Source organism: Schistocerca nitens, chromosome 4, assembly GCF_023898315.1.
Source record: "Schistocerca nitens isolate TAMUIC-IGC-003100 chromosome 4, iqSchNite1.1, whole genome shotgun sequence".
Classification (NCBI taxonomy): Eukaryota; Metazoa; Arthropoda; class Insecta; order Orthoptera; family Acrididae; genus Schistocerca; species Schistocerca nitens.
Window position 1 is genome coordinate 644425895 of NC_064617.1, and position 72089 is coordinate 644497983.

The 72089-nt window shown below is 44.4% G+C and overlaps 1 long non-coding RNA gene across 1 annotated transcript; it reads left to right on the forward strand.

The window, feature by feature from the left end:
• Nucleotides 1-3505: 3505 nt before the first annotated feature.
• Nucleotides 3506-60393, forward strand: LOC126253166 (uncharacterized). Its single transcript, XR_007545913.1, has 3 exons — nt 3506-3611; nt 14663-14842; nt 59740-60393. It is a non-coding gene; the product is annotated as an uncharacterized LOC126253166 (long non-coding RNA).
• The last annotated feature ends 11696 nt before the right edge of the window (nt 60394-72089 follow it).

Genomic DNA, 72089 nt, shown 5'->3' on the forward strand with positions numbered 1-72089 from the left:
ACAGATGGCGCTGTAATAGTCACAAAAATATGGCTCATAATTTTAGACGAACAGTTGGTAAGAGGTGGGTTTTTAAAATTAAAATACAGAATGTAGGTACGTTTGAACATTTTATTTCGGTTGTTCCAATGTGATACATGTACTTTTGTGAACTTATCATATCTGAGAAGGCATGCTGTTACAGCGTGATTACCTATAAATACTACTTTAATGCAATAAACGCTCAAAATGATGTCCGTCAACGTCAATTCATTTGGCAATACGTGTAACGGCATTCCTCTCAACAGCGAGTAGCCGGACGGTGTGGCCGTGCAGTTCTAGACGCTATAGTGTGGAACCGCGTGACCGCTACGTTCGCAGGTTCGAATCCTGCCTCGGGCATGGATGTGTGTGATGTCCTTAGGTTAGTTAGCTTTAAGTAGTCCTAAGTTCTAGGGGACTGATGACCTCAGATGTTAAGTTCCATAGTGCTCAGAGCCATTTGAACCATTTTTGAACAGCGAGTAGTTCGCGTTCCGAAATGTTCGCACATGCATTGACAATGCGCTGACGCATGTTGTCATGCGTTGTCGGTGGATCACGATGGCAAATATCCTTCAACTTTCCCCACAGAAATAAATTCGGGGACGTCAGATCCGGTGAACGTGCGGCTTCGACGACCAATCCACCTGTCGTCAAATATGCTATTCAATACCGCTTAAACCGCACGCGAGCGATGTGCCGGACATCCATCATGTTGAAAGTACATCGCTATTCTGTCATGCAGTGAAACATCTTGTAGTAACATCGGTAGAACATTACGTAGGAAATCAGCGTACATTGCACCATTTAGATTGCCATCGATAAAATGGGGGCCAATTTTCCTTCCTCCCATAATGCTGCACCATACATTAACCCGTTAAGGTCGCTGATGTTCCATTTGTATTTGCCATCGTGGATATTCCGTTGCCCAATAGTGCGTATTATGCCGGTTTACGTTACCGCTGTTGGTGAATGACGCTTCGTCGCTAAATAGAACGCGTGCAAAAAATCTGTCATCGCCCCGTAATTTCTCTTGTGCCCACTGGCAGAACTGAACACGACGTTCAAAGTCGTCGGCATGCAATTCCTAGTGCATAGAAATATGGTACGGGTGCAATCGATGTTGATGTAGCATTCTCAACACCGACGTTTTTGATAATCCCGATTTTCACGCAATTTGTCTGCTACTGATGTGCGGATTAGCCGCGACAGCAGCTAAAGCACCTACTTGGGCATCATCATTTTTTGCAGGTCGTGGTTGACGTTTCACATATGACTGAACACTTCCAGTTTCCTTAATTAACGTAACTATTCGGCGAACGGTCCGGACACTTGGATGATGTCGTCCAAGATACCGAGCAGCATACATAGCAAGCGCTCGTTGGGCATTTTGATTACAATAGCCATACATCAACACGATATCGACCTTTTCCGCAATTGGTTAACGGTCCATTTTAACAGGGTAATGTATCACGAAGCAAATACCGTCCGCCGCTATCGATAGGGGATCTCAAGTTGATTCCGTATTTCTAGATTTCCGGAAAGCTTTTGACACCGTTCCTCACAAAATGGCTCTGAGCACTATGGGACTCAACTGCCGTGGTCATTAGTCCCCTAGAACTTAGAACTAGTTAAACCTAACTAACCTAAGGACAACACAAACATCCATGCCCGAGGCAGGATTCGAACCTGCGACCGTAGCGGTCTTGCGGTTCCAGACTGCAGCGCCTTTAACCGCACGGCCACTTCGGCCGGCTCCGTTCCTCACAAGCGACTTCTAATCAAACTGCGAGCCTATGGGGTATCGTCTCAGTTGTGCGACTGGATTCTTGATTTCCTGTCAGGAAGGTCGCAGTTCTTAGTAATAGACGGCAAATCATCGAGTAAAACTGATATGATATCAGGTGTTCCCCAGGGAAGCGTCATGGGACCTCTGCTGTTCCTGATCTATATAAATGACCTGGGTGACAATCTGAGCAGTTCTCTTAGGTTGTTCGCAGATGATTCTGTAATTTACCTTCTAGTAAGGTCATCCGAAGACCAGTATCAGTGGCAAAGCGATTTAGAAAAGATTGCTGTATGGTGTGGCAGGTGGCAGTTGACGCTAAATAACGAAAAGTGTGAGGTGATCCACATAAGTTCCAAACGAAATCCGTTGGAATTCGATTACTCGATAAATAGTACAATTCTCAAGGCTGTCAATTCAACTAAGTACCTGGGTGTTAAAATTACGAACAACTTCAGTTGGAAAGACCACATAGATAATATTGTGGGGAAGGCGAGCCAAAGGCTGCGTTTCATTGGCAGGACACTTAGAAGATGCAACAAGTGCACTAAAGAGACAGCTTACACTACACTCGTTCGTCCTCTGTTAGATATTGCTGCGCGGTGTGGGATCCTTACCAGGTGGGATTGACGGAGGGCATCGAAAGGGTGCAAAAAAGGGCAGCTCGTTTTGTATTATCACGTAATAGGGGAGAGAGTGTGGCAGATATAATACGCGAGTTGGGATGGAAGTCATTAAAGCAAAGACGTTTTTCGTCGCGGCGAGATCTATTTACGAAATTTCAGTCACAGACTTTCTCTTCCGAATGCGAAAATATTTTGTTGAGCCCAACCTACATAGGTAGGAATGGTCATCAAAATAAAATAAGAGAAATCAGAGCTCGAACAGAAAGGTTTAGGCGTTCGTCTTTCTCGCGCGCTGTTCGGGAGTGGAATGGTAGAGAGATAGTGTGATTGTGGTTCGATGAACCCTCTGCCAAGCACTTAAATGTGAATTGCAGAGAAGTCATGTAGATGTAGATGTTGCGTGATACGACGTATTTATACGTTTGTGACTATTACAGCGCCATCTATCACAAAGCGAAAAAAGTGGTCCAAGTAAACCATCCATATCTCTTTACGTACTACACGAATATGTAATAAAAATGGGGGTTCCTTTTTGAAAAAAAAAAAAAAAAAACGCCGTTGATATCCGTTTGACCTATGGCAGCGCTATCTAGCGGGCCAACCATAGCGCCATCTGGTTTACCCTTTCAAGCTAGAGGAGTTTCGTTCTTTGTCGTTTTTTTCATTTGATGCTTATTTCGTGATATATTTGGCCCGGTCACTATCATTGGATCACCCTTAATACATATGGGCTGCAACTGAAAGGTGACATGGCGCATTGCGACTCTGTACTGAAGGGAGATGGCGTGCATTTGACGTAGGTGTCCCTCTAATCAGCTTTCAAACGCATGTTTAGAATATCTGACGTGCTAGACATCGCTCTGCACGTTCAGAAAGACTCCACAACGTGCTATTCGGCGCTATGACGTGAGAAACTCGGCTCGCTTAACGTTCGAACGCGCGGCCCGCGAGCCGCCGGCTGTGGCAGGCGCGCCTCGCGCCCGCTTGGCTGTTGATTCGCGGCTGCTCTGGCGGCGGGCGTTGTCTGCGTGGCACCGGCGGCCGGGCGACCTTGCCGCACTCGCCGGCGCGCCGCCGCCCGCCTCGGACGTGGCTTGGCCCGCTCCAAAATCCGGCGCTAACCTTGTGCTGGACGCGCCGTGCACTGCGGCCGCACCCACGCCGCGCCGCCCCGACAGGTATGTGCGCGTCTGCCTCGCTTCCCTCGACTACTCGTGAGTCTCGCGCTCGCTTTTCTCTTCTCTCACCATCGATCGCAGCTCACGTTGTCTCGAAGGTGGCCCTACACATGTACTTGCGCCCTATCCATTTACTGTCGCCGTTGTTACAATACTGTCCTGTACTCGCACTCTGAGAAGACTCTCGGCGAAGTAGTAGCTGAACTGATTGAAATTGTAATGTCATCGACCGGTATTGACTTCTTTCTGCTCGCTGCCTACATTATCGAGCGTACAATACTGCATTCGGCGACTTTGCATTAGCGAATGCAGAAAAACCATGTGCAGTTGACGACCGCTTCGGAAAAAAAACTTGTCTATTGACATATTAGGCTTGCAAAGCGCTGCGTTGTCTACAAGTTGGCTACAACTGTGAGCAAACGAATCAAGATATGTTGACTTCCACCCATTCAGCTACCATCAGCCACGAGTCTTCTTGGAGTCCAAGTGTAGCACGAGGGTAGTCCATCTTTTAACTGTTGTTGTTGTGGTCTTCAGTCCAGAGACTGGTTTGATGCAGTTGTCCATGCTACACTATCCTGTGCAAGCTTCTTCATCGCCCAGTACCTACTGCAACCTACATCCTTCTGAATCTGTTTAGTGTATTCATCTCTTGGTCTCCCTTTACGATTTTTACCCTCCACGCTGCCCTCCAGCACTAAATTGGTGATCCCTTGATGCCTCAGAACATGTCCTACGTACCGAGCCCTCCTTCTAGTCAAGTTGTGCCACAAATTTCTCTTCTCCCCAATTCCATTCAAAACCTCCTCATTAGTTACGTGATCTACCCAACTAATCTTCAGCATCCTTCTGTAGCACCACATTTCGAAAGCTTCTATTCTCTTCTTGTCTAGACTATTTCTCGTCCACGTTTCACTTCCACACATGGCTACACTCCATACAAATACTTTCAGAAACGACTTCCTGACACTTAAATCTATACTCGATGTTAACAAATTTCTCTTCTTCGGAAACGCTTTCCTTGCCATTGCCAGTCTACATTTTATATCCTCTCTACTTCGACCATTAACAGTTACTTTGCTTCGCAAATAGCAAAACTCCTTTACTACTTAAAGCGTCTCATTTCCTAATCTAATTCCCGCAGCATCACTCGACTTCATTCGACTACATTCCATTATCCTCGTTTTGCTTTTGTTGATGTTCATCTTGTATCCTCCTTTCAAGACACTGTCCATTCCGTTCAATTGCTCTTCCAGGCCCCTCGCTGTCCCTGACAGAATTACAATGTCATCGGTGAAGCCGGCCGAAGTGGCCGTGCGGTTAAAGGCGCTGCAGTCTGGAACCGCAAGACCGCTAAGGTCGCAGGTTCGAATCCTGCCTCGGGCATGGATGTTTGTAATGTCCTTAGGTTAGTTAGGTTTAACTAGTTCTAAGTTCTAGGGGAGTAATGACCTCAGCAGTTGAGTCCCATAGTGCTGAGAGCCATTTGAACCATTTTTTCATCGGTGAACCTCAAAGTTTTAATTTCTTCTCCATGGATTTTAATTCCTACTCCAAATTTTTCTTTTGTTTCCTTTACTGCTTCCTCAATATACAGATTGAATAACATCGGGGAGAGGCTACAATCCTGTCTCACTCCCTTTCCAACCACTGCTTCCCTTTCATGTCCCTTGACTCTTACAACTGCCATCTGGTTTCTGTACAAATTGTAAATAGCCTTTCGCTCCCTGTATTTGACCCCTGCCACCTTCAGAATTTGAAAGAGAGTATTCCAGTCAACACTGTCAAAAGCTTTCTCTAAGTCTACAAATGCTAGAAACGTATGTTTGCCTTCCTTAATCTATTTTCTAAGATAAGTCGTAGGGTTAGTATTGCTCACGTGTTCCAACATATCTACGGAATCCAAACTGATCTTCACCGAGGTCGGCTTCTACCAGTTTTACCATTCGTCTGTAAAGAATTTGTGTTAGCATTTTGCAGCCGTGGCATGTTTTAACTATCACCTCGAAAAAATAATTTTCCGTAATTAATACTTTGTTTTCAGGTACATGTCCGCAGCCCTAATACTCAATGAAATCCTCGCATTGCACTAGCGTAGTACGCCGCCAGAGGAGCCAAAATATAATGGTACAGCCCACGGATAAGGTGGCGTATCGTGCCGCAATTCTTTTCTAGCAGCAGCGGAAATACTACAGCTATGTCAGGCCAATCCAGATGACATACTTAGCCTTCTGGTATTGTACGATATGACTGCCATATTTCCGCTACTGCCGAAAAGACTTACGTTACGATACACCGCCTCATCCCTGGACTTTACCTTAAAATTTTGGCCCCTCCGGTGACGTGCTCAGGTACTGCAGAGTGGGATTTCAGTGTGTACCAGGATTGCAATCAAACAAACAAACAATTACCAGAACTAACTTCCCTTCTGCAGCGTAGTCTGTGCTGGCTTGAAACTTCCTGGCAGAGTAGTACCTATACGAGAAACGCGTTAAGTCCCAAGTTCGAGTCTTTGCCCAGAATCTGTCAGGAAGTTTCACACCAGCGCACACGGGGCTGGTAGCAGTCCCCCAAGCTATGGCTAAGCCACGTCTCCGCAGTATCCTTTCCTCCAGCAGTGCTAGTCCCGCAAGTTATGCAGGACAGCTTCTGTGAAGTTTGGACAGTAGGCGATGAGACACTGGTGGAAGTAAAGATGCGAAAGCGGCTCGTTTATCTTGCTCGGGTAATTCAGTTGATAGAGCACTTGCCCGCCGAAGACAAAGGTCCCAGCTTCGAATCCCGGACCAGAGCGATGTTTTTATCTGCCACGAAGTCTCAAACAAAGAATTAATTATGCAACTTCATTTTTTCGAGGTGATAATCTCTCGTCACGTAGTTGCCTATTTTCTTATTGATTTTTTAATTTTGATTTCACATCCTAGTCTACATACAACCCTCGACTTGCACGCCCATCTCTATTCTAAGAGGGTATTACACTTCCAAAAGACTAGCGGTGGCCCATCGTGTCGTATGGCGAGCTGAAATTAGAAATAACACCCAAAATTCTCGCGGCCATTGTCAGTTACACTAAACTTCTCATGTTCTTTTCCTGGGACATTGTTTCTTCTGTGGCCTTACAGGGACGTTTCGAGCCCTGCAGTCTTCACCTCGGGCCGCATCTACTGCACTGCTGTACACTGTCAGTTAGCTGAAAACTACCTTCGGTGCGAATCCTGTTTTATTCTCTTCACCAAAATGTTAACCCAGCATCTACTAACTAGTCTGTGAGGTGCTTTTTAACGAAAAAAATCGGTACTATGGCTCAATAAAGGGATGCAAGTTGCAGCGCAGTTTAATCATGTATGGCTGAAACGACAGCAGAAGGGAAAAAAAGGAGTAATGATGCAGTCAGAAGAGGAGCTCGATGTCCGCATCATGATCGGTCCGTCCCTGTCGGCTCGCTCTCACGTCTACAGCTGATGCTGCTGTTGCTGTTCTTAGTATGTAGTCTTACTGGAGTGACGTCAGCTAGATCCTACAGGACACAACGATGTTGCTAGCAACACTGCTGTTTCCCCACATCGTAAATTCCCATCTGGAATAACTGTTCAATCGCAGGTGGTACTCTTCCGTTGTAACTTTCGATTTACTTCCACGTCATTGTAGGAACGGAAGACAGCCTGACCCCTTCTGGTTATTTTTAAACCTCGAAGAGTTGCAGTAGATCCTCATTAGAATAAGAACGTGTAGCAGAAAAAAAATCTTTCCTGAATACAATAAAACTAATTATATCGAGTGTCAAATAACCCACAGCTGAGATAGCGGACAACTTCTCGTGTAAAATTTCTTAAAACGCAGATAGCATATCTAAATCCATTCTGATATCACAAACTAGATATTATTAGTGCGGCACAGGAAAGTATTGCCTCCGGTATTGGGGACTTGAAATAGGTGAAAAATCTCAATTCGTCGACCTTTTTCCAAACTTTGATAGACATTGTGTCAGGGAGTTCGTTCCAAATTATAGTGCGGCATTATTAGTAAATACACAGATATGATTGCTCTGATTCCAATTTATTTTTCTTTCTGTATAGCATAATATTCAAATATCTTCAAAGCAGTAAAAATAGTCTATGGTATGGCCTGTTTTTTTGGATATAAACTTATTCCATTCGCCCTCGGCCTTTGCTGCTGACAATAGGAAACGCCACTTTACTCTTCGCCTTCAAGCTTACATTCAACACTGCTCTGATCTGTTTCGGGTTTGTTTTTGTAGCAGTGTTGGTTGCACTTCGGCAGTGATACACTGCAGTGGCAGTGTCTTGAAGGAAGGATAGGAGATGAACATCAACAAAAGCAAAACGAGGATAATGGAATGTAGTCGAATTAAGTCTGGCGATGCTGAGGGAATTAGATTAGGAAATGAGACACTTAAAGTAGTAAAGGAGTTTTGCTATTTGGGGAGAAAAATAACTGATGATGGTCGAAGTAGAGCGGATATAAAATGTAGACTGGCAATGGCAAGGAAAGCGTTTCTGAAGAAGAGAAATTTGTTAACATCGAGTATAGGTTTACGTGTCAGGAAGTCGTTTCTGAAAGTATTTGTATGGGGAGTAACCATGTGTGGAAGTGAAACATGGAAGATAAATAGTTTGGACAAGAAGAGAATAGAAGCTTTTGAAATGTGGTGCTACAGAAGAATGCTGAAGATTAGATGGGTAGATCACATAACTGATGAGGAGGTATTGAATAGAATTGGGGAGAAGAGGAGTTTGTGGCACAACTTGACAAGAAGAAAGGACCGGTTGGTAGGACATGTTCTGAGGCATCAGGGGATCACAAATTTAGCATTGGAGGGCAGCGTGGAAGGTAAAAATCGTAGAAGGAGATCAAGAGATTGAATACACTAAGCAGATTCAGAAGGATGTAGGCTGCAGTAAGCATTGGGAGATGAAGAAGCTTGCACAGGATGGAGTAGCATGGAGAGCTGCATCAAACCAGTCTCAGGACTGAAGACCACAAAAACAACAACAACAACAACAACAACAACACTGCAGTGTAGAGAGGTTTACTGACGAAGAGCTGGGTGACATGCGCTGCAGCGATGGCAACCACATCACAGTTTCGTCTGAGAGTTGCTGCCTTTCTCTGTTGTTTTACTTTTGCGTTACATGTTTCATTGATTGCACGCTACAGGTGTTTTTCAGTATCGTGAAAGTACCTTCACAGAAGCGACGTGAACTGCGGCAGCAAATCGAACATATCATAACTACATTACACTGAAGTGATAGCGATATGCACATATACAGATGATGGTAGCCTCACACAAGGTATAAAAGGGCAGTTCATTGGCGAAGCTGTCATTTGTACTCAGGTGATAAATGTGAGGGTTTCAGACGTAATTGTGGCCGCACGACGGGAACAAACAGGCTGTGAACGAGGAATAGAAGTTCGAGCTAAACGCATGAGACATTACATTTCGGAAGGGTTCGGGAATACAGTATTACGAGATTCACAGTGTCAAGAGTGTGCTGAGATTACCAAATTTCAGGCATTACCTCTCACTACGGACAACACTTAACGACCGGGAGCAGCGTCGTTTGTGCAGGGCTGTCATTGCTAACAGACAAGCCTCCCGGCGTGAAATAGTCGCAGAAATCAGTATGAGACGTACGACGAAAGTACCAGTTAGAAAAGAGAAGCGAAATTTGCGGTTAACTATAGCAGCAGACGAACGACGTGAGCACAACTTCGCCTGCAGCGCCTCTGCTGGTGCCATGATCATATCGGTTGGACTCTAGATGATTGGGAAACCGTGGCCTGATCAGATGAATTCCGATTTCAGCTGGTAAGAGCTGATGGCAGGGTTCGAGTGTGAGGCAGACCCCAGGAAGCCATGGACCAAGCTGTCCACAAGGCACTGTGCACGTTGGTGATGACTCCATAATGGTGTGGGCTGCGTTTACAGGGAATGTACTGGGTCCTCTGGCCCAACTGAGCCGCTCGTTGACTGGAAATGGTTATGTTCGGCTACATGGAGATCATTTACTACCATTCATGCATTCCATGTTCCGTCCGCAGCTCGTGGTCGTGCGGTAGCGTTCTCGCTTCCCGCGCCTGGGTTCCCGGGTTCGATTCCCGGCGGGGTCAGGGATTTTCTCTGCCTCCTGATGACTGGGTGTTGTGTGCTGTCCTTAGGGTAGTTAGGTTTAAGTAGTTCTAAGTTCTAGGGGACTGATGACAATAGATGTTAAGTCCCATAGTGCTCAGAGCCAGAGCCATTCCATGTTCCCAAACAACGATGGAATTTTTATGGATGACTGCGCCGTGTCACCGGGCCACTATTGTTTGAAGAACGTTCTGGATAATTCGAGCGAATGATTTGGTCACCCGGATCGCTCGACGTGAATCCCATCGATCGTTTATTGGACACAATCGATAGGTCAGTTCGTGCTCACACTCCTGCACCGGCAACACTTTCGCAGTTATGGATGGCTGTAGAGGCAGTATGGTTCAGTATTTCTCCAGCGGACTTCCAACGGCTTGTTGAGTCGATACCATGTCGAGCTGTTGTACTACGCCGGGCGAAAGGAGGTCCGACGCGATATTAGGAAGTATTCCATGACTTTTGTCACCTCAGTCTATTAATTGTGACGAGCCACTGCAGGCCCCAGCTTCCCTAGCACCAAAATACTCAAAAAATAGCCACGAACAACCTCCAGCTTCACACTTATGCTGTGCTCATTACGTCCGAAGAAGTTCGTAATTGGAAATCCACTTCACCCAGTATTTATTTGTTTCCAAATGTTTATTTTCCTGGGTGTGATTTAAGCAAACAATGGAAACTTATGTTAGGATAGCTGAACGGCATTTGATTGGAGTTAATCTTTAATAAGAGTTCAGGTCTTCCTGCTGCCCCACTTCGTTGCGTGCTCATTCTGGTGCTGAGAGCGTGTATTGCTCTTATGAGTAACCGATGGAAACCGATACTACTTTTTTTCCCCAGAAAGCAAGCGAGTACTGCGAGTCTCTGACGGCAGCTTGGTTCAGACAGACTACAGCAGTGACGTCAGACGACAGATGCGGCTGCCGTCGTGCCTGCGAGCGCGGCCTTGCACTGCTTGTACGCTGGAGATGAAGGGCAGCGCACCAGCCATTGTATCTCCGTTTGCTGTTCTTGTTGAGTTCACGCGCTGGCATCTGCTCCTCTTTCACAGCGTTTCTGGCTACTAGATGTTGGACCCTCCAGAATGACTTGTTATTGGCTCATTGCTGATAGGTAAAGGACTGTACCAGCGGTATGTGATGAATATGAAACAAAGTAGACTTATGCTTTCCTTCCAGTGCCAAGTTAACAGTTCCTGGATGGTGTCGAAGATATTGCTCTAACCTATCCATTCTTATGCTAACGGTTTTACTTCGACTTCTTTCCTTTCAATTTATTTTTGATACACTTTCATTTGAATCTTGCCGTTCCCCACTTAATTTTTGACATTCACCGGTAACACCACATTTAAAATGCTTCCAGACATACTAGTTACAATAACTTACTAATCTTATATATATATATATATATATATATATATATATATATATATATATATATATATATATATATATATATTGTAAAGAGATATTTACTGTGAACTTTTTTCGTGAAACTCTCTTTAGAAGTTCCAAAACTTTTTGGACCACTAAGTATTTTGCATATCACTGGACTGACTGACAGTATGTTGGTATAGAATTTAATAATCAGATGCATACATACATTGATCTCATAGATGATTGCCTGAATCTGATTTTAGTTTCAGATCTGATATCATGGGAGACGGACCTTTGGAGGAGTTTTTAAACTATGTGAAGAAATCACTAGCAGCTGGTATTCACGAAATAGCCTGTAATTCACCTAGCTGGAATGAAAAATACTGGGCAGCCAGTTCTTTGGTAAGGATGTATCTTGATATCGAATCTAGCTGTTTTCGGAACGGTTAAGATACAGGGCTAAAGAGAAGTGCGTGCTCTGTAGGAGATGTCGATGAGTTCTCCTCATCATTGTCAGGCGACTCAGTTAATCATTTTTCTTTTCTGTTTCACCTGGACTTCCAGTTTCTTTCCCCTACAACAGCGGTCTGTGTACCTAAAAACGTACCGCCGGCCGGTGTGGCCGTGCGGTTCTAGGCGCTTCAGTCTGGAACCACGTGACCGCTACGGTCGCAGGTTCGAATCCTGCCTCGGGCATGGATGTGTGTGATGTCCTTAGGTTAGTTTGGTTTAAGTAGTACTAAGTTCTAGGGGACTGATGACCACAGAAGTTAAGTCCCATAGTGCTCAGAGCCATTTGAACCATTTGAACTAAAAACGTACCAAGACTTACCACCATCCGTTTCTATGTTACGTCATACTTTCCCCCACGAGGGCATAGATGAGGTGATTGCAGAGCTCAGATGAGGGCAAATCCGTACAATACCGGATAGAAAGAAAGACAGTTTAGAGTCCCTACCACGACGAATATAAAATTCTCGGTACATAAACCGCGTCGAATCAAAGATAAATTTCAAGCTTTCGAAGGTCACTATCATTGTTCTCATAGTTACGAAATCAATTTTGAACTGTAGGGATTTCTACACTGACGAGCCAAAGAAACTGGAACACTTGCCTAATACCGTGTAGGGCCCCCGCGAGCACGCAAAAGTGCCGCAACATGACATGGCATGGACTCGACTAATGTCGAGGAATTGACACCATGAATCGTGAAGGACTGTCCATAAATCCGTAAGAACAGGACGTTGCAAGGCATCTCAGATACGCTCAATAATGTTCTTGTCTGAGGAGTTTGGCGGTCAGCGGAAGTATTTAAACTCATAAGTGTGTTCCTGGAGCCACTTTATAGCAATTGGGGATGTGCAGGGTGTCGCATTGTCCTGCTGCAACTGCCGAAGTCCGTCGGAACGCACAATGGACATAAATGGATACAGGTGATCGGCTGCTTACGTATATGTCACCTGTCAGTGTCGCATCAAAACGTATCAAATGTTGTATGTGAAATCCTATGGGACTTAACTGCTAAGGTCATCAGTCCCTAAGCTTACACACTACTTAACCTAAATTATCCTAAGGACGAACATACACAGCTATGCCCGAGGGAGGTCTCGAACCTCCGCCGGGACCAGCCGCACAGTCCACGAATGCAGCGCCATTAGAGCGCTCGGCTAATCCCGCGCGGCAAGACGTATCAGGGGTCCCATATTACTCCAGCTGCACACCCCCACAGTATTACAGAACCGCCACCTGCTTCAACAGTCCCCTGCTGAGATGCAGAGTCCATGGATTCATGTGGTTGTCCCCCCACCCGTACACGTCCATCCGCTCGATACAATTTGAAACGAGACTCGTCCGACCAGGCAACATGCTTCCAGTCATCAACGGTCCAATCTCGGTGTTGACAGGTCCAGGCGTGCAGTCATCAAGGGTACATGAGTGGACCTTCGGCTCCGAAAGCCCATATCAATGATGTTTCGTTGAATGGTTCGCACACTGATCCTACTTGATGGCCCAGCATTGATATCTGCCGCAGTTTGCGGAAGTGTTGCACTTCTGTCACGTTCAACGATTCTCTTCAGTCGTCGTTTGTCCCGTCCCGTTCTTACAGGATCTTTTTCCGGCCGCACGGAGATTTGATTTTTTGCCGGATTCCTGATATTCACGTTACACTCGCGAAATGGTCGAATGGGAAAATACCCACTTCATCGCAACCTCGAAGATGTTGTGTCCCATCGTTTGTGCTACGACTGTAACACCATGTTCAGACTCACTTAAATCTTGATAAACTGCCATTGTAGCAGCAGTAACCGATCTGACAACTGCGCCTGACCCTTGTCTTATACAGGCGTTGCGGACGGCAGCGCCGTATTCTGCTTGTTTACATATCTCCGTATTGAATACCCATGCCTATAGTAGTTTCTTTGGCGTGGCAGTGTGTATGGACATACCCCTCTTTAAGCATTGCTGGGTGCTCTCCACAACAGTAAATCACGTAATTTACCATAAGTAGTTCTTCTGGAAGCATTTGAAATGTGGTGTTATCGAGGAATGTTAATTGGAAAGTGGAGAGATAAGGCCCAAATGGACAAGATGGCTTAGCGCTGGACCTGTTGAGAGGAAAAGTTATAGCAAAAAAATGGCACTGAGCACTATGGGACTTAACTTCTGAGGTCATCAGTCCCCTAGAATTAGAACTAGTTAAACCTAACTAACCTAAGGATATCACACACACCCATGCCCGAGGCCGGATTCTAACCTGCGACCGTTGCGGTCGCGCGGTTCCAGACTGCAGCGCCTAGAACCGCTCGGCCACTCTGGCCGGCAAAGTTATAGCAGCGGACGATGATTATTATATGGGGGATGCTGAGTGTAGCAATCACGTAGAAATGGGAAGATTGGCATAAGACAGAAAGTGATGGGAAGAGGGTTTCAAACACTTCGATAGACTAATGACCTCTATTTTTGAAGTTTCAGTGACGGTCACTTAGGAATTCTTTTAAAAGAGGAACTGATATAAATTTCTTTGCTAATGACCGCTTTCATTTTAATTTTACCTAGTTTCATCAGGCTCGAATTACAGCATTCTGACTGCCGATTTATATTCATTTTACTTTGATTTCTTTTTTTGTTTCATTTTTCTTTTTTCTGAGAGACGGATAGAGAGAGACACTAAATAAGAAAACTGGACTTAAATTCGGAAGAATGAGCATTCAATTATAGGACCAGTAATCCAGACGTCACCGTTTTTTGTGATTTTCTTAAGCCACATTGTTCCCATATTATTCCGTAGATTAACGTTTTGTCTCGAAGAAACTATAAAACTTAACCAACTGCAAATTAAAAATAGATGTAGAACGAGCCCCAACTAATACATATCTAATCACATGTGTTAGTTCTGCACGCGGAAATTTATTTCTATTTTAGGTCCTCGTCCAGGTTTTGAACGTTGTTGACATTCCGGTAACCTATGCTTCTTCCTTGCGCAAGAATCTGAATGGAGTGTGAAGCACGTGCGCGGCGTGTTACAGGGGATGGCGAGCTGTGTGGGCGCGCGCCGCCCGCGGCCCGAATAGCGAGCCGTCGTAGCGTGGCGTAGCGCTGGGCAGAGGCTCGGCGCGCCACCTTGAGGAAGGTCCGGGACGCCGCCGACGCCGTTTGTTTGCTCTGCCGCTGCCGCGAGGTCACATCGCGCAGCACAGCTCTCACTGGTAAGCACTCCCCCACTCCCCCCCCCCCACCCCCTCCAGCCGTGCTTGGCGCCTAGTGGCGCGATAACAGTTTTCTTCAAGAGCTCAGTACTACTACTCCAGCGCCGATGGCAGGAGCCAGCAGAGAGCTCGTACAAAACTCGGCGTAGTTGGGTCCGTATTCAGTAACACTTTCTAAAGCATCACTCAAAAAACGGAAACAAGGAAACAAATATTCCGCGAGCTGTGTGTGTGTGTGTGTGTGTGTGTGTGTGTGTGTGTGTGTGTTTGTCTATCCCATACGTCCCACACAAAAGCATGTAATTAATGTAAGCCGGCCGGTGTGACCGAGCGGTTCTAGGCGCTTCAGTCTGGAACCGCGCGACCGCTACGGTCGCAGGTTCGAATCCTGCCTCGGGCATGGATGTGTGTGATGTCCTTAGGTTAGTTAGGTTTAAGTAGTTCTAAGTTCTAGGGGACTGATGGCCTCAGATGTTAAGTCCCATAGTGCTCAGAGCCATTTGAACCAATTCATGTAAGAACGACAAAATTCAAAATTAGCTTGTCTTCCATCTGCCGGGCACGAGAAACTGTATTAGGTAGCAGGGCTGGAGACTGATCAGGATTGAAAAAATCTTAATAGTCCTGAACGTTCCAGTTATTTCAGGACGAAACCTCTGGATAAAATTTCACAGCCCAGAGCACGTCCAAAAAATTCAGTGGTCGAGTCTCACAGTGACACGTGCTATATGCGTGATGTCAGAAAAGCAACTTGTTCTTGAAAATGCTAATAAATTTTGGTAATCTATTTATAATGTAATGTCCTAGATCCAGAGTAACAAATCTCCACTAACACAGTTCACCATCGACGCTTGTTAGAACATGATGATAATACTAAGAAGGAAATAATTCTACGTGTCGGAGCGTGGAATGTCAGGAATCTGAATGTTATAAGGAAGCTACAAACTCTGAAAAGGAAAAAGCAAAAGCTCAATCCTACAACAGGACTCCGTGAAGACATGCAGAAAGAAGGAGCGGATATTTTGTCAGATCAATGAAGGATTCCGCGAGATGTGTGTGTGGTGTGTGTGTGTGTGTGTGTGTGTGTGTGTGTGTGTGTGTGTTTGTCTATCCCATACGTCCCACACAAAAGCATGTAATTAATGTAAGCCGGCCATTGTGGCCGAGCGGTTCTAGGCGCTTCAGTCTGGAACCGCGCGACCGCTACGGTCGCAGGTTCGAATCCTGCCTCGGGCATGGATGTGTGTGATGTCCGTAGGTTAGTTAGTTTTAAGTAGTTCTAAGTTCTAGGGGACTGATGGCCTCAGATGTTGAGTCCCATAGTGCTCAGAGCCATTTGAACCAATTCATGTAAGAACGACAAAATTCAAAATTAGCTTGTCTTCCATCTGCCGGGCACGAGAAACTGTATTAGGTAGCAGGGCTGGAGACTGATCAGGATTGAAAAAATCTTAATAGTCCTGAACGTTCCAGTTATTTCAGGACGAAACCTCTGGATAAAATTTCACAGCCCAGAGCACGTCCAAAAAATTCAGTGGTCGAGTCTCACAGTGACACGTGCTATATGCGTGATGTCATAAAAGCAACTTGTTCTTGAAAATGCTAATAAATTTTGGTAATCTATTTATAATGTAATGTCCTAGATGCAGAGTAACAAATCTCCACTAACACAGTTCGCCGTCGACGCTTGTTAGAACATGATGATAATATCAAGAAGGAAATAATTCTACGTGTCGGAGCGTGGAATGTCAGGAATCTGAATGTTATAAGGAAGCTACAAACTCTGAAAAGGAAAAAGCAAAAGCTCAATCCTACAACAGGACTCCGTGAAGACATACAGAAAGAAGGAGAGGATATTTTGTCAGATCAATGAAGGATCTTATTAACAGCAGGAGAAAATTGAATCACGAGAGTAGGATTCGATATGAATGATAAGGTAGGATAAAGAGTAAGTTACTGTGAACATTTCAATAACGGGTGTAGAAAATGAGGACATATACAAAATATATGAGGATACTGAATAGGTAAATCGAATAATCGCGGGGAACTGGAATGCGGGACTAAGTTGTGGAAGAATATGCACTCGGTAGTAGAAATAAGAGAGGAGACGGAGTAACTGAGTTCTACAACGTATTTCAGTTAGTAATAACGAATATACTGTTCAAAAACCACAAGAAAAAATGCTCAGAGACATGGGAAGATTCCAGCTGGATTACATCATGATCAGGCAGGGATTCCAAAATCAGATACTGGATTGCCAGGCGTACCAACGAGCAGATGTAGAGACTCAGTTCACAATTTAGTGACAATGAAGAATAGACTTAAGTTTATGAGAATCGTTAGGAAGAATCGATGTGTAAAGAAGTGTAATACTAACGTATTGATCAATGATGAGATGTGTTTAAACTTTCTGGGCTATAGATACTGCGATAGTGAATAACATAACTAGAACGAGAATCATAGAAGTTGGACAGACAAATACATGTGCGAGAAAGTAACTACGAAAAAACCCTGGACTACCGAAGAAATACTTCACCTGGTTAACCAAAGGGAGAAATAAAAAAACTTTCAGAAAATGAAAGGAATACAGTATATGTTACTTATGAACCATGGACCTTGCCGTTGGTGGGGAGGCTTGCGTGCATTTGCGATACAGATGGCCGTACCGTAGGTGCAACCACAACGGAGAGGTATGTGTTGAGAGGCCAGACAAACGTGTGGTTCCTGAGGAGGGGCAGCAGCCTTTTCAGTAGTTGAAGGGGCAACAGTCTGAATGATTGACTGATCTGGCCTTGTAACACTAACCAAAACAGCCTTGTTGTGCTGGTACTATGAACGGCTGAAAGCAAGGGGAAACTAGAGCCGTAATTTTTTCCCGAGGGAATGCAGCTTTACTGTATGATTAAATGATGGTCGGAGTAGAGAGGATATAAAATGTAGACTGGCAATGGCAAGGAAAGCGTTTCTGAAGAAGAGAAATTTAACATCGAGTATAGATTTAAGTGTCAGGAAGTCGTTTCGGAAAGTATTTGTATGGAGTGTAGCCATGCATGGAAGTGAAACATGGACGATAAATAGTTTGGACAAGAAGAGAATAGAAGCTTTAGAAATGTGGTGCTACAGAAGAATGCTGAAGATTAGATGGGTAGATCACATACCTAATGAGGAGGTATTGAATAGAATTGGGGAGAATAGGAGTCTGTGGAACAACTTGACAAGAAGACGGGACCGGTTGGTAGGACATGTTCTGAGGCATCAGGGGATCACAAATTTAGCATTGGAGGGCAGTGTGGAGGGTAAAAATCGTAGAGGGAGACCAAGAGATGAATACACTAAGCAGATTCAGAAGGACGTAGGTTGCAGGAAGTACTGGGAGATGAAGAAGCTTGCACAGGATAGAGTAGCATGGAGAGCTGCATCAAACCAGTCTCAGGACTGAAGGCCACAACAACAACAACAGGAATGAAATCAATAGGAAGTGCAAGCAAGTTAAAGCGAAATGACTGCAGGAAAAGTGTAAAGAAACTGAAAAAGAAAGGGTTGCTTTGAAGGACAGATTCGGCATATAAAGGCGTAAAAATAGCTTTCGGTGAAATGAAAAGCAAGGGCGTCAACATTAGGAATTCACATGTGTTATAAACAAGGAGAGACCAGACAGCTGGAAAGAGAACATCGAGGGCCTCTACGAAGGTATGAAAATGTCTGCTGAAGCAATGTAAGAAGGATGTCCAATACTGAGTCAGAGTTTGACAGAGTTCTTGAAAACTTGGAACAAGCAAGGCAGAAAGAATTAATAACATTCTTTCACAATTCCTAGAATCATTGGGGAGAAGTAGCAGTTAAACGACTGTATAAATTAGTGGGTAGAATCTTTGGGACTGCAGACAGATCTTCGGACTGTCGAAAGAATACACCGGAAATATCAACGGCAGGTAACTGAGAGATCTGTCGCACAATCAGCTTAGTAGCTCATATATCCAAATTGCTGACTATAATATTACACGGCAAAATGGAGAAAAAAACAGAGAATCTGTTAGATGACGATCAGTTTATTATATGAAAGGTAAAGGCACAAGAAAGGCAGTTCTGACATTGTGCTTAGTAACAGAGGCAAGAAATCAGAAATTCAAGACTTTATAGGATATATCGACACAGAAAAAGCGTCCGACAACGTACAATGATGCAAGATACTTGAAATTTTCAGAACAGGAAGTGTAAGGGAAAGAGAAAAACGGGTAATATACAGCATGTACAAGAACTCACAGGGAACAGTGAGAATGGAAGACAAGAGAGAATTACCGTTAGCAAAAAGATTCTTGTACAAGGATGCATTCTTTTTCCAATACATTTCAACCCCTGTATCTAAGAAGTAATGAATGAATTAAAGGAAAGTTTCAGGAGTGGGATTAAAATTCAGAGTGAAATGATATCAGTGATAAGATTTGCTGACAACGCTGCTACCCACTTTGAGTAAAGAAGAATTATAGGACATGTTGAATGGAATAGCAAAAAAAGTTACATAATAATTGTGGACCAACTACACTGCACAACAAAATTAAAGGATCCCTCTTTCGAAAGCCGTTTATTGTCTCCCACTGCGACGTGTAAGTTTGAGATTTGGGTCAAAGGTGAGTACAACCTTTCTCTGTAATCGTACGAAATACTAGAGCCCGGCGACGCTACCTTCGGGCTCGTCGACGGTTCAAACAGCAACGTATCAACACAAACGAACAAAAGGCCACACTTCACAAGTTCATGTGCAGGTTGATGATGTTACATCGGCACCAAATTTCACCACAATTCTGCACAAACGCCACCTTGGACCTGCCACACGATGGGAAGTTTTTCGCACCCCCTTTTATCTTCATTTCACCCCTTCCTTTGAGGCCTTTGCGATGGAGGTCAGAATCGCGACACCCAACGCTGAAATCACAGTTTCCTTTTGGGTGGTCGAAAAACATTTCAGTTACACCGCCGCTCAGTATCTACACGAAAAGACTTCCATGATATTAGAGGAACTCGTGGCGGCCGCCTCTGCTGTCTGCTGACTGATGACAAATAATAGCTCTATGATTTACGAGAAACAGGAGGCTGCTAGTAGAAAGTAATTAAATGTTTGTATAAACTGATTGGATAGTTCATATTTCAACAAAATGTTGAAAATTTCTTAAATGACAAATATCATTTGGATCACCTTGGCTGTTATTATTTATGCAGAATCGGCAAATCCACCATTTAGTGCGCTACAGGATCTTTCTCACTCGACTTTGGAAGCCTGTGTCCATTTTATAATATAAATGATCCAAAATAAAGGAATAAAGTATAGCATAGATAAACTCTGCATATGCATGTTCATAACTAAAGACAGAAACCCGATGTCCATGGCTCGAATCCCTACTACTACTACTACTACTACTACTGAAATTTAGCATTTATTGTCCTTGCTAAACTTCGTGATAGGAAGAATATCGTAGCTTGAACGCCATGTAAAACTAAACTACGTCCAATAGTGCTCGAAACGTCAGTCAATCCATGGAAGATAAGCACAAATTTACTTCGCTTGAACAGAGCACTGAATGCTTCGTACTGCTCAAATCATTCATTTTATTGCATTTTGAAACTCACTGTTGCTCGTTGCGATACCTGATGGCTTAGAAACTTCTCTAACAAGTTCAACAAGTCGCCGTGTTCACAAGAAAAGAGAAGTGGGTGGAGGGTTGTGTATCATAGCAGTGAATGTCATTTTTCACTTTTTACAAGGACGAGTTGTAACACAAGATGTAAAAACAAGGAGAAAACAAAAATCGGTATTGTAGTACACATGCCTGAATAAAGTGGGAACCAAAACCGCTTCGTAGAAGAGGAAGCAGCGAATATAGCTCGCGACATCACTTAAGCATCGCTGGAGGTCTCAGAAAGCAGACCCATGTACAGCGCCGACCTATGCAGATTTCACGACACCACTTTCTTCAGCTGATGGCATCTGGGACGTTACCAACAAATGACGAACTTCCACGAAGGCGACTGGAATGTCTCATTTTTTTAGTATTCGAACAGGTACGAAACTCACCGGACAAAATATTCATCACGTCCTCAAAAGAATACTTGGCCACTTTGGAAGGAAAGAGGGAAGGAAGATTAGTGGTCAACTTCCCATCGACAACGAGGTCATTAGAGACGGAGCCCATGCTGAGATTACGGAAGGATGGGGAGCGAAGTTCACGGCTTGACACTTGCCAAGGAACAGAGGCGTAGTGGACAGGAATAATCACTAGTAATGATGGACGACATGAAGCACAGTACACACGAAACAGAAGTTGGACGAAATATTTATAACGAAAAATAGGACGGATTTCACCACATGGGTAAGCGGGATAACAGACTTAAATAACGTCCGTGTTTGATACAGGTCAGACTCCCAACCTAAAAGGTCGGATTCTCAGTAAGGAATATGGCCTCCTCTGGCACTGCTGCTGACCTCAACCAACATACTTCCTACACCAATGAATTCATTCTGCACGATGGTGTGGTTGAAGTGGGGTGCATTTAACAGGCTTCCGAGCATACGAACCAACTTCAATTAATTGCAGTGAAATGGTTTTGGCGGAGACACGTGTGTCTGAAGAACTTGCGAGGTCTGCACCGACCTGCTTAGGAGTGAGGCGTCTGTTCCTTTCCATCACAACAGCTACGTATTGATCCCGTTGTGGCGCGGTGGTCCGTCTACGACCACAGTTGTGCTGTCTCATAGCATTTCCACCTTCAGTGACCTTTTTTAATCGCGAGATGTCATTTTGACCGGCTTCCAGCCGTCCAACTGCTCGTCCGCAATCGTAATCGCTCAAATTATGTCTTGCAGATATGTTACCGTACCACACAGAGAGTCACGCTAATCGGTTCCATAATAACCTTCGTCAAAACACCGTACTGCATGAACTGTCGAATACATACAGAGCTTTCGTGCGCAGGTTTCGCTGCAGTCAACAAGTCCCAACTTCTACACTTCCTTCTACCATCATTAGTCAAGTGTTCCGTATAAGTTGTCGGTTGTTCCGTCGCAATTGGCGGTTGTTTCTTGATAAGTGTCAGTTGCCCCTTAGCAGTTGTCAAGCACTGTAATTCGTGCCCTTTCAAAGGAACCATCGCAGCCACAGCCTTAAGCGATTTGGAGAAATCATAAAAAACCCAAATCTGGATGGTCGGACTGGGATTTGAACTGCCGTTCTCCCGAATGCGAGTCCAGTGTGATAACCACTGACCAACTCGCTCGGTCGTCGCTTTTGGAGCACTATAGATGGTTCGACTTATTACCAGGCGCCACTCCACAGCTTCATGGAAATGAAGTGGTGTGTATGATCCAGCAGGTGTATGGAATCAGCGCGGTCACATGGTTTGACGTGGAAACGAAGCAGAATGGCAAGAAGGAGCTCTCGAGTTTGGAGGTGTCCATAATCTTACCTTGTATCAAGTTACCTACTTTGCTGGTGTATCAGCGGGGGCTGTCTACCGTGTCTACAAAGTATAATGTACCACTTAGAGCCATGTTACACGACTGAAGAACAGTGATCGCAAAATAGATCTTAATTGACAGGGACCGGAGACGAGTGTCAGCAAATAACGCAAGACGCTGAGTGCACTAATGGTCCAAGGGGCATGAAACCCTGCGTGTGGAGAGTGTAATTCAGGCCACATGTGATTCTGTGACATTTTGGCGTGTTTTTCGTACCACGATGTGGGCCCACTCCTCCAGGTTACCGTGAAAAAGAACCAGGCAGTTTACGGCAACATTATCGGTGCTTATGCATCTTAATGATGAGGCGGTGAACACCCCCATCCTCCGCGGTGACAACAGCTGTGTGTTCACAGGGCTGCACACATACATACGGTCTTTAGTTTGATCAACATTCGAGCACCGAACTGCACCGCGAGTGGCAATCTTGACAGCGTAGAAAATGTCTCTTTGTAACAGCCTGTGCAATGTTGCAAGCAACAGCCCTGGAGTTTTTAGCTCTACGGTATGCGATGGCTTCAGCTGGATATGGCACACGTGATGAAAACTGAACTTTCTTCCTCACCGAACTGAGGCGATCATCAGTCCCAGAGGCGGTTGGGCACGGTATTTGCGCGATGTCTCCTGGCGCTGACTAATTTTTTCCGTTCGTAGCAGTTATTTGCAATGAATAGCAAGGGAAGATAAGTGCGAAAACTATCACACAGCAAGCTTAGCAGCTCACGCATTGAAGCTGCTAACAAGAATAATGTACAGAAAAATGGAAAAGGATCAGTTACATGACAAGCAGTTAGGCTTTGGGAAAGGTAAAAGCATCGGAGAAGCAATTCTGGTTGCACTTGGTAATGGAACCAAGGTTGAAGAAAATTTAAGAGAGGATCATAGCATTCGTCGACCTAGAGAAAGCGTTCGACAATGTAAAATGGTCAAGATGCACGAAATTCTGAGAAAAATGGGGGTAAACTTTAGGGAAAAATGGGTAATATACAATCTGTACAAGACCCACGAGGGAACAATAAAAATGGAAGACAAAGAAAGAAGTGCTAGGATTATAAAGGGAGTAAGACAGGGACGCAATCTTTCGGCCCTGCTGTTCATTCTGTACATAGTAGAAGCAGTGATAGAAATAAAGGTTCAAGAGGGATTAAAATTCAGAGTGAAAAGATATTAACGGTAAGATTTCCTGGTGACATTGCCATCCTCACTGAATGTGAAGAAGAAATACAGGATCTGCTGGACGTAATGAACAGCCGTACGAGTACAGAATATGACATGAGAGGAAACGGGGAAAAGACAAACGTAATGAGTTGTAGCAAAATTAAATCTGGGGATCAAGAAGGAGACAAAGTTAATGAATTGTGCTACCTTGTAAGCAAAATTAACGGTGACGGGCGAATCAAGGAGGACATCAAAAGCAGCCTATGCAAGCAAAGGGAGTACTGCTGGTCAAGAGAAGTCTACTAGTATAAAACACAGGCCTTAATTTTAGGAAGAAATATCTGAGAATGTACATGTGAATCACAGCATAGTATGGCAGCGAATCGTGGACAACGGAAAAACCAGAACAGAAGAGAACCGAAGCATCTGAAATGCAGTGCTCCACAAGACTATTATGGACTGATAAGATAAGAAATGAGGAAGTTCTCTGCAGAACAGTCGAAGATAGGAACATATGGAAAATACTGACAAGAAGAAGGGACAGGAGGACAGGATGACAGGACATGGGTTAAGACATCAGGGAATACGTCCATGGTACTACAGGGAACAGCAGAGCGTAAAAACTGTCGGGAAAGACAGAGATTTGAAAACATCCAACAAATAAACAAGTAATTCAGGGCGTAAGGTGTAAGTGCTACTCTGAGGTGAAGAGATTAACGCAGCAGAGGAAGTCGTGACGGGCTGCATAAAAAAGTCACAATTAGGAGGGGGGGGGCGCCTACGACACGATGGTTAAGGCGTGTACCACACGAACACTGCAGGGTGACTTCCGCAGCTCTTATGGCGCTACTAATAGTCGCTGTGATAGAATCACTTAGAGCAATTAGCAGCAACCGTGGCTAAAATGAAATATCTGGCGCAGCTCAATGTTTCAGGGTCAAGCCTGTCTACTCGAAGCGTAGTAGAGGAGGTATCAGTTGGAGGACGACTAGAAGACTAAGGGACAAAAATGTGTTACATAGTGAACAAGATTAATAAACATCACACAGTTCCCAGAATTTGATAGAGTCGTCACTGCGAGGAACAGATGTAGGAGTATCTGAATATACTCTCTAAGACACCAACACAGAAACCAGATAGCAGGTACAAGAGTCAAGGGGCATGGAAGGGGAGCAGAGCAGTGGTTGGGAAGGGAGTGAGACAGGGTTGTAGCCTATCCCCGATGTTATTCAATCTGTATATTGAGCAAGCAGTAAAGGAAACAAAAGAAAAATTCGGACTAGGTATTAAAATCCATGGAGAAGAAATTAAAACTTTGAGGTTCGCCGATGGCATTGTAATTCCATCAGAGACAGCAAAGGACTTGGAGGAGCAGTTGAACGGAATGGACAGTGTCTTGAAACGAGGATACAAGATGAACATCAACAAAAGCAAAACGAGGATAATGGAATGTAGTCGAATTAAGTCGGGTGATACTGAGGGAATTAGATTAGGAAATGAGACACTTAAAGTAGTAAAGGAGTTTTGCTATTTAGGGAGTAAAATAACTGATGATGGTCGAAGTAGAGAGGATATAAAATGTAGACTGGCAATGGCAAGGAAAGAGTTTCTGAAGAAGAGAAATTTGTTAACATCGAGTATAGATTTAAGCGTCAGGAAGTCGTTTCTGAAAATATTTGTATGGAGTGTAGCCATGTATGGAAATGAAACATGGACGATAAAGAGTTTCGACAAGAAGAGAATAGAAGCTTTCGAAATGTGGTGCTACAGAAGAATGCTGAAGATTAGATGGGTAGATCACATAACTAATGAGGAGGTATTGAATAGAACTGGGGAGAAGAGGAGTTAGTGGCACAACTTGACAAGAAGAAGGGACCGGTTGGTAGCACATGTTCTGAGGCATCAAGGGATCACAAATTTAGCATTGTAGGGCAGCGTGGAGGGTGAAAATCGTAGAGCGGGACCAAGAGATGAATACACCAAGCAGATTCAGAAGAATGTAAGCTGTAGTAGGTACTGGGAGATGAAGAAGGTTGCACAGGATAGAGTAGCATGGAGAGCTGCATCAAACCAGTCTCAGGACTGAAGACCACAACAACAACAACAACAACAAAGGAACAACGAACGACACACTACACAAGAATTATCTAAATGAGACGGAAATCGTTAGAATTGATTTACATGTACAGACAGATAATAATTTTGGATATGCACCAAATGCGGCCTCGAATCCATTGACTGGAATAGAAGTGCCTTCAGTGATGAGGCCCACTTCGAACTGTGCGCCGATGAGCAGCGAAGGCGTGTCGGGAGGTGCCCCATGCAGTGGTGAGATGCCAGCCTAACTGTCGCCTGCCATTCGGCGCGACAACCAGGAATAATGGTCTGGGGTGCCATTTATTTTCATAGCACGACCCATTTGGCTGGCCGGCCGGCGTGGCCGAGCGGTTCTAGGCGCTTCAGTCTGGAACCGCGCGACCACAACGGTCGCAGGTTCGAATCCTGCCTCGGGCATGGATGTGTGTGATGTCCTTAGGTTAGTTAGGTTTAAGTAGTTCTAAGTTTTAGGGGACTGATGACCTTCGATGTTAAGTCCCATAGTGCTCAGAGCCAATTGAACCATTTTGAACCATTTCGCAGTCATACGAGGCACCCTTACAGCAGTGTGGTACGTCGACGATATTCTACGCCCTGTTACGTTGCCCTTCATCCTGGACTTACATTTCAGTAAGATAATGCCCGCCCGCATAGAGCGAGAGTTTCTGCTGTTTGTCTTCGTGCTTGTGAAACTCTACCTTGGTCAGCAAGGTCGCCGGATCTCTTCCCAATTGAAAACATTTGGAGCACTAAGGGCAAGACCCTCCAACCATCTCGGGATTTTGACATTCTAATGCGCCAATTGGACAGAATTTAGCACGATATCCCTCAAGAGGGCATCCAACAGCTCTGTCAATCAATGCCAAGCGGAATAATTGCTTGCGCGAGTGCCAGATGTGGACCAATGCGTTACTGACTTGCGAAGCTCTTTGTCTTGAATAAAACAATTGTTTTCTGAAATTGCAATTTTTTTGTCTGTACATGCACATTACGTCTACAGATTTCCGCGCCATTCAGCTACACTCGTTTTTTGTCTTAGAGTGTAACTAGCTGGTCCGTCTATTAAGCTGTAGAGTTAAGATACTATTGCGGATCATCTAGAGATGAGGGTACAGTTGCTATTCTGAAATCAAGTAGATGTAGAAAGACTAAAATTAATTAATTCCACTTGATAAGGAGTTGGATACGTGTCACTGAATAAAAGACAAACTCTTTTCAGTGCTTAACTTGCTGAGGCTAGTCCCCAACGCTATGTCTGGATAAGCGACACCACTGCACCACTGTCCACCGGTCCTCAACTCCGTCGACGTGGACTCACATCCGATACTCTTGACCTCCCAGTCTTTAGCATACAAGACCGCCTCTCTAATAATTTGTATCATTTAAATGACTGAACAGAAAGCCAAGAGAGGAATAAATATTGCACGCTCTCAAAACCAATGGTCCTCAGCTCGTGGTCTCGCGGTAGCGTTCTCGCTTTCAGAGCACGGGGTCCCGGGTTCGTTTCCTGGCGGGGTCAGGGATTTTCACTTGCCTCGAGATGAATGGGTGTTGTTGTGTCGTCTTCATCATCATCATTCATCCCCATTACGGTCGGAGGAAGGCAATGGCAAACCACCTCCGCTATGACCTTGCCTAGTACAGCAGTGCGGGTCTCCCGATCGTCCCCTACTCTCTGTCAAGGAATATGGGACATCATCATCAAAACCAGTAATATCTGCTGAATATTCATACTGATATGTCTGGGCCATTGGACGGGTTAGTAAGTTCCAAAAGTGAATGTAATGACAGCAAATGCCACACGAACCAAGTTAAATGCACTACAGCTACATGCTTAGAGATATACGAGTGCGTACTGAAATATAACACCTCCTATTTTTTTTAATGAGAAAACTCTTGAATTTTTTTTTAAATAAAACAAATATTATGAACATGTCACATCTTTATTCTTCATGTCTACATATTTATTTCTCAATATAGTCACCCTGGTGATGAACGCACTTCTTCCATCGAGAGGTCAGTTTTTTGACAGCGTCACAGTAGAATTTTGACTTTGTCGATGGCGCCACAACCTCACCTCTGCTTGCAACGCTTCACCACTATAAAAATAAAGTCCTCGAAAGTGTTCTTTAAGCTTTGGAAGCAGCTGAAAATCGGACTGGGCCAAGTCAGGACTATATGGAGGATGGTCGGTGACAGTGAAACCAAGGCTTCGAACTGTTGCAGATGTCAAAACCCTCGTGTGAGGTTTGGCATTTTCATACTGAAGCAAAGGGTGCCTCAAATGTTGACGAACTCTACGAATTCGAAACTCGATCACAGCATGCTATTTCTCACGCACCGACATGTTACAGAACCCACCGCCATGTTACACGCAAAAATTTGGGCCCCTCTAGCAGCAGAAGGCTGCAGATATGTGGACATGAAGAACATGAATGTTGAATGTTCATAAAGTATGCTTTACTTAAAAAGCCTTTAGAGTTTTCCAATAAAAAATTCGGAGGCCTTACACTTCAGCACTCATTCGTAAATAATTCGGAGGCTAACGAGAGGCGCAGTCTACAATTCATATTTTGTAAGACTTGCATTAATAATTCGTTCTGGTCATTGTGATTTAGTATTACCGTGTTTTCTTTTTTCTTATTTGGAAAATTCAAGATAAGCCCTGAGGGAGTACTGAATAATCACACATCCGTGTAATTCCGTCCTTATCGGAACGAACAATATGTACCCTGCCTGACCAGAAAGGGTAAAGCATCCAAAAGACCTGGTTGGATGTCAGTGTAACTTCATACATGTACACACCATCGGCTCTGATTAAGAGAGCAGTTGTCTGAGAAAGCAGAACGACCGCCAGAGTATATTGATGCTGCTCTTGTTTAGTATTGTTACCAGGCCTGGTAGAACTGGCGTGAATAACGTCAGATGTTGAGTAATGAGTCTGAAGGAAACATAAATGCCGCGTAATCGTATGAGAGAACATTATCATTACGTGACAGTTTGATCGGCTTCATTGTGCGTCTCCTTATGGCCGGCTGGTTGAATCGTGCAAAATCCAGATTTGTGAGGCATTCGGATGTGACAGTGGCACGATGTTGGACTGCTAGGGAATGTAAGAGCAAGTATTCTCTACATCACGGCTGCAATCGATCACATCTGGTCACCACAAGGGATAATTGCCGTATTGTGCATGAGATGCATCGTAACCCCTTCACATCTATGACGTCCATCCGCGAACATGTAATGGCTTCCTGCAATATTCTGTGTCATCCCACACCACCGGTTGGTGACTAACAGCAGCCGGACTCGAAATTGCTGTCCCGTATGAAGGCTGTCACTAACACCGAAACACAATCGGCTCCGTTTGAAGTGGTGTCGTGATCGGGAAGCATGGACTGCTGATAAATGGTGTCACATAGCATTTAGGGGTGAATCATAAACCTGAAATAATCAGGGTGATCATCGTCGGCGAGTATGGAGGCAGCCTGGGGAGAGATCCCATTCTTCGAATGAATTGAAGAGGCACCGCGGTGTTACTCTTGCCGTCATAGTGCCGGGACCATTAGGCTCTGAGCACTATGGGACTCAACTTCTGAGGTCATCAGTCCCCTAGAACTTAGAACTACTTAAACCTAACTAACCTAAGGACATCACACACATCCATGCCCGAGGCAGGATTCGAACCTGCGACCGTAGCGGTCGCGCGATTTCAGACAAGCGCCTAGAACCGCTCGGCCATTACGGCCGGCCATTAGGTATGACTTCAGATCACGGGTGATAGGACTGAGAGAACCCCAACAGCATAACGTTACGTCACGGAGATCCTATGTTCTTATACGCTATCTTTCGTGTGACAATACCATGGTGCCATTTTTCAACACATCGCCCGTGTCTCTATGAACTCTCTGCATGATGCGTCCAGGCAGAGAAGAGTGCAACGTCACACTGATACATAGGCTCATACTGCTAAGTTCTTTGTAAAGATCACATACCCTACCAATCCATGAAGTTTTACTTCGTTTCCACCACCTCTTCTGGGTGCTTCGTTTTTTTTTTTTTTTTCTTTTGTCAAGCAGTGTAATTTTGACTCTTAGGGTGTCACTCTCAATGTGAATAGATGTAAGCAGACAAATGGAAACACTCAGTCGATCTCATCGGGGCATTCTATCACGAGTAATGAAGACCAAACAGAAGGGAAATAGAAATAATGCAGAAATAATGTGAATAACGAACAAAGACAACAGTCCTGCACGGCACCTCAAGTACAGCACTTAACTGTATCTTTCACTTATGATTATCTGAAACCATATGATCTTTATTCAGACTTGTATTCGCACCTTAGACAATGCCATCTTCAATTTCTAACATCTAATGTCCTAGCTGCTTCTTGGTATAAGGGGTCTTGGAACAGGAAAATTTAGGAAGGAAGGAAGGAAGATTCGGGTTTAACGTCACGACGACATCAAGATCATTACAGACGGAGCACAAGCTCAGCATGTTTCAATGATGGGGAAAGAAACTGGCTATGTCATTTCTAAGGAACCGTCCCGTCATTCGCCTGGAGCGATTTACGGCAATCATGGAAAACCTAAATGTAAACTGCCGCCCGCCCAAATGCGAGTTCACTGTGCCAACCACTGCGTCATCTGGATCGGTAGCAGGAAATTTTGTACACGTCGTACATTTTCTCCATGTTATCTGGGAGTTTCAAGAGATATTGCTTGTCCTCTTAAAGGAAACAGTTCCCTAATGGCTCCAGATCATGAGACTTGATGTTTCATGTTGGTATATTAAATTTGTTTCATTCAGAATTTGAAAACACAGACTTCATCTATTCCGAGGAAAACAAATTTTAGAATATTATCTCACACACAGTTCTAAACAAGTGCGAAAACTTGCTTAGTACCCTCATAAAAGTAAAGCGAAAAACCCATAGATTTGTTCGAAAATCTTCTAAATGGGGGATGTATCTGTGTATATATAAACTGTCTAGTTACATTAATGTGATCACCTGTCAGTATCCCGAATAACTATCTTTTCCAGCGCCGTACCGCTGCTAGAAATGCTGGAAGAGAGTCCGTGAGATTCTGGAAGGCACCGACAGCGCTGTGGAGCCTTGGCGACTCCAGTGCTGTGGCCAGCTGCGGCTGTGTTTCCCGGTTGAGGATCCATGGTAGGAACAGCTCGATCGAGGTGGTGCCACAGATTCTTTATTGGGTTTAAATCGGGGAGTTTCGTGGCCGGTGGATGACGGTAAACTCATCTGGTGCTCTTCAAAAAAATGGTTCAAATGGCTCTGAGCACTATGGGACTCAACTGCTGAGGTCATTAGTCCCCTAGAACTTAGAACTAGTTAAACCTAACTAACCTAAGGACATCACAAACATCCATGCCCGAGGCAGGATTCGAACCTGCGACCGTAGCGGTGTTGCGGTTCCAGACTGCAGCGCCTTTAACCGCACGGCCACTTCGGCCGGCTGGTGCTCTTCAGACCAGCACGTTGCATTCTCCAGCCGGCAGATTCTATCGTGCCGAGGAAAAGCAAGCTGCATGCAGGGGAGGTCATGCTTGGCAAGGATAGAAGCACACTTGTGTTGATTCATTGTGCCTTCCAGAAAGACAAGATCACCCAACGAAAGCCACGAAAACATTCTCCAGAACACAACCCTCCCTCTTCCGCCCTGGATCCTTCCGACAATTGTTTCAGGATGTTTGCTTTCAGACGTTCTACGCCGTACACGCCAGCGACCATCTGTCCGATGGAGCAAAAACGTGATTCATCAGTATAGGCCACCTGTCGCCATTCAATTGACGCAGAGTTGCGGCTCTGGCGAGCAAATTCCAGCCTTCGTCGAAGGTGAACAACAGACAACAGTGGTACATGGACCAGGCGCCTTGTGCCTTCGTTGAACGGTCGCTGAGGAGAGACTGTTGGTACTTCCTCGGCTCATCTGGGCGGTAAGTTGCTCAACAGTTGCACGTCTGTTCGCCCGTACACATCTGGAGTTATAAGAGTCAAACGAAGGACATGAAAGGACGGCAGTAGTTGAGAAGACTCAGGATTGTAGCCTATTCCGCATTTATTCTGTCTTTACAGTGAGCAATGAGTAAAAGAAACCAAAGACACATTTGGAAAGGGAATTAAAGTTCAGGAAGAAGAAATAAAAAACTGGAAGTTTTCAGAGGATATTTTAATTCTGTTAGTGACGGAAAAGGACTTGAAAGATCAGTTGTAGGAAATTGTCTTGTAAAGAGGTTACAGGATGAATATCAACTTAATTAAAACGAGGGTAATGTAATGTAGTTGAATTAAGTCTGGCAATGCTGAGGGAATTGTATTAGGAAACGAGACATTAAAAGTGGTAAATGTGTTTTGTTATTTGGACAGCAAAAAACCTGATGGTAGCAGAAGTAAAGAGCAATCTGCTAACATCGAGTATAAATATAAGCGTTAGGAAGTATTTTATGAAGATATTTGCGCGGAGTGTAACCTGCGATAGCGAAACGTGGATGATGAACAGTTCAGTCAAGAAGATAATAGAAGCTTTTGAAATGTAGTGCTACTGAAGCATCTGAAGATTAGATGGATAGACTCCGTAACAAATGAGGAGGTGGTCCTGACAAGGGAAATTCCCCATCGAAGTCCCATCAGATTTAATGCTAAAATTGCGCTGCGGGTACCCCATCAAAAACTGAACACATATCAAGCATGAAAGTAAGAAGGCGGTGTACTGAACTGTGAAGAAAGATGAAAAATAGAAACAGTCAACGATCCAAGTTCAAGATTTGCAACATCGAGCAAGTTTCAAGGACCGCGGTGTTGTGGTTATGTGGTCACGATTTTGGACTGCAAAGCGGAAGATCCGATATCAAATCTCCCTTGTCCCACCTTTTTTTGCCAAATTTATGAACTGTGCGTCCGGTCATTGACGCGTCCGTTCTTCTTCTGTAGTCTTGGCAGTTGTCATATTATACATTGGTTACGAAATATGAGTCACGTGATAAGCATCTATTACCGTTGGATGTAAATATGATGAATAGAGAGGGCAAGCGAGATGCCGCACAGACCTCTCACAGAAATGAATGCAAATAAACTGGTGAGAACTATGATACAAGAAGGGAATTTGTTGGTTGGTTGGTTGATTTGAGAGAGGGGACCAAACAGCATTGCAACAGAGGAATTCAAGAATCAGAACGTCCAAAACGGAACACAAGATTCAGAACGTGTGGTATTTGTGTAGAAGAAATAGGATGTTCCTTAGTTACACGTCGCTGCTGCACTCGGACGTTACACCACGACACAGTCTCTAATTTGAATACAGCGAACAGACTCGTCAATGACAAGATGGACAGTTCATAATTTGTGAAAAAAAGTGAAACTAGAGGAAGATTTGAACTAGGATCTCCTTCAAAGTCCAACAGTTTGACCACATAACCACGAAGACATGGTTATGTGTATTCGCTCGATGTTGCATTTATTGAATTTGAATCGTTCAGTGTTTCTATTTTGCTTCTTTTTTCACAGTTCAGTACACCTTGTTCCTGTTTTCAAGCTTGATCTGTGTTCAGGTTTTGACAGTCTGTCCACTGAGCCATCTTACCACTAATCTCATGGTGGAGCGATGGGAAGTTCCCTTGTCAGTAGAACTGGGCAGAAAAGAAATTTATAGCACATCTTGACTAAAGGAAGAGATCGTTGGATAGGGTACATCCTGTGGCGCCAACGAAGAGTCAGTTTGGTAATGGAAGGAACTGCGGAGGTAAAATTTGCAGAGGGAAACCAAGAGCTGACTAGAGTAGGCAGGATCAAATGGACGTAGGTTGCAGTAGTTGCGCAGAAGAGGATTCCACACGACAAACTAAAGTGGAGAGCTGCATCAAAGCGGTCTCCCAACAGAGACAACAACAACAACAACAGAAACTTGCGTCAATTCTGGGTACTCAACATCGACGTTATTACCACTTCTTCAGTCTGGGATGGAGCTCGGATGAAGAATGATATTTGTTAGAAGGATAAAGTAATTAGTCGGACTGGAGTGTAATAGTCAACCAACTACACAATTTCGTTTTCGTGGCCGTCCCAACGTTGCGTATTGGATAATGCTGATACATGATGAAACAACGCTCTGGTGGGCGGTTTGCGGGTTTAAATCACCTCAGGGTATGACCATGCGGTGCATTTGACCTGCGGTCGTCGCACGGTGGCGCTGGCAGCAGTCACATACGCCGAGGTGTGTGGGTGCATGTCAGAGTACCGTGCAGCGAGTAAGTGTGCAGATGTTTTCAGACGTGCTAATGGTGGCTGTGTGTTGAAAATGGCTCAAGGAACACATATTGATGACGTTATGAGGCGTAGAATACTAGGACGACTGGAGGTTGGTCAGACACAGTAGGTCGTAGCACGGGCCCTCCGTGTGCCATAAAGTGTGATCTCAAGATTATGGCAACGATTCCAGCAGACAGGAAACGTGTCCAGGCGCTACAGTATGGGACGTCCACAGTGTAAAACACCACAAGAAGACCGATATCTCACAATTAGTTCCTAAAGACAGCCAAGAGTACTGCAGTTATCCTTGCTCGGGACCATAACGCAGCCACTGGAACAGTTGTCTCCAGACACACAGTTTACAGACGACTGAAGAGACATGGTTTATTCGCCCGGAGACCTACAAGGTGCATCCCCTGGTCACAGGAGAGCCCGTAAAGCCTGGTGTCAAGAACATAATACATGGTCATTGGGACAGTAGTCCCAGGTTATGTTCACCGACGAGTCCAGGTATAGTCTGAACAGTGATTCTCGCCGGCTTTTCACCTGGCGTTAACCAGGAACCAGATACCAACCCGTTAATGTCCTTGAAAGGGGCATGTATGGAGGTCGTGGTTTAATGGTGTGGGATGGGATTATGATTGGTGCACGTACACCCCTGCATGTCTTTAACAGAGGAACTGTAACAGGTCAGGTGTATAGGAACGTCATTTTGCACCAGTATGTCCGCCTTTTCAGGGGTGCAGTGGGTACTACTGATGGAAGATAACGCACGGCCCCACCGAACTGCCATCGTGGAGGAGTACCTAGAAACAGCAGAATCAGGCGAATGGAGTGTTCTGCCTGTTCACCAGATCTAAACCCCATCGAACACGTCTGGGATGCTCTCCGTCGACGTATCGCTGCACGTCTTCAAACCCCCAGGACACTTCAGGAGCTCCGACAGGCACTGGTGCAAGAATGGGAGGCTACACCCCGGCAGCTGCTCGACCACCTGTTCCAGATATGCCAACCCGTTGTGCGGCCTGTGTACGTGTGCATGGTGATCATATCCCATATTGATGTCGGCGTACATGCGCAGGAAACAGTGGCGTTTTGTAGCACAAGCGTTTCGGGACTGTTTTCTCAACTGATCACCAATAACGTGGACTTACAGATCTGTGTCTTGTGTGTTCCCTATGTGCCTATGCTATTAGCGCCAGTTTTCTGTAGTGCCACGTTGTGTGGCACCACATTCTGCAGTTATCCTTAGTTTAAGAGCGTGAGTGTAGTTACCGCATTTAGTAAAAGAATCCGATAGTCCTCATAAATTTCTCAGCTTTTTGCCAAATGAGTACCGCACTGTTCTCTTTATTTAGCCGAAAGTAATCTGACGAAAAAAAGTCAAGCGTCGGGAAAAGGAATGAAACATCACGGACTGACAGTACGTGTCTTATGTCAGTGATTACAAAATCGAGTCAAATTTACAAAGAACTTGGCACTATCAGCCTTACTTATCAGTATGACGTTGCACCTCCTCTGGGCTGGATGTATGCACTGATTCGGTTGGAAAGCGTGTCATAGCCGCGCGTGGTTAACCGAGTGGTCTTGGGTGCTGCGGTCATGGGCTGAGTGGCTAGTCCCGGTGGAGGTTCGACTCCTCCCTCGGGCATGGTTGTCTGTGTTTGTCCTTAGGACTCAAATGGCTCTGAGTACTATGGGACTTAACTGCTGTGGTCATCAGTCCCCTAGAACTTAGAACTACTTAAACCTAACTAACATAAGGACATCACACACATCCATGCCCAAGGCAGGATTCGAACCTGCGACAGTAGCGGTCACGCGGCTCCAGACTGTAGCGCCTAGAACCGCACGGCCACTCCGGCCGGCTGTCCTTAGGACAATTTAGGTTAAGTAGTGTGTAAGCTTAGGGACTTATGACCTTAGCAGTTAAGTCCCGTAAGATTTCACACACAAAGCGTGTCGTAAAGGCGTTTTATCCTCTCCTGAGACAAGCTGGACCACAACTGTTTAACTGGTCCTTGATACCCTGGGGCGGAGTTGACGTCCGAGCTGGTTCCACACATGTTCTATCGGGGTCAGATCTAAGGATCTTGCTTGCCACGGGAGTGCCTCAACATCACTCAGACAGTTCACGCAGACATAAGCTATGTGTGGACGAGCGGTTTACTGTTGAAAAATGACATCACGATACTTCCGCATGAGAGGTTACCCATGATGACACAGGATCTCCGTGACGTACCAATGTGCAATGTGAGTTCCCTCAATCGCTGTCTGAAATTATACCCGATGGCTCCGAACACCATAACACCAGGAGTAACACCACTGTGCCTGCTGAAAACATTGGAGGAATGGTATTCCTCCCAAAGTCGAAGTTACATTGATGTGGGTATTTCCCTTTATGTGTCACACAGTCAACACGCAAGACTGGCAGCACAAGGTTCGCAAAAGCGGTCATCTTATCACAGAAAGGCAAATGTTTTCAAACAGTAGCCGGTCGCTGTGGCCGAGCGGTTCTAGGCGCTTCAGTCCGGAACCGTGCTGCTGCTACGGTCGCAGGTTCGAATCCTGCCTCGGGCATGGATGTGTGTGATGTCCTTAGGTTAGTAAGGTATAAGTAGTTCTAACTCTAGGGGACTGATGACCTCAGATGTTAAGTCTCATAGTTCTTAGAGCCATTTGAACCACTTCCAGACAGTAAGCAGGATGTGACCACGATAAAAAGATGGAATAACCGAACACGAGATAACGTTCTACGAGTCAGAACATGGAATGCCAGCTGTTTGAACGTAATAGGAAACCTAGAAAATCTGAAAAGAGAAATGCATAGAGGGGTTTGTGAAATGAAATGGATGTATAAAGGGTAATTTCAATACCGGCAGAAAATAATATAAAGAAGGTAGGATTCATTATGAATAGGAAAGTAGGGTAGACAGTGAGCTACTGTGAACAGTTCCGTGATATCGTTGCTCTCAACAGATTCGACAGCAAACAATTGCCCACGATAGTTCAGTACACATGCCAACCTCGCAAACGGAAGGTGAAGAGATAGGGAAAGTACGAGTACGTGTGAGGATGATGAACGAGTAATTCAGTATGTAAATGGAATTGAAAATCTAATAGTTAGGGAGGACTGAAATGCGTTTGTAGGGGAAGAAGTAGACGAAAGGGTTACGGTAGAATGTGGACACGGCAGTAGGAATGAGAGAGGAGAAAGACTAATTCAGCAATAAATACTGTTCTCTTCTGCAATAAATTTCAGATGTTAATAGGGAATACTCTGTTCGAGTATCACAAAAGGAAGAAGTATTCTTGGAAAAGACCCAGCAACACGGGAAGATTACATGCGAATTACATGACGTCAGACAGAAATTCCGTAATCAGATATTGGATTGTAAGGCGTGCCCCGGTGCAGATATGGACTCACATCACAATTTAGTAATGATGTAGAGTAGACTGAAGTTGAAGAGAATCGTCGGAAAGAATCATCGTGGAAGGAAGTGGAATACTGTAATACTGAGGAATAATGAGACGGATTAGAAGTTATTTAAGGATGTGTCTGCTGTGAAAGGAATATGAGAGTAGGCATTTCACTTGAAGAGGAGTGAACGTCTCTATGAAGGGTAATAACAGATGTTGGACAAAATCTGGTACAAGGAAAGTAACTGCGACGATACCTTGGGAACGGAAGATCGACGAAAGAAAGTGTTCAGGGAAAGACAGGAATGCAGTAATATAAATTCCATACACGATGTGCAGGGTAGCCAAGGCGGAATGGCTGCAGGAAACATGTGAAGAAATTGGAAATGAAATGATCGTCAGAAGGTTTAACTTAGTTTATAGAAAAGTCAAAACAACCTTTGGTGATATTAAAAGCAAGGATGGTAACATTAAGAGGGCAATGGGAATTCTACTCTTAATCGCAGAGGAAAGAGTGGTTAGGTGGAAAGAGTGGATTCAAGGGCTCAATGAGGGAGTGGAGTTGTCTGATGACGTGACAGAAGAAGAAACAGGAGCCGATAGGGAAGATATGGGGGATCCAGTATCAGATTTTAAAAGAGCTCTGGAAGGCTTGAGATGATGTAAGGCTGAGAGGCACCCACATGCCTAGTTCATACTGTGGCATCAAGCAGTCAGGCCTGCAAGATGAGTGGTCTGCCAAGCGAGTGGGTTCATTCTTATTTATCGAGTAACATGAACTCTAGTACTAACACTTAAGTTACAAGTTATCCTCCTATATGATTAATACGCAACGGAAACACGCATCTGACTGTCAGTAATTTACAGAACTCTGACTGTACACTACGCACTGGCAATACCACATTTTCTTTTTGTCTTTTATTTAACGGCTTTTGTCAACACGTGGCCACCGCACTGAATATGAATGGCGCACACATTATAAATTCGGGACATTATGACAACATACAATTCGAAGGAAAAGTCCACCAATCTTTTTCTTTTCAGTATCTTATTTATTCCGATAAATTCTCTAACCTAAACACACAAATTCTATAACCTACAACAATAACACATGAGAAATTCCGCCCAGTGGGCATGGCTTTACATTGGTGACTCTCTATATTATGGTCTCGTAATTATTTAACGCTACAGTGCACTTTCTGGATAGGATGGTGGATCTTTTATTATATCTCACACTTCGACTCTCACAATCATCATCACGAAACTTTCCTCCAGATCGAGCGATACAGAAGGAACAAGCATAACCCACTAATCTTTTGAAACTACCTTGCTACTCTCCCATGCAAACCACACATACCCAAATTACATGACATACATCACACTGCAATAAGAAATACAAAAGACTAAATAGGCACAACACTATCACTTTCAGCTTTCCCACTTCAATTAATATTTATCCCAGTTTCACACGACACTGCCCCACTTCGTAATTCTACTTTCCTACTATGAACTCTGGAGATATATGCACGTCTTCCTGTGCAATGCAAGCCAAGTGGCGTTGCTGGATAGACGGCTGACTCACCTCGCTTCTCTCTCAGAGTTTGAATCTAGCGTCACACGGAATCATATCACGCAAAGTAATATTAAGAACGTATTCATCACACACGCGAGTCCTCAACTGATACCATGGACGAGTACTTCTCTTTATCTTTTGTCTCATACACAGTTTGAGACTCACACAGTACTCACCACGTGGAAGTACTCGTCTCTAATTTCAAGTCATGCACACGCCATTTCTTAAATATTTCAACTTATGGTACACAAGCTATTTCTTAAATATTTCAACTTCTTGTACACACGCTAGTAATTCAGCTTAACTTAAGCACACGGAAGTATTTCAACTTATTGCTACATGTGGTTTCATTGTGACCGTTGGTCACCTCCGAAGATTACTACAATCCCATTAATATTACCTGCCTGACATTTAATTCTCCCCACAAAAGTTCCTGAAATAGAGAAATTAGTATTTCAAACTACTCTTAAATATTCCACATGCATACCATGTCTCCACTCTTTCGTCATTACGGAGCACAACTAAAACAGGTCTTAACAGCACAAGATCCAGCGGCAGAGTGCTGAAACATGGCCGTTCTCTAGGTCCTCTCGCACCTCTGCTGAAGTGGGGGAGCACCTTGCTACCGTATTGGTCAGCCACATTTCAGGCGCTCAAAGCTCAGGTAAATTTCATCTCTTTGGTCCCACCGAAGGTGGCCAAAGGACCGTCTCAAAGATGATCATATATTCACATTCATTATCTGCGGTTAGCAGACGACCATACATTCATTCATTTCACAGATCTCACCAAACTGGATGTAGGGATTTACTTTGTGGGAGTGCACATGTGATCAATTAAATAAATAAATTGTCATTCTTTCCCACACTGGTATCCGGCTTCGCTGTATTAATTGAAATTGAGTTATTTTACAAAAAAAATGTGTTGTTCTGACAAAAATAATGGAGTATGTTGTACCTATTTTCAATGTCGGGCGGTACTGTACCCTTTCAAGGCAGAATGGATAGAGAACACCACACAGGCATTTCTAAAATCACAGGGGAAAGTCGCAACTAAATGACTATTCAAGTTAATGCGTAGACTCTAGGAGACTGGTGACGTACGGTCAGACTTTCCGAAAAATATCATCCACAAAATTCCGGAGATAGTAAGGGCAGATACTTTCCGGAGTGGGAAGGAGCGCCTGGTCCCCGGCACGAATCCGCTCGTGTCGAGGTCCGGTGAGCCGGCCAGTTTGTGGATGGTTTTTAGGCGGTTTTCCATCTGCCTCGGCGAATGCGGCCTGGTTCCCCTTATTCCGTCTCAGCTACACTATGTCGGCGACTGCTGCGCAAACAAGTTCTTCACGTACGCTTACACCACCATTGCTCTACCACGCAGACATAGGGATTACACTCGTCTGGTGTGAGACGTTCCCTTGGGAGGGTCAACCGGGGGTCGAACCGCACAATAACCGTGAAAGAGTGGTTCGGTGTGGGGCGGCGGAAGGGTGAAGTGGACTGCGGTAGTCGTCGTGGGGTTGTGGACCACAGCGGCTGCGGCGGGGACGGAGCCTATCCGCCGTTTCTAGCCCCCCCCCCCCCCCCCCCCCGGTTAACATACAATACAGTACAATACAAGGGCTGATAGCTACGAAAACTATCGCACTATCAGCCTAACAACTTTTGCATTGGAGCTGCTGACGAAAATAATATACAAAAGAAGGGAAATTAAAATTACGAATCTGTAAGATGATGATCAGTTTGGCTAGGAAAGCTAAAGGCACCAGAGAGCCAGTTGTGCTTGATAATGAATCAAGACTGAAGAAAAATCAAGATAGCCTCATAGGATTTGTCGACCTATAAAAAGCATTCGACAATGTAAAATTGTGGAAGATATGCGAAACTCTCGAAAAATTGAAGTAATAGGAGTAAGCAATAGGGAAATATGGGTAATGTACAATATGTACCAGAGCCAAGGAGAAAGATCAGACTGGAAGACCAAGAACGAAGTTCTCAAGTAAAAAAGTGTGTAAGACAGCAGTACAGTCTTTCGCCCCTACTCTACAATGTATATAGTTCTGCTGTGGCACGGATAACAGGCGCCCTACAGTGTGTGAGCGAAATGGCGCGGTAACTGGATAGGTACTTCGAAGATGAAGTAAGCGGGATAGTACTATTCTTGTGGGCATAACATCTAAATTGCAGACAGATTCACCTTGAAAATCTGTTGGTATGTGGACCAAATCTAGTGTCACGTCCAGCTGTAGTGAAATGGTGCCAACAAGACTGTACAGACGTGGATGGTGCTGATCAGGAAGGAAGGCCATCGACATCGACCACAGACGGCAGTGTCCAGGCAACCGAGGAACTGTTTGTCAGCGATCGCAAGTTCTGAAGACCCCTCATGATACAACAGAGAGATTGTTAAGGGAATTGAAATTATTTGCACCACAAAATGCTCTAAATTAGTAGTAGGATCTTGTTATTATTTCGGCGTAGATTCACTGGTACTTTGTCGTACATATGTGTAATTTACAATAGTCCAAGGCAGTAGTAGGGCTGTGCTGCTCCTGCATCACTTAAAAGCTGTCACCAGATTTCTGGCGACATTGTGAACGACGTCATAAAGCGCTGTTACCAGATCTCACCCCCCCCCCCCCCCCATGAGTCCGACATAGGCCAATTACCTTATAATGTTGGGAAATTCCAATAAATGGCAGGAAATTCAAAAATCAAAGATGACAGTCGTATCCGACTTTCTTCTTTTGCTTGTGCCTTTTTCCTGCAGTGACGCAGGGTCAGTATGGTTAATCGGATTTGGCAATGTTAATTTAGGGGGCGGCCGGATGCCCTTCCTGCCGCCACCCCGTACCCCCTGGGACATAATTAGAGTACCCCAACTGTCTGTGTCTAGTGTAATCCATGGAATAGTGTGAATATGTTCAGATGTCTGCGAGCCATGTAACTGAGGTGGGACGTGGGGACCAGCCCAGTATCCACCTAGTGGGATGCAGAAAACCGCCTAAAAACCACGTCCAGGCTGGCCGGCACACCGGCCTCCGTCGTTAATTCGATCCGTGGCCAGCGCGCCTATCCGAGCCCAGGAAGCAAGGCATTAGCGATCTTGGCTAACCTGGCGGGTACCTAGCCCACTTTGCCTAAGTATAACAGCCAAGCTGGACTTTTCGCAGACCTATGATATCAGAATCCAAGACGGTGCATCTGTAGACACTCGGACAGTCTGTGTGGTTCACGAGGTCAGTTGTAGTAAGAACAGAATCCAAGATGGCTGACCTGATGATACTGGGCCAGCCTGTAGAGCAGTCAGATTTCCCCCAATCCTATGGCGCCAGGATCCAATATGGAGTACCTAGGGATACCAGGTCAGGCTGCATAGTTGTCAGATCATTTATCCTAAGTTCAAAATGGTGGAAAATTAAAAAAAAAAGACATTTGTTTTCCCTAGACATTATAGTTCAGAGTCCATTTACAAACATTTATGGCAGGATAGGATGGGAACAACTGCGCCTTTATTTAACATGTAAACAGTTTCCCACACCCCTCTGACGTCACACTATAAACAGGAGCCGCCTCAAATTTGGGGCTCACTTGTCCTAAGTTTAAACAATGACAGCAGAATGTTTACATCGTGATTTAAACAAATATCACGCTGTGAGGACCCGTGGTTCCCGCTGCTTGTGCAATCGCAAGTGAGCAGCACCTCCACACACTGCTGCATCGCCTCTGTCACGTGACATCACTCCAGCTGTTCAGGTTTCTGGGCAGACCATTACCCAGCACTGTCTGACTGAACGCCCCCCTCCCCTCACCCCCACCTCCCCGCCCGTACTGCAATAGCAGTCCATCAGTCCTGCACCAACTGACTGGATGTGACCCACCATGAAGGCATTCACCTGCACTATCCTAATCTCTGGCACTCGGAGCCTGTCTGCTATTCATAGCTAAGACAAATATGTTTTTGCCCTATACTGTCACCCCACTACCGGTAACCTGCATGGACACATGAGAACCTTCCTCCTGTTTGTGACGCTAGGGTTTTCAATGCAAGACGATTCTCTAAATAATAAATTAAGGTCGCAAACTTTCTGCTGTGGTAACGAAACTGGTGGAACTTAGTAAGCAAATGAAACGTTCTTCTTACGCCATCTCCCACCTAAAAGTCCATGAAGACGTGTGGCCAATATGGTGCAGCTGGTAGAGTAGTAGTCGTTTTATGTCCACGCCACAGACCAAATAACAGGTATCATACAGAGTTGTGGTAGTAGATTCAGACTGTAGATCTCACCACAGCTTACTGCAACATACCAATCTTACTATTTGTTATGAGATTACCCACACTGAATTGCGAAAATAATATATATATAACACCAATAATGATTTCAGTTAGTAATGGGCAGTCGAATCGTTAATATCACTTCCATGTAAAGTCAAGTTACAGAGCCACCATTATATAAGTATTGTCGGTTTGCTTGCACGTCCTTGAGTGTGTGTGTGTGTGTTTCGCTTAACTTGTTTTACTTTCATTTAGAGATGATGTTGTGGAGTATCCACTGACGAAGGTACTTCAACAGGAGCAATATCCATTTTCAACACGTCTTTTACCCTACATTCCAGTTGCCAGAAGCATGTCAGCATTGGAAAGATGTCTGATAGTGAATTAAAACCAGTTGTGAGTTTTGAAAATCAACATTATTATGGCACTAAAGTGGTATTAGGCCATACAGAGTTGTGCCAACTATGTGAGAACTAAATTGTGATTAAAGGCATGTTTAGTCAAAATACTCAAATATAGAACAAGACAGAAACCACTCATAAGTAGGAACAGAATTTCGAGAATATAATGTTTGCCAGCTATGCTATATACACTGCTGGCCACCGTAAATGCAACACCAAGAAAGACAAGAGGTAGCACAACACAATTTCTTGTGTAGATAACATGTTGACCAAGTATCAAATGATTACGTTTACAGACGTCTGTGACATGTGGTTCCTGCCAGAATCAGTAGCCAGAGTAGCCGCCATTGTTGGAGATCACCGCTGACACACGTCTCGGCATTGAGTCAAAGAGACGTTGGATGTGTTCCTGGGGTACAGCAGCCCAAGCAGCTTCCACACGTTGCCAAAGATCATCTGGTGTGGCAGCTGGGGATGTAATCTGGGTCACTCGTTGAGCAACCGTGGACCACATGTTTTCTGTCGGCGAAAGATCCGGAGAACGAGCCGGCCAGGGAAGCAATTCAATCTGGTTATTGACGAAGAACCTTTGGACAATGCGTGCCACGTATGGTCGCGCGTTATCCTGTTGAAATATGGCTGTGGCCGAGCCCTGAAGGTAAGGAAGGACAACTGGCTCCGGCACCTCGGATATGTAGCGCCGGCTATTTAAAGTACCGGCAATGCGTACTAGAGGCGTGCGAGAGTAATATCCAATACCGCCCCATACCATAATACCCGGTGCAAGACCAGTGTGGCGGTGCATAATGCAGCTGTCCAGCATCCTCTCTCCACGGTGTCTCCACACTCGAATCCGACCATCGTGGTGCTGCAGACAGAAGCGTGCCTCGTCAGTAAAGACAACATCATTCCATTCTGCCGTCCACATCCGTCTGTCATCACACCATTGGCGACGGAGACGTCTGTGGTTCTGCGTCAATGGTAGACGAAGCAATGGACGTCTTGCGGACAGACCACTCTGCTGTAAACGGCGTCGAATGGTACGCGCAGACACTGGATGATGCGTTACAGACGCAATGTGCTGTGCTATGGTTCGAGATGTCACTGAGCGATCCGTCACTGCCATGCGCACAATTTGCGTATCAGCACGTGCAGTGGTGCACCGAGGTGAATGCGATCGACCACGTCGGTCCGTCGTACCCTCCTGCATCCAACGGTCACATATCCGCATTACAGTTGTTTGGTTTCGTCCAACACGACTAGCGATTTCTCTGTATGATAATCCACAATCTCGGTAAGCCACTATCCTTCCTCTGTCGAACTCGGATACTTGATCAAAAGATGTTCGCTGTTGTCTACGAGGCATAACTGATCGTCTTGTGAAACAACCACAAGGTAAACACACGTGCCGAACGTACACTCGTCGAAATCGCCAAGCCTTAAATGGCGCTATGAGGTGGCGCAACAGGCGCGCGTGATGTGCGTCTGCGCTGAAATTCTAATCAGTTGCATATCTCATCGCTGCAAACTCATGGTGTAAATTTCACTTGATTCGGATGCTTCCTTCAGGGTGTTGCATTTACGGTGGCCAGCAGTGTAGTATGCACAGACTGGGCTGGCAGCATAATGTTTATAGCTTCTACGAAACTTTATAGACCAAGTTACTATAATTGGTATAGCAAACTCTGAATCCAACAGAAGAAAATGTAGCCCAATATTTTGATTTGTGTTGATAGGTAGATATACATAGGTGTCGCTACATGGAACTATTTTTAAGTTCACAACACTTGAAGTAGGCAGAGTACTGCATTCTTATCAGTATTGCCATACAGCATTAGATCTATAAATGTCGGTCCATCAGACTGCAGCAAGAAAAACATTCTCATTTGTCTGATAATACATCCAGACAGCGTTTGCCTAAAAAATGTATGTGTATTAGCCAAAACACTATTCCCGCGCACATACCATCTATGTGCTGAGGTACTCTCAGATATTAATGATACTACGCATAAGACTTTTACAGAAATTTACGATTTCCCATCACAATCAAATACCGTGTTTATATTCATCAATGTCTCGGTGGAAAATCAAGATAAAATACGAAAATACTTTTGCTTTGGACGATGCAGAGCAGTCGATGTCTTTTACCTATGCCATATGTACCGTAGGATCACAAAGCAACTGATTACAGGTACTGTAAACCTTATTACCGGCTTCAAACAAGAAAATATGAGTTTAAAACATACACTCCTGGAAATTGAAATAAGAACACCGTGAATTCATTGTCCCAGGAAGGGGAAACTTTATTGACACATTCCTGGGGTCAGATACATCACATGATCACACTGACAGAACCACAGGCACATAGACACAGGCAACAGAGTATGCACAATGTCGGCACTAGTACAGTGTATATCCACCTTTCGCAGCAATGCAGGCTGCTATTCTCCCATGGAGACGATCGTAGAGATGCTGGATGTAGTCCTGTGGAACGGCTTGCCATGCCATTTCCACCTGGCGCCTCAGTTGGACCAGCGTTCGTGCTGGACGTGCAGACCGCGTGAGACGACGCTTCATCCAGTCCCAAACATGCTCAATGGGGGACAGATCCGGAGATCTTGCTGGCCAGGGTAGTTGACTTACACCTTCTAGAGCACGTTGGGTGGCACGGGATACACGCGGACGTGCATTGTCCTGTTGGAACAGCAAGTTCCCTTGCCGGTCTAGGAATGGTAGAACGATGGGTTCGATGACGGTTTGGATGTACCGTGCACTATTCAGTGTCCCCTCGACGATCACCAGTGGTGTACGGCCAGTGTAGGAGATCGCTCCCCACACCATGATGGCGGGTGTTGGCCCTGTGTGCCTCGGTCGTATGCAGTCCTGATTGTGGCGCTCACCTGCACGGCGCCAAACACGCATACGACCATCATTGGCACCAAGGCGGAAGCGACTCTCATCGCTGAAGACGACACGTCTCCATTCGTCCCTCCATTCACGCCTGTCGCGACACCACTGGAGGCGGGCTGCACGATGTTGGGGCGTGAGCGGAAGACGGCCTAACGGTGTGCGGGACCGTAGCCCAGCTTCATGGAGACGGTTGCGAATGGTCCTCGCCGATACCCCAGGAGCAACAGTGTCCCTAATTTGCTGGGAAGTGAGGGGGGGTCCACTACGGCACTGCGTAGGATCCTACGGTCTTGGCGTGCATCCGTGCGTCGCTGCGGTCCGGTCCCAGGTCGACGGGCATGTGCACCTTCCGCCGACCACTGGCGACAACATCGATGTACTGTGGAGACCTCACGCCCCACGTGTTGAGCAATTCGGCGGTACGTCCACCCGGCCTCCCGCATGCCCACTATACGCCCTCGCTCAAAGTCCGTCAACTGCACATACGGTTCACGTCCACGCTGTCGCGGCATGCTACCAGTGTTAAAGACTGCGATGGAGCTCCGTATGCCACGGCAAACTGGCTGACACTGACGGCGGCGGTGCACAAATGCTGCGCAGCTAGCGCCATTCGACGGCCAACACCGCGGTTCCTGGTGTGTCCGCTGTGCCGTGCGTGTGATCATTGCTTGTACAGCCGTCTCGCAGTGTCCGGAGCAAGTATGGTGGGTCTGACACACCGGTGTCAATGTGTCCTTTTTTCCATTTCCAGGAGTGTAATTACTAGATAAATGTAGAACTAACATCACATTCGATGAATTTACAACTTTTTGCGACGATTGCTGGAGTCATTCATAGTACAGCATTCTTTGACAACCGATACAACTGGGCAATTGAATGACGATTGATACCAATGGAAATTTCAACATTCGTATTTATACTGACATGAATATTCAGATGAGCGAAAACAGTATTCATAGTCATACATGGAGCACTCAGCAAAAGTATCAGGGAAGTAAATACTCTTTCTCAGGCCATTTTGAAGTTAATGAATTGAACGAAAGAATTAATGTAATTGAAAAGAAAGCAAATGAGAGTGCATGTACGTTGTATACTGTTGCAGTGTGCTTAGTATATAGCTACATTCAACAGAACATAAGGTCATTGAAATGTACAAAGCTATCCTGAAGAAACTGTGACCGCTGAAGATAGGGCATTTGCAATGAGACCAATCACCCAGAGAAACGTTCAGGCCTGTTACAGAATCTCCCAAATGAATCTCAAAGACAAAGACTCTGAAGATGCTACTGCTGATTTCATTAAACATTACAACGATAAGCCGGCCGAAGTGGCCGTGCGGTTAAGGGCGCTGCAGTCTGGAACCGCAGGACCGCTACGGTCGCAGGTTCGAATCCTGCCTCGGGCATGGGTGTTTGTGATGTCCTTAGGTTAGTTAGGTTTAACTAGTTCTAAGTTCTAGGGGACTAATGACCTCAGCAGTTGAGTCCCATAGTGCTCAGAGCCATTTGAACCATTTGAACCATTACAACGATAGTTGGGTAAATAAAAGATATGGAGTGTTAAAGGGCGTACCTGGCATTCAGAATAAGAAAATTAACAATCGATCTGCGTAATACTTCTACTGCAGTGACCCCAACGAAATACTTGAATGGTTATGACTGCCCACAGCATCAGCCCCAGTTGGGAATACAGCTCATTCGAACGACATAATTTTAATAATTTCAGAGTTTTGATAAAGATGTCTTACTGCTTGATTATTGAGATACTACTTCAAGAGCTCCATAAACAAGCATACAACACATTTCTGCGCAGGCACTTTATAATCCGAGGTTTGGATCATTTACAGCAGGCAGATCTTGTGTATATGGGGCTATATTCACGACAGAAAAGGTTTCAAATACATTTTAATCGTTACTGATACTGACTTGAAATTTGCTACGAGATTCCTGTGTGAACAACTATAGGGAAGGCAGCTGCACAGGTGTTTGATCAATTGGTGCAGATGGGAACCAATTGTGTCCCACACAATTTTCAGGCAGATCAAGCTGGAGAGTTTTATAATACATATTGCACGGCAGTAATGGAATGATACTGAATATATCACTACTTGACATTCTCTCATTTGAATGCAAGTATTGTGGAATATATGCATTGAACGAAAAAAATTACGAGTGTGGGTGAGTTTTAACTTTTATGGTTCATATAAACTGACTGATAGCCTTCAATGAATCTTTGACTTATAAGACCTGACCATGTAGTGAACAATAAGAACGACACCGGTTGACATTCATGATAATAGCTTCTAAATGCAGAGTGCAGTCATATTAAAATGGTAGATTCACCCAAACAGAAATTAAATGTGCGTGCTTTAGTACATATTTTAAAATACAAGGCCACCTTTGAGAAATCATATGTACCATACTGGACGATGGAGATATTTCCAGTTTCGAAGGTGCAGCGAATAAACTCTGGAATTTACATCTTAAAGGATAGCAACAGCAGCGAAATAGCTGGTAGTTTTTCCACAGAAGAATTACAGAGAAGTAGGGAACCAGACGTCTTTCTTATACAATGTGTCATAAGACGATGGGGGAATAAGGCCCTTGTTACATGGCTTGGTTTCCCTTCATCGAAAAATAGTTGGGAAGATGCCAATGATTTGCTGTATGATAAGGTGGACGAATCTCAAACAGCGTCGTAACATAACATTTATGATAGAATGCGCATCAGCGTAGATAGTGGTATTCTCAACAAGTTACCTACAGAACTTCACATCTCCACTATTGTGGGCTGGGAATAATGCTTGAAAGACAACTCGGGCAGCGTGAAAAGGGAATCAAGGTTTTAGATGAGGCCTGCAGATAACATGATAACGCGTGCTACCAGATAAGGATCCCCTAGGAAATCACACTGTAGATAGAATTTTAGCTGACAGACCCAAAGAAATAAGTGCAAGATGGGATATCGGTTTTGGCCAGCATAACCACTGCGCCTGTAGGAGATAAAGTAATGTGCGCAAAACTTGAATTAGGTGTGGAGTTAAATTTCGTTTGAATTACGAATGCAGATCGCTGTACACTTAGAATGAAGAATACGAAGAAGAAAATTAGGAAGGACATATCATCGTGTTTAACAAAATGCATTCTGTTATCATTGGCGGCAACTAAAGGAGCCTCAAAAGGAAAACTAAAACACATAGAGTCCTACAGTTGCCCTCCACATTGAGTGGAATCCTCCCCTTCATAATTTCAGGTCTGGCAGGACTTTCAACTATTGGCTCTTTAGCCATTTGCGCTGCAGCTATCGCAAGAACAGTTAAAAATGTGGAAGACGTATAGCAGTAGCTTGTCGAAGCAAAAAAACATAAGTATATGGAATCTGTGTCTATTGGGAAAGCCGGCCGGTGTGGCCGAGCGGTTCTAGGCGCTTCAGCCTGAAACCACGCGACTGCTACGGTCGCAGGTCCGAATCATGCCTCGGGCATGGATGTGTGTGATGTCCTTACGTTAGTTAGGTTTAAGCAGTTCTAAGTTCTAGGGGGCTGATGACCTCAGATGTTAAGTCCCATAGTGCTCAGAGCCATTTCTATTGGGAAAGGTCTGCACTTAAAATGGCACAGGAAAGAGCTGTGATTACTCATTTAAAAATGCTGCTAGCTCTATTGTCCATCAGACCACTTACAGATATTTATCTACTTAAAGTCGTCGAAAGTTTTCTATTCCAAGTTATCGTGGCGTGTTTTTGCCTACTATCTATTGAATACAGAATCATAAATTTAGACGTTGAGGAAGAACTTGAACTACACCGATACTTTACCGGTAACAACACATTTTACAATTTTCAATGCTACCAGAACTTGAGTGTATATCCGTGTAGACACCTATGTCTCATGTTCATCCTGAGAGCTACAAACAAGAAGAAGATATAAAAACAATAATTGCGGATAGCAGTTTGTCAGTAGATCACAAGAACTGGAGTCATACAATATGACTTGGAAAGGTCGGTCGTCGGTACTATGTACAAATTCCTTTTCCTCAGTCGAGTTAAGTAAAGGGGATTGAAGTACTTTGTTGACTGGGTTATAAACACATAACACTGTTCCTAATATCACAGCATTTGACTGTAAACAACATCTGGGAAGTGGTAAATTTGTGCAAAATGCCGAGACAATTACAGCTTTGATTATTTAAACGTATACTTCAAACAGATTCCGTAGAAATGTTGGAACACGTGAGGCAATACTGACCTTACGACTTATCTTAGAAGAAAGATTAAGAAAAGGCAAACCTACGTTTCTAGCATTTGTAGACTTAGAGAAAGCTTTTGACAGTGTTGACTGGAATACTCTCTTTCAAATTCTGAAGGTGGCAGGGGTCAAATACAGGGAGCGAAAGGCTATTTACAATTTGTACAGAAACCAGATGGCAGTTATAAGAGTCGAGGGGCATGAAAGGGAAGCAGTGGTTGGGAAAGGAGTGAGACAGGGTTGTAGCCTCTCCCCGATGTTATTCAATCTGTATATTGAGCAAGCAGTAAAGGAAACAAAAGAAAAATTCGGAGTAGGTATTAAAATCCATGGAGAAGAAATAAAAACTTTGAGGTTCGCCGATGACATTGTGATTCTGTCAGAGACAGCAAAGGACTTGGAAGAGCAGTTGAACGGAATGGACAGTCTTGAAAGGAGGATATAAGATGAACATCAACAAAAGCAAAACGAGGATAATGGAATGTAGTCAAATTAAGTCGGGTGATGCTGAGGGAATTAGATTAGGAAATGAGACACTTAAAGTAGTAAAGGAGTTTTGCTATTTAGGGAGTAAAATAACTGAGGATGTTCGAAGTAGAGAGGATATAAAATGTAGACTGGCAATGGCAAGGAAAGCGTTTCTCAAGAAGAGAAATTTGTTAACATCGAGTATAGATTTAAGTGTCAGGAAGTCGTTTCTGAAAGTATTTGTATGGAGTGTAGCCATGTATGGAAGTGAAACATGGTCGATAACTAGTTTGGACAAGAAGAGAATAGAAGCTTTCGAAATGTGGTGCTACAGAAGAATGCTGAAGATAAGGTGGGTAGATCACGTAACTAATGAGGAGGTATTGAATAGGATTGGGGAGAAGAGAAGTTTGTGGCACAACTTGACTAGAAGAAGGGATCGGTTGGTAGGACATGTTTTGAGGCATCAAGGGATCACAAATTTAGCATTGGAGGGCACCGTGGAGGGTAAAAATCGTAGAGGGAGACCAAGAGATGAATACACTAAGCAGATTCAGAAGGATGTAGGTTGCAGTAGGTACTGGGAGATGAAGAAGTTTGCACAGGATAGAGTAGCATGGAGTGCTGCATCAAACCAGTCTCAGGACTGAAGACCACAACAACAACAACTTCAGACAGACAGTATCAGGGTTCGAGGTATGCTTTAAGGACATAATGCTTAAAACGGAAGTAAGAACAACTAAGGAAGTGAGAGGCTTTACCCCAGAAAGTTACGCTTGTAGAATAGTTCGTACTGGACAACATTCAGGAGAAGTAATAGTCTCATACGAAGTAAGATACATGAGCTATTCAAATCATTCAGAGTTCCGTAATGCGGGTGATTGAAAAAGTGCAATTAAAAGGGCGAGGTGGAATCGGTTTGTGCACTAGGACCCGAATATTTTATTCAGGGAGTGGGAAACGATAGAACAAGACCACTGTTCATAATAAAGGCGAAGACATTGGTCTAACTGGTGCAGTTGACACAGCACTACAAGTGCGATAATGTGTGTGAAAGAGAAAGATCAAGTTCCTATCGGAACACATTGCCTGGGTAGTAATACACAGATGTGGGATACAAAGCGTTACAACTATGGGAAACCACAGCCTACATCCAGATATTGCAATAACCACTGGTAGGACACGAAAATAAAATTGGTGGAGACACCCATCAGGGTGGAGGAAGCAAGGAAATTTCAAGATTTCTGTTACCACTGTGATGAGACAGGGCATACAGATGCAAAGTGTACGAAACAGAGAAATGTCAGACGCGTGGACGTAAGGCAAATGACTGTCGGAATCCCAAATCATATGTACAAGTGCAGACATACAGCGCACCAGTATAAGGAAAAACTCGGGAAAAGTCTGGGGAGAAAGATTGGGAAATAAGGAGGTGGTATGTGCAGCAGTCACACGTTACCACAGTGAAGTGGCATAATGTTAGGGTACTAGACTACGAAGTCGAAAACGACACAATGACAGGAGACTGCAAAGAATTCGAGAAATAGATGAATTTCTTAATAGATACAGGGGAACATATTACTTTAATTAAAGAAGAAGCTGTGACCACGTGTAAACCAATTAATAGTCATGAGGTACAAAGATTAAAAGGGTTAATACATGCTTGGTACGGCAAAGTTGACTTTAAGGATTACCGGAAATGTGTTAGGAGACCACAAATTCCACGTTCTGAGAATGGAACCAGACATCCCTTACAATGGTTTAGTAGGAATGGAATTCCTCAAAAGACTGCCCTCTGTAATTGTTTGACATGACGTTTAGAGATGAATGGCTGGGACACTCTGTGTTTGACGATACCTGAAGGTGAGATAGGACAAATGGAACAATGAAAGTTTGTAGTACAAATGGATCCTCGAAAAGACCATCAGCAATATAAGGTTGCGGTATCTGAGTACTACCGGAAGAAAGAATGGAACGAGCTGGACGAAATTAATTTAAAATGGCATAACTGACCAAAGCAACTGTCAAGTGAGAGATATCCATCTTATACAACGCGTGGAAGGAAAGCGAATTATGACTACGGATATTACAAGGAATGTTAAGAAACGTAGGAAAATATTTGTGCTAAAAAGAGTGACAGGAGATAAGTTGCAGAATATCTGAATAGTCAACACCAAAACTTCATTACTGAAGACGATGATGTGGAGCATAAATGTAAGAAAAAAAAATCAAATGCATTGTTCAATATACCTTAGACAAATATATTCCGAGCAAGGACTTAAGGGATGGGAAAGCCCCATAGTGGCTCAACAGCCGATTTAGATAAATGGTACGTAAACAAAAAGTGTTTCGTTACAGATTGGAGAGGAGCTGACAGCCAAAAGCTCAAAGAAGCGAAAATAAGCGCAAGGAGAGCATTGAGGGAAGCTTTCAATGACTCTGAAAGCAAAATTTTGTCAACTGATCTGGCTGACAATACTAAGAGGTTTTGCTCTTACGTAAAACAGTAAGCGGTTCGAAATCGTCTATTCAGTCACTCAGTGACAACACAGACATCGAAAAGAATGATAAAATGGAAGGCTTAAATACTGAATTGGGTCTTCCGAAATTGTTTCACCGCGGAAGATCGTAATATGCTCTCTCCTTCCAATCACCGTACAAACTTCAGAATGACAGATATTGAGATAACCGATTGGGGAGTAGACAAGCAACTACAAACGTTTAATAGTGGAAAGGCATCAGGACGAGATGAATACCTGTAAGATTCTACAAATATTATATGAAAGAACCTGCTCTCCTTCTAGCGGCAGTTTACCGTAGTTCGCTGGGCAACAAAGGGTTCCTAACAACTGGAAAAAAGCGCACGTTATTTCCGTTATCAAGACAGGGCGGACAGATGCACATGCGCATAATTATAGGCCTGTATCGTTGACGTTAATGTATTTTATAATTATGAAATATATTTTATACTCAAGAACTATGACGTTTTTGGAGAATGAGAATCTCCCCTATGAAAATGAACACGGATTCCTCAAACAGAGATCTTGCGAAACTCGTCTCTCTTTGTTCGTTCATAGGATTAACAGCGCTGTAGACAACGGCACGCAGGTGGGTGCCGTGTTCCTTGACTTCACGAAGACATCTGACGCCGTCCCGCACTGCCGTTTAATGAAACCAAAAACAAGGTTACCGGGTATCGGACCAGCTCTGCGACTGGATTCAATACTTCCTTGCAGATATAACTCAATACATCGCTCTTACCGGAGCAAGATCTCCAGATTTACAGAGTGCCCCAAGGACGTGTGATAGGACCGTTACTGTTTACAACGTATATAAACGGTTTAGTAGAAAGCGTCGGTAGTTCTAAGATTGTTCGCTGGTGGTGCTATTGTCTGTAAGAAAGAAGCAACGTTAGGCGACAGTATAGGTTCGCAAAATGGCCTACAGAGGATTAATAAATGATGCAGGCGCTGGCAGTTGAGCCTAAACGTAAATAAATATAACATATTGTGCTTAGATAGGAAAATAAATCCACTACTCTACATCTACACTATTGATGACAATTGCTGGAAACAGTATCTGTCGTAAAATACCTAGTAGTACGTAACCAGAGCAACCTTGAGTGGAATAACCACATAAATAAATAGTAGGAAAAGAATATGCCAGACTGAGATTCATAGAACGAATCTTAAGGAAATGTAATACATCCACGAAGTAAATACAGTGATGTTCAACAAAATCCATTGGCAGGCGGTACAAGAGAGGCATTGTGTATCACGTAGAGGTTTAGCAGTGAAATTTCTAGAGAATACTTTCTGGGAAGTTCAAATGGTTCAAATGGCTCTGAGCACTATGGGACTTAACATCTGTGGTCATCAGTCCCCTAGAACTTAGAACTACTAAAACCTAACTAACCTAAGGACATCACACACATCCATGCCCGAGGCAGGATTCGAACCTGCGACCGTAGCGGTCACGCGGTTCCAGACTGTAGCGCCTAGAACCGCACGGCCACACCGGCCGGCTTTCTGGGAAGAGTCTGAAAACATGTTACTTCCTCCAACATACATCTCGCAAAATGACTACTATGAGAAAATTCGAGAAATAAGGGCTAACACAGAGGCTTACCGACAATCATTCTCCCAATACGGAAGGTGAAATCACAAGTACCCTCCTCCAAACACGGTCAAGTGGCTTTGGAGTATGGCCATAGATGTAGATAGTGAACTTGGCAGCCGTTAGCTATTAGCCAAACGCATTATAGTAGAAATAAACTAGAGCGCATAAGTATCAGCAAAATTGAATGAAATATGTTGATTAACTGGGTCACATGCAATGTAGGAAGACTGCAAAAAATGAAGTCCCAACTACATTAGTTTACACGGTGCAGATGCGACAGAAAAGAGGATTGCTTAATTTTGTAGGCAAGATATGTTTAGGAACGTTGGACGAGGTGGATGCTGCATATTATAAGATGAACATTGGTAGAATGGAGTGTAGCTCAAACAACTACTGAAACTGTCTAAAGAGTAAGTGGCTGTAGTCAGGGCCACATTGTCTGGTTTGAATCAGACAGCAGAGTGGATGGTCATGTGAGGGAGGGTACGTCCAGATTCACTAATCAGGGCCGCGCGGGATTAGCCGAGCGGTCTCAGGCGCTGCAGTCATGGACTGTGCGGCTGGTCCTGGAGGAGGTTAGAGTCCTCCCTCGGGCATGGGTGTGTGTGTTTGTCTTTAGGATAATTTAGGTTAAGTAGTGTGTAAGCTTAGGGAATGATGACCTTAGCAGTTGAGTCTGATAAGATTTCACACCACACACACATACCCACACATACACACACACACACACATCACTAATCAGACTGAATCTACTCCCATCCGGAAAGACCTCAGTCCTCGTTGATCCAATCCCTAACGCTTGTAACGATCGAAAACGGTGCTACCGATGTGCAGGTGTAAATGGGACACAAAGTACTGGTCATGAGGCAAAGAGACCACCTCTGTGCAGTCGCTGTGCCACTGTGGAGCGTGAAATTGTGTGTGTTACGGTCTTGTTAAATGTGGTTGTAATTGCGCTCGTTGCGCGATGTAACGGTCATCTGCTGCTGTAGTTGACCGTGATTGAGCACCTCCTCTCCCTTGGGTAGCAGAGCGCCTGTTGTTTGGTTGTTCAGAACCCCCCCCCCCCCCCCCCCCGCACCATGCACCTTGTAAGAGGTCCATGACTGAGGAATTTATTGCTAGCGCACTCGAGCGGATGTAACTTCGATGGATTGCTCACGCGCTGCCTGCGATATGTAAGCTACAAACAATAGAATCGCAGACCAGAGAGCAGTGTCGGCAGCAGTAGTGGTAGTAGCTCGCAGTCGGGCGGTTGGGTCGGTCGTGCCTGAGCGATGTAGTATAAGGTAAAAGCAGCCGCGAGCATATGTAATTTGTAACAACTGATTTTGTACTATTATTATATCAAGTCCCATGTAAATGTTTTTAAAAAATCTTTCAGTAATAGTCTTTCTTATAAAGATAACTTTTGATAATCATTCATCTGAATTTAAAGATTTTACTAATTTCTCCTATCTATGGTCATCCCTATTATCGTAAAGAAACATCGGTTGTTTCTTTTTATACATAACAGATCTAGTGGCCAGCACTGCACTGGGCTGTGCCAGAAAAATGTCTTATAGGAGCAGATATACAGGGTGAGTCACCTAACGTTACCGCTGGATATATTTCGTAAACCACATCAAATACTGACGAACCGATTCCACAGACCGAACGTGAGGAGAGGGGCTAGCGTAATTGTTTAATACAAACCATACAAAAATGCACGGAAGTATGTTTTTTAACACAAACCTACGTTTTTTTAAATGGAACTACGTTAGTTTTGTTAGCACATCTGAACATATAAACAAATACGTAATCAGTGCCGTTTGTTGCATTGTAAAATGTTAATTACATCCGGAGATATTGTAACCTAAAGTTGACACTTGAGTACCACTCCTCCGCTGTTCGATCGTGTGTATCGGAGAGCACCGAATTACGTAGGGATCCAAAGGGAACGGTGATGGACCTTAGGTACAGAAGAGACTGGAACAGCACATTACGTCCACATGCTAACACCTTTTTATTGGTCTTTTTCACTGACGCACATGTACATTACCATGAGGGGTGAAGTACACGTACACACGTGGTTTCCGTTTTCAATTACGTAGTGGAATAGAGTGTGTCCCGACATGTCAGGCCTATAGATGTTCAATGTGGTGGCCAGCATTTGCTGCACACAATTGCAATCTCTGGCGTAATGAATGTCGTACACACCGCAGTACATCTGGTGTAATGTCGCCGCAGGCTGCCACAATACGTTGTTTCATATCCTCTGGGGTTGTAGGCACATCACGGTACACATTCTCCTTTAACGTACCCCACAGAAAGAAGTCCAGAGGTGTAAGATCAGGAGAACGGGCTGGCCAATTTATGCGTCCTCACGTTCGGTCTGTGGAATCGATTCGTCAGTATTTGATGCGCTTTACGAAATATATCCAGCGGTAATGTTAGGTGACTCACCCTGTATACGCGTTATCCGGCGACATAACTGAGGTAAGAATTTTCAGTTTATTCATAATAACTTTTCAGGGCCATGACGCAGCATTGCTGACGTCCAGATTTACCAGCTGATTATTGAAAGGTTATATGTGAGCCACAATTTTACTGAGAGGTTAGTCACATTTTTATTCCGAGGTTACGGAAATAAATAAACTGTTGAGAAACAATGCTGCAAGCAGTACCAAACTCATGTGCAACATACGCCACACTTCGTCCTTATTCCAGTTTCCCTGCGATCCTTCCCTATGTGAGGTCATACAGATGCCTCCGGCCCATGCTCTATTGAACACCGCGATAGAGAATTGTAACTCCTTGGAGATTGACACACACAGTCTTCTCCCATTCCTTCAGCTGCCACGTTTTGCGGGGCCAGCCCCATTTCGCGCTACAGTCACAATGACCTCAAACTTTCTGTGCACGACGGGAAGATCTCTGGTATCATACTACCTTGCTTTCATTCAGCTCCACTGAATAATTAATATAGCATATTACTTTATCCATCTTGTCCTTAAGTTTTGCAGAGTAGGTTATATACTCATATACAGATATATCTATCTCTATATGTGTATCCCTGGCGAGTGCTGTTGTTTTCATGTATACTCAACAAATGTAGTGTATTTTGTTGTAGTGAGTGAGACAAAAGGCATGTGATACGCCATGGGTCATTAAATCACTGTGAGCCAGGTCACACCATCTCAGGACCCTGTTGTTTGTTGTTGTGGTCTTCAGTCCAAAGACTGGTTTGATGCAGCTCTTCACGCTACTTTATCCTGTGCAAGCTTCTTCATCTCCCAGTACTTACTGCAACCTACATCCTTCTGAATCAGCGGTTCTAGGCGCTCAGTCCGGAACCGCGAGACTGCTACGGTCGCAGGTTCGAATCCTGCCTCGGGCATGGATGTGTGTGATGTCCTTAGGTTAGTTAGGTTTAAGTAGTTCTAAGTTCTAGGGGACTGATGACCACAGATGTTAAGTCCCATAGTGCTCAGAGCCATTTGAGCCTTCTGAATCTGCTTAGTGTATTCATCTCTTGGTCTCCCTCTACGATTTTTACTCTCCACGCTGCCCTCTAATACTAAACTAGTGATCCATTGATGCCTCAGAATATGTCCTACCAAGCGATCCCTTCTTTTAGTCAAGTTGTGCCACAAATTTCTCTTCTTCCCAATTATGTTCAATACCTCCTCATTAGTTATGTGATCTACCCATCTAATCTTCAGCATTCTTCTGTAGCACCACATTTCGAAAGCTTCTATTCTCTTCTTGTCTAAACTATTTATCGCCCACGTTTCATTTCCATACATGGCCACACTCCATACAAATAGTTTCAGAAACGACTTCCTGACACTTAAATCTATACTTGATGTTAACAAATTTCTCTTCTTCAGAAACGCTTTCCTTGCCATTGCCAGTCTGCATTTTATATCCTCTCTACTTCGACCATCATCAGTTATTTTGCTCCCCAAATAGCAAAACTCGTTTACTGCTTTAAGCGTCTCATTTCCTAATCTAATTCCCTCAGCATCACCCAACTCAATTCGACTACATTCCATTATCCTCGTTTTGCTTTTGTTGATGTTCATCTTATATTCACCTTTCAAGACACTGTCCATTCGTTCAGCTGCTCTTCCAGGTCCTTTGCTGTCTTTGACAAAATTACAATGTCATCGGCGAACCTCAAAGTTTTTATTTCTTCTCCATGGATTTTAATTCCTACTCCGAATTTTTCTTTTGTTTCCTTTACTGCTTGCTCAGGACCCTGATGATGATGATTTGACCGCACAGACACAGAGCCTTACCACTCATGGTGAATTCATGAGCATAGCCCTGAATGAGATTCATGGATGTGTATCACATTTGAAATGGAGCTCTTCGGATGAGGCAGAGTTTTAACTGAAGAATATGTGAATAAACTTTTTCGTGTGATTCTTAGAGACCCTCGTGCTGTATGGTTTTTTTTTGTTTTTCAGAAATGCCGCACTGTCTGCACCCCCATTGCCTGCATCCACATTATGACCTTCCTGATCGCTAAGAATGGCATTATCTGCACTGGAGTGCCAGTGGCCGCAACATAGCCAACGCCGACGACATCCACAACCCCAGCTCCAGTCGTGCAACAAAGAACAAGTCCAGACTACAGCGGCTGGTACCGACAACTTCGCCAGTACGTGGGCCATTGCAAGCAGCAATGCTCTCACGGATTTCCACGCCATTTGAATGGAGCCTTTGTAGTTTCAGTGAAGATCGTCTCTCAGCCGTCAGCCGCCTCTCTGTCCATTCTTATAGGAAGGATGAAGATGATCACAAGAACTGTCATACTCAGTATCTCGAGATGCTTTTAGGGATACTATATTATTTACCCAATTTGATGACAAGGTCAGATACCGAAATTTGGTCCTTGCCTGCCTATATACTTTGGAAAGGGAACTTTTCAATACTGTGAACAATCTGCATTATGTCGCCATTAAGCGTAGCACTATGATATGCTGCAAGTTCTCTCTCCCCTTTGGAGGGTGTCTCTGAAAACATTGTTATACGTAACTGGAGTGATAGTGGCATGATATCGTGGGGTGCCTCAACTGCCGAGTGGTTTGAGCGTCTCATTACAGGCCTGAATGTCTCAATTTTAAGGAAGAGATTCTGGGAAAGCTATGAGCAAAGTCCTGTATCTAGACGTTCACATGTATGTGTCTGTTCCAGTACATGGCGGGTTCATCCTACATTCCTCTTCTGAAGGATGTATCTGATACACAGGGTGCTTATAATGTCCAAATAATGACGGCTGTTGCTTTGCTTAGTCACTTCTGGCTTGTGCAAGAAGTTCTAAGACAAAGGCACAGCATGTCAGTAAATATCAAATGGATATTTTTGGGAATTATAAGCATGATGGTATTGAACTCCCCATGAGCCATCAGGATATCAGTAAATGTGAGAGGTAGAATCCCAATATGCCTACTCATGTATAAGGCCTGAAAGAATGCAAGTCAGATGATGCTGATGATGATAATGTTGTGCATACAGTCGTTGGACGACATCACCTATCCAAATTCGCTGGTTGGCATCCGACGCATTCAGATTTGTTATTAATCTCTCAGGGTGAGAAACAACACTGGCTCAGAATCAAAAACATGTTCTTTCCCCTTTAACCCCCCTCCCCCCCCCACCACAGTTAAGTTCACAGAGGCATAAAAAGCATTTCTGTCCTACGTTCCTGAACTCGTTTATTATGAGTGAGTGATTAACACATCAGGTGGACAGCTCTACACAGGAAACAGTATTTGCAGAGTTGCCCACTGAGGTAAATAAATTCTTAAAGTTTAAGAATTTTCTCTGCAAGTAACGAGTAGCTTTTGCTCCATACACTGAGTGCCTTCTCGCTGCTGTGATGGCCTGTGACGGTGACTCCACTGCCTCACATAGTGCTCCCTCAGATCTACACATAACTTCCATGGAAGAGCATCAAGTTGTACGTGCATGTGACTCGAGTTGTAATCATTTTGGAATATAGATCGTGTAAGATCATTCAAGATGGTTGCTCTCTGAGCTTGAAGACCTTGAAAGAAAAGTTGATGTGATTTACCACACCAACGTTCCTACGACCAACATGTATGAAGACAAATCATACTAAAAGGATGAAATTGATTGCTATATTCGTGAGCAGCCATTACATAATAAAGCTGAAACACCACTAGGGGGCATTGTCAATTAAACGGCAAATTCCATGGAGCCGCACACAACTCACGAAACTGGAATTGCAAACTTCCGTGACACATACCCGTTCAAATCCAGAATTTGATGGGGTATGATGCCCTCTGCTATGTTGAGCTCTTGACTGATTTCAGTCTGTGCAGTAATAAGATTAGTGTCCTGCCTGACAGCACAGAGAAATATATATTTTTTGGAAAGAGAATCATCAAAAAAATTGGCTGCACTTTCTGGACTAGCTGAGTTATGCAGGCATAACAACAGAAACTTGCTGAAACCATGCATCAGAAGGTATGCATCTCACTCGAGTTGCACATCCTGATAATACTAAGTTTTGGCTCTTAACGAAAAAAAGGTCTTCCCACAGCTACGTGATTACTGACACTCACAGTTAAGTGCGTGACAGAGGATTCATCGAACCACCTTTAAACTACTTCTCTACCGTTCTACTCTCGAAAAGCGCGTGGAAAAAACCAATACTTTAATATTTCCGTGCAAGCTCTGGTTTCTGTAATTTTATTGTGTGTGTGAAAGCTTATGGACTTAACTGCTAAGGTCATCAGCCCCTAAGCTTACACACTACTTAACCTAAAGTATCCTAAGGACAAACACACACACACCCATGCCCGAGGAAGGACTCGAACCTCCGCCGGGACCAGCCGCAAAGTCCATGACTGTAGCGCCTGAGACCGCTCGGTGTAATTTTATTATGATGGTCATTTATCCCTATGTAAGTGGGCGCAAACAAAATATTTTCACACTCTGAGGAGAAGGTTGGCGATTGAAATTTCATGAGAAGGTCCTACCGCAGCGAAAAACGCCTTTCTTTTAATGACTGCCAACGCAATTCGTGTATCATCTCAGTGGCACTCTACATCTACATCTACATGATTACTCGGCAATTCACAATGAAGTGTTTGGCAGAGGGTTCATCGAACCACAATCACACTATCTCTCTACCATTCCACTCCCGAACAGCGCGCGGGAAAAACGAACACCTTAAACTTTCTGTTCGAGCTCTGATTTCTCTTATTTTATTTCGATGATCATTCCTACCTATGTAGGTTGGGCTCAACAAAATATTCTCGCATTCGGAAGAGAAAGTCGGTGACTGAAATTTCGTAAATAGATCTCGCCGCGACGAAAAACGTCTTTGCTTTAATGACTTCCATCCCAACTCGCGTATCATATCTGCCACACTCCCTCCCCTATTACGTGATAATACAACACGAGCTGCCCTTTTTTGCACCCTTTCGATGTCCTCCGTCAATCCCACCTGGTAAGGATCCCACACCGCGCAGCAATATTCTGAGGACGAACGAGTGTAGTGTAAGGTGTCTCTTTAGTGCACTTGTTGCATCTTCTAAGTGTCCTGCCAATGAAACGCAACCTTTGGCTCGCCTTCCCCACAATATTATCTATGTGGTCTTTCCAACTGAAGTTGTTCGTAATTTTAACACCCAGGTACTTAGTTGAATTGACAGCCTTGAGAATTGTACTATTTATCGAGTAATCGAATTCCAACGGATTTCTTTTGGAACTTATGTGGATCACCTCACACTTTTCGTTATTTAGCGTCAACTGCCACCTGCCACACCATAAGCAATCTTTTCTAAATCGCTTTGCAACTGATACTGGTCTTCGGATGACCTTACTAGACGGTAAATTACAGCATCATTGCGAACAACATAAGAGAACTGCTCAGATTGTCACCCAGGTCATTTATATAGATCAGGAACAGCATAGGTCCCAGGACTCTTCCCTGGGGAACACCTGATATCACTTCAGTTTTACTCGATGATTTGCCGTCTATTACTACGAACTTCGACCTTCCTGACAGGAAATTACGAATCCAGTCGCACAACTGAGACAATACCCCATAGGTCCACAGCTTGATTAGAAGTCGCTTGTGAGGAACGGTGTCAAAAGCTTTCCGGAAATCTAGAAATACGGAATCAACTTGATATCCCATGTCGATAGCGGCCATTACTTCGTGCGAATAAAGAGCTAGCTGCGTTGCACAAGAACGATGTTTTCTGAAACCATGCTGATTACGTATCAATAGATCGTTCCCTTCGAGGTGATTCATAATGTTTGAATACAGTATATGCTCCAAAACCCTACTGCAAACCGACGTCAATGATATAGGTCTGTAGTTCGATGGATTACTCCTACTACCCTTCTTAAACACTGGTGCGACCTGCGCAATTTTCCAATCTGTAGGTACAGATCTATCGGTGAGCGAGCGGTTGTATATGATTGCTAAGTAGGGAGCTATTGTATCAGCGTAATCTGAAAGGAACCTAATCGGTATACAATGTGGACCTGAAGAGTTGCCCGTATCAAGCGATTTGAGTTGCTTCGCAACCCCTAAGAAATCTACTTCTAAGAAACTCATGCTAGCAGCTGTTCGTGTTTCAAATTCTGAAATATTCCATTCGTCTTCCCTGGTGAAGGAATTTCTGAAAACTGCGTTCAATAACTCCGCTTTAGCGGCACAGTCGTCTGTAACAGTAGCATTGGCACTGCGCAGCGAAGGTATTGACTGCGTCTTGCCGCTTGTGTACTTTACATACGACCAGAATTTCTTCGGATTTTGTACCAAATTTCGAGACAATGTTTCGTTATGGAACCTATTAAAGGCATCTCGCATTGAAGTCCGTGCCAAATTTCGCGCGTCTGTAAATTTTAGCCAATCTTAGGGATTTCGTGTTCTTCTGAACTTCGCATGCTTTTTCCGTTGCCTCTGCAACAGCGTTCGGACCTGTTTTGTGTACCATGGGGGATCAATTCCATCTCTTACCAATTTATGAGGTATGAATCTCTCAATTGCTGTTGCTATCATATCTTTGAATTTGAGCCACATCTCGTCTACATTTGCATAGTCAGTTCGGAAAGAATGGAGATTGTCTCTTAGGAAGGTTTCTAGTGACACTTTATCCGCTTTTTTAAATAAAATTATTTTGCGTTTGTTTCTGGTGGATTTGGAAGGGACGGTATAAGCCTAGCTACAAAGACCTTGTGATCACTAATCCCTGTATCAGTCATGATGCTCTCTATCAGCTCTGGATCGTTTGTGGCTAAGAGGTCAAGTGTGTTTTCGCAACCATTTACAATTCGCGTGGGTTCCTGGACTAACTGCTCGAAATAATTTTCGGAGAAAGCATTTAGGACAATCTCGGAAGATGTTTTCTGCCTACCACCGGTTTTGAACAAGTATTTTTGCCAACATATCGAGGGAAGGTTGAAGTCCTCACCAACTATAACCGTATGACTGGGGTATTTATTTGTTACGAGACTCAAATTTTCTCTGAACTGTTCAGCAACTATATCATCGGAGTCTGGGGGTCGGTAGAAGGAGCCAATTATTAACTTAGTTCGGGTGTTAAGTATAACCTCCACCCATACCAATTCGCACGGAGTATCAACTTCGACTTCACTACAAGATAAATCACTACTGACAGACACAAACACTCCACCACAAATTCTGCCTAATCTATCTTTCCTGAACACAGTCTGAGACTTCGTAAAAATTTCTGCAGAACTTATTTCAGGCTTTAGCCAGCTTTCTGTACCTATAACGATTTCAGCTTCTGTGCTTTCTATTAGCGCTTGAAGCTCAGGGACTTTCCCAGAACAACTACAATAATTTACAACTACAATTCCTACTGTTCCTTGATCCAAGCACGTCCTGTATTTGCCATGCACCCTTTGAGATTGCAGCCCATCCCGTACTTTACAGAGGCCTTCTAACCTAAAAAACCACCCAGTCCACGCCACACAGCCTCCACTAACCGTGTAGCCGCCAGCTGAGTGTAGTGAACTCCTGACCTATTCAGCGGAACCCGAAACCCCACCACCCTATGGCGCAAGTCAAGGAATCTGCAGCCAACACGGTCGCAAAACCGTCTGAGCCTCTGATTCAGACCCTCCACCTGGCTCTGCACCAAAGGTCCGCAGTCGGTTCTGTCAACGATGCTGCAGATGGTGAGCTCTGCCTTCATCTCGTAAGCAAGACCGCCAGCCTTCACCAAATCAGATAGCCGCTGGAATCCAGAGAGAATTTCCTCAGATCCAAAGCGACACACGTCATTAGTGCCGACATGTGCCACCACCTGCAGCTGGCTGCACCCTGTGCTCTTCATGGCATCCGGAAGGACCCTTTCCACATTAGGAATGACTCCACCCGGAATGCACACGGAGTGCACACTGGATTTCTTCCCCTCCTTAGCCGCCATATCCCTAAGGGGCTCCATTACGAGCCTAACATTGGAGCTCCCAACTACCAATAAGCCCACCCTCTGCGATTGCCCGGACCTTGAAGGCTGAGAATCATCCTCTGAAACAGGGCAGGCAGCTGCATCTGGCTCAGCCAGAGACAGTACCTGAAACCTGTTTGTCAGACGCACCAGGGAGGCTTTCTGATCAGCCTCCGGGGACGTCTTTCGCTGCCTGCCACGCCTTGGAACGATCTCCCAATCAACCACAGGCGAGGGCTCAGCCCCACTGCGGGCAGCAACTGGGGCAACCACAGCGGCAGACCGATTTGGGGACAGACGGGATGAGGTTGACATCCCCGTGATACCCAAGTCCAGCTCCCCACAGTGGTGCCCATTGGCAACAGCCTCAAGCTGCGCAACCGAGGTCAGCGCCACCTGCAGCTGTGAGCGAGGGGATGGCAACTCAGCCCTCATCCGAACACAGCAATCACAGTCCCTGTCTATTCTAATCGATGTTGAACAACAGTTACTGAAACACGAGTCCGTGCCTATTTCACGATAATGCAAAACGAATTGTTTTTCTTTGGTCTTTTTCAGTGTCCTTCGTCAGTCTTATCTGATGCGGTCCCACACCGCACATCAGTACTTCAGAAAAGGGCGGACAAGCGTAGTCAAAGTGGTCTCTTTAGTAGACCTGTTACAGTTTCTAAGTGTTCTACCAGTAAATCGCAGTATTTGGTTTGCTCTCCCCACATAATTATCTGTGTAATCGTCCCATTTCGATGGAGAAGCTCAATGAAACCACATTGCCCTACATAACTGTAGTCACCAGCAAAATTAGAGGCACTGCCATAGAGATATTAGGGCTTATACAGAGGCTTATAGATAGTCGTTTTCCCTTCCCTCTGTTTGTGAGTGGAACAGGGAAAGAAATGACTAATAATAGCACAAGATACCCTCCGGAGTATGTATGTTGATGTTGATCTAGATATAGGTGGAGATATTGGAAGCGGACAATGGGTACATGGTGAGCGTTTGGCGGGAGTTGAACGCCTCTAACTTAGAGGTACGTGCAAGGTTTTATAGGGACACAGATGAACGCTTACTTGAAGAGATTTTTGAACGATTCTGGATGAATGCTTGGGTGGAGATATAGATGTAGATGTGGAAAAATACTCTCTGTATTTTGCATCACTACGCCGCACCAGGCCTTTTGTGGGGCGCCATGCTCAAACTCACGCATGTCAACATTGAGCTCTTAATTGATATTGATATGCTGCTGATTTTGAGAGAGTGATTAACAAGGGACTTTTTTAATGAGTCCATACGAATGCCATGGCAAATAACCAGCTAATGCGTGAACAATTCAATAAAACAGGCAAGGATTTAAGTCACATTATGAGCTTGGATGTAAACAACATATACAGACACGCCAAACAACAATCTGTAGCTATTGGATGGTTTTGATGTCTGTCTGCAGATGAAATCGTCGGATTGGCTAATTTAGTATCTGTGGAGGCCAATTCTGAAAAGGAATAAGTTTTAGAGTTAGATTTAATGTATCTTAATGGTTTCCATAATGCGCACAGCGATTTGCCGTTGTGTCCTGAGTGCTGAATTCTGCAAACGATCTCCACTACAAGCTGTTGATAATGCTGGAGAGAAAAACAAGGTACATTATACAGCATTTAATCTCCAGCAACATCTCAATTTAGGGTTGAAATTAGAAAAAGTCACCTGCGCTGTTTTCTTCAAGCATCACTCTTGTTCTGTTTGAAGTAACACACAACGTAAACACAAAAAAGAGGGCTTCCATGACGTATTCTTTTGAAAAAGATTGCTGTAAACTTTTGAATAATTCAATTTTCAGAAAAACTATTGGAAATTATAGAGACCACCTGCGAAATTCACTTAGTTGCCTCTTGGAATGAGTACTATGAGACAGGTGAAGTTTTAAGTGGGTCACAATTTTCAATAAAGAATTCGTCGCTCTGGAGCTGGTGAAGGTTTCGGTGCAGTTCAGGAAGCCTCTTTACGTAAGTATGTGTATATTAGGCAAATTGCTATTTTTTAGGAACCTATGATGTAAAAATGGTACTGTATATGTGAAATCCTGGTCCGATGTAAGAGAGGACCTGATTTTCCTAATCAGATCATATTAAATACATAAGTAAACCTATTTAAACAATACATGTACCATTTACATTACGATTTTGCAAAGTTACTTAACATGTACACAGATTGCTTCACGTACTGGGTGAAGCGTTGTGATTTATGTGAAGACATTAGGCGCCCCATGCATTCAACACAACTGGATATGTAGCTGAAAATTCATGTGGCATACAGGTGGGTAATAATAAGGTTATCGGTTTGATGAATGATAAGGCGAATGGGTCGTCGACTGTGGGTTTTGTAGGTGTCTACTCGGAAAAGGTATACATACCGTACCGATACGGGATCCAGCCAAAGACGCTCTAAGGGTGTGTGACATGTGGCCTCAGTACCTCTCACTGTCGAGGATTACTTGAAGTGCCTGCGTAGCGGTGTTGGCAGTGCTCCACCTCATTGTCTGCATATAGTGCGTGAAGTCAGTATTCAATCGCGAAGACATGAGGCGCATACTGTATTGCAGCTGAGAAGTGGTCAGTAATGTCATTACAATAAGTCTGTCATTTGTGCTGATGGGATCAGAACCATACTGCGAGTACACCATTTACTTGAAAGAATATACGTATGTGTGTGTTTCTATACGAGGTCCGTTCAAAAAATTCCGTAACATTCGTAATTTCGGGCGAATTGTGTGTTGGAGCGAAATGCGGTTGGCATTCCTGCACAAGTCCGTGTTTTATTTGTAACGGCAGGAAGTTTCACTATTGTGTATCTGTTACCTATTGTTCAGTGCTGAATTGAGCAGAACGTTGTGTTGTACAGTTTGCAAATTTCGAGATGGCAGAGTTAGAGGAGCAACGCGTCTGCATTAAAATTTTGCGTGAAACTCGAGGCAACGTTTACAGAGACACACCAAATGATGCAGGAAGAGCCGCGTGGTCGTAGGCACCTTGTCACGGTCCGTGCGGCTCACCCCGTCGGAGGTTCCAGTCATCCCTCGGGCATGGGTGTCTGTGTTGCACATAGCGTAAGTTAGTTTAGGTTAGATTAAGTAGTGTGTAAGCTTAGCGACCGATGACCTGAGGAGTTTGGTCCCATAAGACCTTACCACAAATTTCCAATTTTTTTTTTTTTTTTTTTATATGCAGGAAGCCTACGGTGACGAGTGCTTAAGCCATACTCGGTGTTACGACTGGTTCACACGATTGAAAAATGGCAATGCGGAAATTAAAGATGGCCCTCGTTCAGGTCGGTCTTCGACTTCTGTCGAAGGATTAGTTCATCATAAATTCTTGCCATAGGGACAAACTGTTAATCGATGGTACTATCGGGATGTTGCGACGTCTGCGAGAAAATATGCACAAAAAACGAATTCGCTGTGCTGTCTCATCCTTCGTACTCTCCAGACGTGGCCCCTGTGGACTTATTTTTATTTTCAAAGTTGAAAACCCCGTTTAAAGAACGAAGATTTTCAGCGATAGACAAGATAAAAAAAAAATTGCAGATGGTGCTTCGCGCGATCCAGCAAGAGGCGCACCAAGACAGCTTCCGGAAGTGGAAACAGCGTTGGGAGCGGTGTATGAATTGTGGAGGAGAGTATTTTGAAGGAGACTATGTACAATAAGTAAAAGGTAATCGTAGAAAAATTTTGTGCACAAAGATCCGAAATTTTTTGAACAGACCTTGTATAGTGTAAATGCGTCTCTATCTGTGGACTAGTATGACCCAGTTATCATAGCGTATGTACCTATACACACTGACAGCAAAAAAACTGAACAGTGAGAAGGAGCTGTGCGACATAAACTAAAGTTGGCAGCGTTTTTCTACATCTGAAAAATGATGTCTATTCAAATTTCGCGGCAGTCGTATAAATGTGTCCCTATTAACGCCACTACGAGTACGCAAATCAGTTTTGCTTTAAAGACACTCTGTAACGGTCTTGGGTGTTATTTACCTTTGAGATCTGACGTTATAAAGGAGGAGAAGGTTAGCGTTTAACGTCCTGTCGACCACGAGGTCATTAGAGTCGGAGCACTAGCTCGGATTAGGGAAGGATGGAAAAGGAAAGTAGCCGCGCCCTTTCGACGGAACCATTCTGGCATTTGCCTTAAGCGGTTTAAGGAAATAACAGAAAACTTCAGGATGGCCGGACGCTGGCTTGAACCGTAATCCCCACGAATGCGAGTCCAGTGTGCTAACCACTACGCTACCCCGCTCGGTTTGAACGTGGTGAGCTGATGTTGGTCAAGAATGCCTCTAAGGCAATCAAGACGCCATTATCAAGTCTTATTGAGTGAGGTCGTGTAATAGGGCTATGAGAAGCTGGTAGTTCGTTCTGTGATACGGAGTAAGACTTGGCATGAATGTAGTCAGTGTATATGATTGCTGGAGGAGGTGGTCACGAGAATGTACGATCACAAGACGACCAGGCTCCGGGCGCTTCATACTGCATCTGCAGCAGCAAATTTAAGCAGCACTGTGTAATATATTGATTATCCCTTGCTACTGTAGTGTTATCTTGAAGCTGTGAGAAAGGAGGACAGGCGTTCCAAGGCGCGGAAGCAGAGACGATGTTGAGTGCAGACGAAACTAGGAGAGATATTGTTACATGAAGTAAACGGTAAGGGGACAGCCTTGCGAAAATGCAGACGCCCCCAGACGCAGTCCCAGGGCGTTAGTTACTCTTCAAGGAATTAACATGTAACCTCATATGTCGTCTAGACGCTGTGGTAGGTTGCCACCGTAGAACTTTGTAACCAACAGGCACGTACTAGTGTATAAAGCCAGCTTGATACCAGCCCTGAGAACAGCAACGTCAGTAGACTCACAATGGTTAGAAAGAGAGCGAGAACGCCAAGAAACTGTTGACCTAGCAGTCCCTACTCCGGGGAGCCCGAGGGGAGGGGCTAAATGGCGTATAACAATAATGTTGCAAGCCTTATTTGGGAGAGCAGTTACGTTTAGCTTTCAACTGAACAATGTTGATACCAAATACGGACTTAGTTAGTGCAACTGCACTAACATCCCCACCTTAGGAGCAGTAGACCTAACTAAACCATGATTGGCAGGTTCCTGCAAGAGACCTACGGGATTGGCTGGGTGGCTTTAAGTGGGAAAAACAGTGCCCCCGTGCGACTCTTTAAAACCCCTAGCTTCCGCATTTTGGCAGAGTTCTCAGTCAGACGATCTGGGCACCGAATCCGCGTCCGTCGACTCCAGCCTCGGTCCAGCTCCGCGTAAGTCTGCCCCCCCCCCTCTCTCTCTCTCTCTCTCGGAGTGCCTCAGTGAACAGTGTCACATTCATTATGTTTTGTCTTGCAACTAAGTTGTTGCCTTAAGATGCTGCAAGTGTTTGCTACTGTGGTTAGCATCCACTCCTGGGACTTCTGCACTGGCTTCTGTTGTAACAGTGTTATTCATGCTTTTTCTAACCCTAGAACTAGACTCCAGTGTATTAGTTAGTCCTGTCTGTAATAAACAACTATTTCAAAACCCTGTTTGTGCAAGGCACTTCACAACGGGTACCTTACCGAGCCTCACCACCTGCATTTCTAATAAATGCCCGTACCAGTGTTGGTTCAGATAGGAGAAGACAATCAAATGCCTTCACTGTGAACTGTCCTTCTGCCTTCTGCTCTGTACCGCTCGGGGGCGCAGACTGACCAGCAACCCCTTTTTCCCTCTCCCACTGGGCTCTACAGTGAAACAACGAACTATTACAAATCGGTTACTTCAAGGACAGCTTCGAGCCAGACGCCCTATATCGTGCATTCCACTGACCCCGAACCACCTCCATTTGTAACTTCAGTGGTGTCAAGCGAGAGGGTGGGTGGTGGTGTGTTTTCTGATGAAAGCTGGTTCTGCCTCGGCGCTAGTGATGGCTGTGTGTTGGTTAGAAGCAGCCCAGTTGAGGGTCTGCAGCTAATCTGTCTGCATGCTAGTCATACTGGACCTACACCTGGGGTTATAGTTTGGGGTGCGATTTGATATGATACAAGAAGGACTCTCTTGGTAATCAAACGCACGCTGACTGCAAATTTTTACGTCAATCTGATGATTCGACATGTTGTGCTGCCATTCGTGTACAGCATTCCGGGGGGTGTTATACAGCAGGATAATGCCTGCTCACAATGTTGTTGTTGTGGTCTTCAGTCCTGAGACTGGTTTGATGCAGCTCTCCATGCTATTCTATCCTGTGCAAGCTTCTTCATCTCCCAGTACCTACTGCAGCCTACATCCTTCTGAATCTGCTTAGTGTATTCATCTCTTGGTCTCCCGCTACGATT